General features: G+C 36.9%; 1 protein-coding gene and 1 pseudogene across 2 annotated transcripts; both read right to left on the bottom strand.

The window, feature by feature from the left end:
- Nucleotides 1–44092: 44092 nt before the first annotated feature.
- On the bottom strand, nucleotides 44093–44854 carry LOC145954802 (secreted RxLR effector protein 161-like). The gene has a single exon (XM_083069489.1). It carries the CDS (start codon nucleotides 44852–44854, stop codon nucleotides 44093–44095), a length of 762 nt encoding a protein of 253 aa, XP_082925615.1.
- A 6370-nt stretch (nucleotides 44855–51224) lies between these two features.
- Nucleotides 51225–67229, bottom strand: LOC109794935 (DEAD-box ATP-dependent RNA helicase 35-like; annotated as a pseudogene). Its single transcript, XR_014431361.1, has 5 exons — nucleotides 67086–67229; nucleotides 66657–66834; nucleotides 62330–62336; nucleotides 61061–61450; nucleotides 51225–52477 (listed from the first exon to the last, which is right to left on the bottom strand). The product of XR_014431361.1 is annotated as a DEAD-box ATP-dependent RNA helicase 35-like (transcript).
- Nucleotides 67230–72089: the final 4860 nt, after the last annotated feature.

The raw sequence follows: 72089 nt of genomic DNA, 5'->3' as shown, positions 1-72089 counted from the left end.
TACACAACAGCTTCCAGCAGCAATATATTCTGCTTCAGCAGTTGATAAAGCAACACTATTTTGCTTTTTACTATGCCATGATACTAAAGCAGATCCAATAAAGTGACATGTTCCACTAGTTCTCTTTCTGTCAGTTTTGCATTTGGCAAAATCAGAATCAGAGTAGCCTACTAGATTGAAAGGCATGTTTTTAAGATACCATAAACCTAGATTGATAGTGCCTAATAGATATCTCATTATTCTTTTCACAACACTCAAATGAGAATCTTTGGGATTAGATTGATATCTTGCACATAAAATACACGAAACATAATATCAGGTCTGTTGAGCTTAGGGGAGTCCGAACTTGATGAGATCAAGATTATCTCTAAAGCTTAAGAGAGTTTTGATGATCACAAAATGTGTGTCAAGGATAGCAACAAACAACAACAACTTAGAAGACAAAAACAAAGTCAAAGAAAGTGCTATGTAATAGGGATTAGTATGTACATTGTGTTGAATGAGTTTATTTGTTGTGTGTGCTGTGTGCATAAGCTAAATCTATATCTAAACTGATTAGAGAGTGTATGATGATGAGTTAAAGGGACTAAAAAGTTATTTTGAGACTTAAAACGAAGTTTTGAAAACTAACTCAAAATAATCGATTATCATTAAATATAATCGATTATTCCAGCAACGGGCAAAATGGGATGCCTTGCTGCAATAATCGATTATTTGCAAAATAATCGATTATCCTAGAAATAACTCTCTGGAATAATCAATTATCCATCAAAATAATCGATTATACTGTTCTTGGTTAGTTTCCAGAAAACCTGAAGAACAAAATAATCGATTATTCATTAAAATAATCAATTATCTGGGTCTGAGACTTTTATAAATAGTTTGAACTTTTTGAAACTTCAGACAAGAGTTAGAATTGAGAATCAAATTTAGAAAAGCGTTTTTGTGGAGTCTTTTTGACCATCTTAGAGAGTTTTCTTTGTGAATCCAAGAAGAAAAACGTTTGTGAAAAACTTTGAGAAAGGATCATCATCATCATCACATTCTTGAAAGGGGAAGATTAAGATTTGCTTCTGAATTCCAGGTGAATTCGTTCCTTAATTATTTGTGAATATTTGTAAAATCTTGAGAAGGGTTTCTCAAGTGGTAAGGATTCTTGTAGTGGGTTTCTACAAGGGGTGCTTTCTTGGGGTCAAGAAAGTGGTTATCTTGAGTTTTGAAGTATATGCATGTGTGGTATGCTTGTAAACCTTCTTCATTAAGATAGTGGAACAAATCTTGATCAGGTTCTGATTGAGGACTGGATGTAGGTCACATGTGGAGTGGCTGAACCAGGATAAAAGACTTGTGCAATCTTCTTCTACCTTTATCTTTTACTTTGAGTAATATCTTGATTGTACACTAAAGAAGATGATTCTTGATTAGCATGTGTGTGTGAATATTGGTGGTTTAAATTGAATTAAAGCATTACATTTGAACCTCATTATTTTTGTAATCAAGAAAGCATATAGAATTCATTCTTCTATAACAAGTCTTTAAAGAAGCTTCATTTGAAAATTCAGTCTTAGAAAAGTTTAAGTGAAATAAAGATCTTAAATACTCTGAAATTTTTAAAGGGTCATAGAACCCAATTCACCCCCCCTCTTGGATTGTTCCATTCTTTTCTAACAATTGGTATCTAGAGCAAGGTTCTTGAGAGTTATTCAAGATTTCAAAAATGGCCAATAACAACCTACCCTATGGTGAGGGTGTTTCTATTCATAGACCTCCTGTTTTCAATGGTGAAAACTATGTCTACTGGAAAATTAGGAAGAGAATTTTCACTAAAGCTATTGATATTGCTGTATGGGATGTAATAGAAAATGGACCCTATATCCCTATGAAAAAAGATGGTGATGAGATCAAAGAAAAACATTGGAGTGAGTGAAGTCATGAGGAAAAGAAAAGAGCCCAACATGACAAAAGAGCCAAAAACATCATTACATCTGCATTGTCTATTGATGAATTTTTTAGAATATCACAATGCATATCCACTAAAGAAATGTGGGATACTTTGCAAGTCACTCATGAAGGAACAAGTGATGTTAAGAGATCTAGAAAGCATACTCTCATAAGAGAATATGAGTTGTTTAGAATGCATAATGGTGAATCCATTTCTGATTTTCAAAAGAGATTTACACACTTGATAAATCACCTTGTTGACCTTGGCAGGAAATTTGAGAAAGAAGAGCTGAATTTGAAAGTGCTGAATGCTTGGACAGATCATGGCAAGCAAAGGTGACAGCCATAGAAGAATCAAAGGATTTGACCTCCTTGACACTTGCTACTCTCTTTGGGAAGCTAAGAGAGCATGAGCAAAAGCTGCACATATTTGAAGAAAATGAACAGCAGGACAAAAAAGGCAAAGGAGTGTCATTAAAAGCCTTGAAATCTGCCAAAGGAAAAGAGGTGTGTGAAGAATCAAGCTCTGATGATTCCGAAACTAAGAACTTCAATTTGCTGGTGAAGAAGTTCAGAAAATTCATAAGGAGAAAGAAAAATTCCCCCTACAAATTCAATAGAAAGACAAACAAGAAAGAGGAAGCAAGCACATCCTCCTTCAATTGCTTTGAATGTGGAAAACCGGGACACATGAAAGCTGAGTGTCCAAACCTCTTGAAGAAGTAACAAGAGGAGAAGAAAAGCAAGAGAAATGGAAAAGGGAAGAGAACCTACATTGCTTGGGAGGATAATGACTCAAGCACAACAAGTGATGAATCCGAATGTGAAGAGAACAATTTTTGTTTGATGGCTGGAACTGACCAAGACACAATTGTAAGTGACTCTGACCTTGAATCTAATCCGGATTATGACCAACTCCAAGAAGCTTTCATACAAATTCATAAAGAGGCTTTGAAATTAGATGCCTTAAATTCAAAGCTTAAAAACAAGTTGAAATGGTATGAAAATGCTTTAATTAAAGCTGAACAAGAGCTTGAGGATTTGAAACATGAGCATGAAAATTTTCAAACTATTTTCAACTTTAGTGAAGCTCATTGTGAAAACTCCACCTCCTCAAAAGATGTTTGTGAAAATTGCAAGACTTTTGAAAAATAAAATGCTGATTTAAAATCCACTCTTGCAAAGTTCACAAATGGAAATGCAAATTTAAACATTCTTTTGGGAAAACAAAGAAACACTTTTGATAGGAGTGGACTTGGTTTTAATCAAAGCATGAGTATGCCATTTAAGTCAAAGAAAGAAGCTTTCAAGAAAAACCAAAATTTTAGAAAATTTAAAAGCAATTTCTCTAGACAAACAACTTGTTTCTATTGTTGTAAAAGAGGTCACACAATAAGGAACTTCTACTCTAGGAAGTATGGAGTTCCAAATGGAGAAATGGTTTGGATTGAAAAAAGTCAAAGGCTGAGAACTAACCTACAAGGACCCTTCACATGGATACCTAAATTTTTTCTCTGAATCTTTGTTGTAGGAATGCTTGAGGGCCAAGAACTTACTATGGTATCTTGATAGTGGCTGCTCAAGGCATATGATTGGGGATCCTTCAAAATTCTCAAATCTGAAATTGAAGAATGAAGGGTGTGTTACCTATGGTGACAACAACAAAGGGAGAATACTTGGTCATGGCAATGTTGGTAATTCCTCCTCTCAAACATTGATTGAGAATGTATTGCTTGTTGATGGATTGAAACATAATTTGCTGAGTATAAGTCAACTAAGTGACAAAGGTTTTAAAATTGAATTTGATAATACATGTTGCTTGATATGTGATAAAAAGACTAAAGAAATCAGATTCATAGGAAAAAGAATTGATAACATATACATGCTTGACTTAGAACAATCAATAGCAATTTTAAACACTAAGTGTCTAATAACTCAAGAAGACAACATATGGCTTTGGCACAGGAGAGCTGCACATATACATATGGATCATTTGAATAAACTGAGTAGGAAGGAATTAGTGGTTGGTTTACCTAAACTCAAGTTTAGTAAGAACAAACTATGTGATGCTTGTCAAAAGGGCAAGCAAGTGAAGGCTAGCTTTAAAATAAAAAATCAGATTTCCACAACTAGACCTTTGCAATTATTCACATGGATTTGTTTGGTCCTTCAAGAACCATGAGCTTAGGTGGAAACTACTATGGTTTAGTGATTGTTGATGACTACTCAAGATACACATGGGTTATGTTTCTTGCAAATAAAAATGATGCTTTTAATGCCTTTAGAAAATTTGCCAAGCTTGTTCAAAATGAAAAGAGTTCAAACATAACCTCTATAAGAAGTGACAATGGAGGTGAATTTCAAAACATAATGTTTCAAAAATTCTGTGAGGAACATGGTATAAACCATAATTTCTCAGCACCTAGGACACCTCAACAAAATGGGGTTGTTGAGAGGAAAAATAGGTCCTTAGAAGAACTAGCTAGAACAATGTTGAATGAAACAAAATTGCCAAAATATTTTTGGGCTAATGTTATTAACACAGCATTTCATGTGTTAAACAAAGTTCTGATCCGGCCTATAATAAAGAAAACACCCTATGAAATTTACAATGGAAGGAAGCCTAACATTTCATATTTTAGAGTGTTTGGGTGTAAGTGCTTTGTGCTGAACAATGGGAAAAAGCAACTTAGAAAATTTGATGCAAAGGCTGATGAGGCAATCTTTCTAGGATACTCAACAAATAGCAAAGCTTATAGAATTTATAATAAGAGAACTCTAGTTGTTGAAGAATCTGTCCATGTGGTATTTGATGAGACCAATAAACAAGAGACAAGGCAAACTGAAATTGAAGACTTAACTAATTTGCTTGATCAACCTCGATTGGAGAGTGAAACTAATAATAAGCCTAAAGAGAGTGAATCACATGAAAACACAAAGGAAACAAGTGAACAATTGCCTAAGGAATGGAAAACTTCTAGGGACTTATCAATAGATAACATAATTGGAAATATTGGTAAGGGAGTCTCAACTAGGAGTGCCATCAAGAATATTTGTAATACTATGGCTTTTGTGTCACAAGTAGAACCTAAAAGTATTGATGAAGCACTAAAAGATGAACATTGGTTAATGGCCATGCAAGAGGAACTAAATCAGTTTGAAAGAAATGAAGTATGGGATTTAGTGCCATTACCAAAAGACTATCCAATTATAGGAACCAAGTGGGTTTTTAGAAATAAGCTTGATGAATCTGGAATAATTATAAGAAATAAGGCAAGACTAGTGGCTAAGGGGTATAATCAAGAAGAGGGAATTGACTATGATGAGACTTTTGCCCCTGTAGCAAGGATAGAGGACATTAGATTACTTCTTGCTTATTCCTCAATAATGAATTTCAAGCTTTATCAAATGGATGTGAAAAGTGTTTTTCTCAATTGGTTGATACAAGAGGAAGTGTATGTTGAACAACCACCAGGCTTTGTGGATTTTAAAAATCCTAATCATGTGTACAAGCTTAAAAAGGCACTTTATGGCTTGAAGCAAGCTCCAAGATCATGGTATGACAGATTGAGCAAATTTTTGATTGAAAATGACTATGTAAGAGGGAAGGTGGATAATACATTGTTTGTCAAGAAGTTTAAAAATGATACAATGTATGTACAAATCTATGTGGATGATATTGTATTTGGATCTACAAATACCTCTCTATGCAAAGAATTTGCTAAAACCATGCAAGGAGAATTTGAAATGTCAATGATGGGGGAGCTTACATTCTTTTTGGGGTTGCAAATCAAACAAATGAGTGATGGAATTTTCATAAGTCAAAGCAAGTATTGCAATGAAGTTCTGAAAAAGTTTGGTATGGAAGGGTGTAAGGAGGCTGCCACACCAATATCAAACAATTGCAATCTTGACTTAGATGAGAAAGGAATAGCTATTGATAGTTCAAAGTATAGAGGTATCATTGGATCACTCTTATATTTGACAGCTAGTAGGCCTGATATAATGTTTGCTGTATGCCTTTGTGCAAGGTTTCAGGCTAATCCAAAAGAATCTCACATGAAGAGTGTATTCAAGGAACAATTATACTTGGTGTAATTTGAAAGGTTAAATTTCTGAGAAGCAAAACTTCTCTAGAATAATTGATTATCATGGAATATAATCGATTATTCTAAGTAAACCCATAATAATAATCGATTGTTTGGGTAATAATCGATTATCTGGGAGATGAAGAATTCAAAGAGCCACTGGAATAATCGATTATTTGGGGGAATAATCGATTATTTGGGGAATAATCGATTATTTGGTAAAAAGAAACTAAAGAGTCATTGTTATAATCGATTATCTAGGGAAATAATCGATTATTTGGGAAGAAGAATCTGAAAGGCCACTGGAATAATCGATTATCTTGAAAATAATCAATTATCTGGGCAAAGTTAGGAAAGACATCCCTCTGGAATAATCAATTATTCCAAAAATAATTGATTATTCATATCAGATTATGTTTTCAAAAGGGATTTTACTGATGCAAATAATCAATTATTTGCATAAATAATCGATTATCTGGGCGACTTTTGATATTTCTGAAGTATTTGAACGATTATATACGCGCCAATCCCTTAAAACCTCCCATTACTCTTAAAACCTCTCCCACTCAAACGGTGCTAGGGCAAAACCTCTCAAAACCTTTCTTTCTCTCATTTTCTCACATTCTCTCAAACCCACAAACCCTAAACCTCCCAACTTTCTCATTCTCTTCTTCTTCATCAAGACCCACTCATGGCATCTTCATCAAAGAGACCTAAGAAGCTTGAAGTGAGGGGGAGCAAGCGCCCTCTACCCTCAGGGAAACTGATTTCAAAATGGTTCTCGGATGAGAAGACTCAAGAATATTATTTTGAATGGTATGCGGGGCGGAGAATCATTCCTCCTAAGACCCTCAAGCTAGAGTGGTTCAGGAATGAAAGCTTTAGTTTCCCAACCCTGCTAGAGCACCAAGAACTCGGGAAGTTTTTGGAAATGGAGGGACCATATTACCCTGAGTTGATCAGGTTATTCCTCTGCTTTGCTACAAGCAATGAGGGTATCATGCAATCAGTGGTGAAGGGGAAAATGATTAAGCTGTGTAGACACCCAATTTCGTCCGGGGGCATACAAATAAGGGAATGGACCTTTGTTACGAAGGGAAGGAGCTCCCGAAGCATGCAAACGACAAGATGGGACTTTAGAAGCCCCATTAAGCTAATTTTAAAAGACTGGAACGGGCTGTTCCAAAAATCGGAACGGGCCGTTCCCAATTTGGAACGGGCCGTTCCAAGTTTTTAAAAAAGCCATCAACCCTAATTTGGAACGGGCTGTTCCTAAATTGGAACGGGCCGTTCCAAGATTGGAACAGGTCATTCCAAACTCTTCAAAAGAGGGCTAAACCTATAACTGGAACGGGCCGTTCCTAAACTGGAACGGGTCGTTCCAAGTTATAAAACAAGCCTAAAGAACCTTGTCCGAAACGCCCATTCCAGCACAGCCAAGTATGTGTTAATTATGTCTCTGGAACGGGTCGTTCCAATTTCAGAACGGGCCGTTCCAGTTACAAATTTAACCCACAACGGCCATATCCGGAACGGGCCATTCCGATTTTAGAACGGGTCGTTCTTGACCCTTTCTGAAGTCTATAAATAAACAGTTGGGGCTCATTTCTCAGGACTCCAAAATTTCGTCCAGACTCCTTAAAGCACGAAATTTCTCTCTTTTTCTCTCTCTCCCTCTCTTTTGTATTTCTTGAGATTCTGTGAGGCATTGTAGTGTGAAAGGTTGCCAGAAAGCACCTAAAATCTTCCTGTTTTGAAGATTCAATAGAGCTCATTCAAGAGGTATTTCTGTTAATCTCTTTCTTCTTTTTTTCTTCTCTATAATAAATATTGTTACAATAAAAAATAATCATGTAGACTTTTTAGGATTAATTCTATAATTTAAATTTCAAGCATGTAAATAATTATTAATAAAGGGGATTAAATATTTTAATTATTAATTCTTATTACGTTATCTTCATCATAGGGTACCGATTTAGGGCGTTGTAGGGGTGCTTAATACCTTCCCTACACGTAACCGACCCCCGAACCCAATTCTGGTTATCAAGACCTTTATTGGACTTTTAAAAATCTTTTCTTTTTCCAATGTTTTGAGTAAAAAATTGGTGGCGACTCCATGAACTCATTTTTCAAAACCATTAATTAAGGATTAGTCTGGTGTCCGGGCATTCCTTAATTGATGAGACTTTTAAAAGGATGTCTAAACCATACGTCGCGAGATCAGAAATTTTTGGGTTGCGACAAGCTGGACGGGCCAACATTAAAGGCTGCTGCGGGGCTGAGTGGCACGGGACGTGAAAAACCCCAAGCCTTCAATTTTGGGGACTTTGAAAAACTGACGACCTTCCGGGACTGTCAGAGGAATTCGGTGAATACCAACTATGACAAATATCTGGCGGGAGGTATGAAAAAGAATTCTCGTTTAATCTCTTTTATCATTACTTGGATGTTGAAACCTCGTTTGTATAATCATGCTCAAATGTCAAGAGATGACATTTTACTTATGCATGTGATTAATAAGAAAATTAAGATTGATTGGGTATCAGTCGTTAATGATTGTATGCGGAAAGCAAGACGGAAGGAAGATGGACCGATTTCGTATGCTCTTTTATTGTCAAAAAAAATTTAGAATGCAGGTGTGGACTTGACAGGGGAAAGGAAAATAGTTCTCCATGCTTCGAACAAGATTGAAAAATCTTCCTTGCATCACTTAGGGATGCTTAAACAGGAAGATAAATGGGTGTTTAAAGGAGATGTACCCCCAACCCCAGAGTCGGCGACAGATGAAGACGGTGTTCCATCAGATGATGAGGATCAGCCACCACAGGTGGAAGCTAAACCTGGCAGGGAGCCAGAAGCGGAGCATAAGCCGTTCTCACCTTTTGAGCAAATCATGATAAATAAACTTGATGCGGTGATGGAAATGCCTCGAAGACATGAATCTTTATTTTCTGGTATTCTTGATAGGTTCGATGATCTTGATCATGAAGTGAAGCTGCTCAAGACTCACCTAGGCATACCTGAAGATGAAGAATGATTTCTGTTCTGTTTTGTTGATTAGTTTAATTAGGACTTTTAAATTCTGTTTTTGGATTTTAAGTTCAATTTGGTTGTAATATTCTTAATTCTGGAACAATTTACTTGCTTTAATCTAGTGAACAATTAAATTTCTGATGAAATTTGAGGTTTATTTTGCTGATATACTGATTTAAGTTGTGTACCAAATTCTGATTTGGTTAGCTGGTGCATTAATGCTCTAGTTTTGAGCATGTGTATTAATGCTCTGTTTTTAACAATTGATATTGTGATGTTTTTAGTGAACCAAGTCATGGTTCATTGCTGATTATAATGCTCTGTTTTGAGTATGGATGATTGCTGGAATACTGTCCTGTTTTTGTTGATGTTTTTGGGTTGTAAAATTCTGAATTATGGTTTGTAGCTTGTAATCAATTCGTGTTGCTGCAATATAGTTCTTGATGGAAATCTAATCCCCAAGGATCCCTTTGGAAGAGGTAAGACCAAGAAGGGTGAAGGGTGATCCAAGGATGCTCACACTTGAAGACCATTGGGCCTTTAACTAGGTCCATGGTTAGGAGGCTAGAGGAGGCTTCTAGAGAGGAGGTGCTTCTTAGACCTATGCTCAATATGAGTATTGAGTATGATTCCTCTTGTTAGTCTCATAGTCTCTATTGTAAATACATTGTATAGTTTGATTTCTTGTACCTTGTATATAGTAGATACTTGTATAGGTGTATTTTTGCCTTTGTATTTGTGAGGCACTTTATTTCCTTTTTAGTAGCTATTGTATATTGTTTCTAGGGTAGGTTACTTGGACACTTTGACTCCATTTAACCTAACCTAGAAATACATTCTTTTCTTAGTTTTTCTAGTAGGAGTGGCATTAGCAAAATAGAGAGTGTCCTTAGTAAGCTAGAGAGTGCTCCTAGAAATTTAGCCAAAGGTGGTCCTAGGCTAAAATTTACATATTGGACTCATTTTACTCCTAATTTTTCATAGATTTGATTTAGCTAGGTTCCATTCACATTGAATGAACCTAACTAAACCAAATTAACCATTTTCAAACGTGATTGGAGTAAAATAAGTCCAAAAGGCCGCCCACCTAGATGTGTTCACACTTGTGTTCACACTTGGCCAAATTGCTTGGTTCTTCTCAAGCTTGGAAGCTTGAAGCACAAGCTTCTCCTTAGCTTGCTTACCAAGAAAGCTAAGTGAGTAGCTTGCACTCCAAGCCTCTAGACCATGAGTGGTTAGCTAGACCTTACCATGGTTCCTAGTGAACCATGGTTAAGACTAGCTTACTCTCCAAGCCTCCTACTCCTATATTTTCGTTTTTCCTTCATTGTAAAACACTTTTGATGAATTAGAGATTGCATTTTCTGAGTTGAGTTCAGATTTCTCTCTTCCAAAAGTCCCTAAACCTCTTTGAGTGCATCCAATTCTCTTATCCCTTCCATAGAAGAGTGTGGTGAGAATTGAAGGGGCTTATCTCTTCTTCAAGGAGTGGCGCCTCTTGGGAGAGTTTCTCCACCAACCGTGGTGGCCTTAAGGCCTCCTCCTCCATAGGAGACCTTAACCAAGCATAGGAAGAATCAAGGAGCCAAAGATCTAGGGAGGAACTTGAAGAGGATTCACATCAATCCGGATTCTCCAACAAGTTTTCCATCATTTGGTATCAAGAGCTAGGTCTCCTTGGTAAATTCGTTCCTATGCTTTTTGTCTTGTGTTTGTTAGTCCAATATCATCCTAATATGTGTCTTTGCTGTTCCTCCATGTATTTCCTTTTTGAGTCTTGTGTTTGTGTGCCTTGAGTGGTTCTTGTGTCACATATATAAATCTATAGAACACACTCACCTTGTCTTGCTTTTCTTGATTCATTTTATAATTTCTTGTGAATCAATCCTTGTATGTGCCTTTAGGTATTCTTTGTATGTCTTTTTGTTAGTTTTAGGATTGTTTTTATCTCTCTTTGAACTCCTATAATTTTCGGACTTAAAAGAAACTCCAAAAAGAAACAAGAATACAAGCTTTTTACATTTCTTAATCTACTAGTTTTGTCTTAGAGTCATGTGTAGTTGTTTTCTTGTCATTAAATCCTTGTTGTGCCTTTTTCTTTTTGAATCTTAATGTGTTAACCTCTGTTCTTGAATTGTGTCATTGCTGGTTGAACATTAAATAAATCTTAGTGTGCTCATAAAAGATTCCAATGCATGTTATTAGACCTAACATGTTCTAGAGTCAATTTTTGTGAACTTCAATTGCTATTTGTTTCTTAGCAATTTGTGACCAGCAATTCCTTGTGTGTCTTGTGCTTGTTTTGACAAAAGAAAACAGAGGTAGAAGTGTATTGAAAACGAAAATTAAAGTGTACAAAAGAAGTTAACAAACTAGTACTAAAACTAGTAAGATTTTGTGTTGAAATTTTTTACTAGTACACTTACACTTCTACTCTTCTTGCTCTTCTTTTCTCCACCACTTGGAAACCTCTTATTAAATTGTTTGGCCTCTGTTTTAAGTGCTAATATTCTGTGTTTCAAAGAAAAGAAAAGAAAAAGAGACAAAATACAAGAAAAAGAAAAGAAAACAAAAGAGAAAAACCTAGAAAAATCAAAGTGAATCAAAACATCACTAGTAGCACTTGGCCTTGAATTTTTGTGTGAAATTTTCTTGAGGTTTGCTTGCTGTCCAGTGGCTGGAAAAAAGAATTTAAAACCATCAAAACATTGCACAAATTTTTTGTTTTAATTTTTGTAATCCATTCTAGTGCCATTCTTAGGTTTAATCTTTTGTGTGCTAACTTTTGAAATTTGCCTTTATTTGTTGCTGTAGACCCCTAAAATTGTCCGGGTCGGAAATAAAGCTTGAAGACCCTCGAAGACTGAAGGAAGATCATCCAGAAGGACTCCTAGAAGGCCCAAGGAGGGTTCTCTATAGGTCTAGAGGTCTTAGGATAGCCAAAAATAAGAAAAGTGGGAGGAATGAAGCCAATACGGCCTCTCAGGGGTTCACTACGGTCGTATTGAGTATTTTGAACTACAATACGGCCGCAGCGAACTCAATACGGCCGTATTGAAGTCTTGAAACTTCAATACGGCCGCAGCGAACTCAATACGGCCGTATTGAAGTTCAAAAAACTTCAATACGGGCCGTATTGAACTCAATACGGCCGTATTGAAGTTCAAAAACTTCAATACGGGCCGTATTGAACTCAATACGGCCGTATTGAAGTTCAAAAACTTCAATACGGGCCGTATTGAACTCAATACGGCCGTATTGAAGTTCAAAAATTTCAATACGGCCGTATTGGCTCCAGGGACCGTATTGCGCCTGTTCCCTATAAATATGACGTCAATTGGACGTCATTGGACACTTTCACAGAGAGTTTTAACCCTCTCCTTGAGTATTCTGGGGTTTTTTGAGCAGTGCTCTCCCTAGAAATCACTTGGAGAGTTGATCCGACGAAGTTCTTGAGCCCCGAGCCATTTTGCTTGAGGATCGAACCTAGTCGAAGGGAAATCCTCCGGATTTCCATGCTTAAAATTTTATAGGAGGGAGCGAGCGGGCTTGTAGAGCGAGGGAACGCCAAAAAGCTTCCCAGTTTTACTTTAATATATAAAAGCACGCTTCAAAGGTTTCTTCTTAAATCCTTCCTTTTACTGCTTTCTGTGTGCATATTTAACTGTCATCATGTAGATAGTTAATTTATAATCGCTTATAATAAATAGGGGTAATTTAGTAATTTTACGCTGTTATTTTATAAATAATCTGTCATAGGGAACCCGAAAGGGGCGCTGTGGGGTGCTAACACCTTCCCCACGCGTAACCGACTCCCTTACCCGACTCTGGTTGTAATGGCCGAAGTCGATTCTTGAATCGATTGCCTTATCCCTTTTTCCAATGTTTCGAGTAAAACATTGGTGGCGACTCCACGAACCCTCCTTTTACGAAAACCACTAATCCATGGAGGGTCCCGCTTGGGATTAGTATGGATTGGTGAGACTTTTAATAAATAAATTGGATAAGATCGACAAGGTCTCAGTTTGAGAATAAGTCGTTCTAATAATCCAATACATTTTCAAAACCAAAATAAAAAACGAGCTCGACCGTCTTCGCGACCGCCGAGGCCCGTTCGGGCCGGTGGCGACAGATGGCGACTCCGCTGGGGAAGCCTCGAGAGTCAGTCCCATTTAGTGACAGATTATTTTTAACAAATAATAGTTAAAATTACTTTATTACCCCTCACTTGTATGATAACATGTTTATCCATTTGGCTTTAATAACTGTTGTATGTTTAAATTTTTGCAATTGTTTGAAATAAAAAATGCACACAAACCTTTGCACACAACAGTTCCCTCTATACCCGGGGGCATGAGTGATTAACCATAGGGAGTGGATGTTAGTACGGCCGGTTGTCGAATGGGTCTATAGGTGCCCGTAGACCGTTGTCGGAAAACATCACTCAAGGTGATAACCATGAACTTGAGTCCGACGGTGCGTTGGAACTTTCCATCGACCTACGATGAGAGGAATTGGGTCCCTATAATGGGGGCACCTTGGGGGCCTTTGACCAAGTGAGAACAGTTAGAACCTCCTTGAATATGCACTTTTCTGCAGGAGACCCCTACCTCGTGATTCGCTCGTGACTGTTCGTGGATGAGTGAATTGTTTGTGCATTTTTATGTGACATTGTATGAGCATACATTGCACCTTTTAAACATACAACATTCTTTTAAATAAAAAGAATAAATAGAAATAAAGATCTTCTAGTACATGGTGTTAACATCTACCTTCATTGCATTCATATAGGTAGTTTCCCTTTTCACCCAAAAAAAATAATGATAATAATAAAAAATACCCAAAAGAGAAAAAAGGGTTATTTATCCAAACCAAGCAATATCATGCATCATTTTAGGGACATCCTAAAAACATGATAATGCTTAGTTGAATAAACACTATGCATGCATATTCATCTCCATCATCTCATATCATGCATATAGATCATGGAGGGATCTAGGAGTCATTCATTTCATACATCCCTCCTAGTAATTCATTAATAAATATTAATAAAAAGAAAGAAATAATCGATGCGTATGTTCAAAATGGATCGCACGCCATTTGTTATTAAGTGTAAGCCAACAACCGCGCCAAGCGAGCGCACGTCAACTCCGTTGTTGGTAATCAAGACGAACAAAGGGGAAGGTCCGACACCATTAAGGATCATCGCTCCAAGGCCTTTCCCCTACAAATCAAATAAGGCTGTGCCGTGGATATACGACATCCACTCTTCTGCCAACAGCGATATCTCCAACATCGCTGGACTTGGGGGCATGACTAGGAGTGGTAGGATCTACACTCCCGATGATCTTCATAACAAAGCCCCCAAGAATAAAGAAAAAGAAGAAAAGAAAACCGAGGAAAAAGAATCCGAGGAGGAGACTGACAAGCTGTTAAAATTTATCCGACAGAGCGAGTACTCCATCATGGATCAACTTCATAGGACGCCAGCAAAGATTACGCTGTTGTCGTTGATCCTATGCTCCGAACCGCATCGGCAAGCTCTGTTGAAAGTCTTGAACGAGGCATACGTGTCGCACACTATCTCCTAAGACGAGTTTGAGGGGATTGTTAGTCACATCAAGGCTAATGATCACCTCACCTTCATCGATGAAGAAATCCCCGCCGAGGGATCAAATCACAACAAGCCCTTGCACATCTCTGTAAAGTGCAAGGAGTATCACATCGCAAAAGTCTTGGTAGACAACGGATCTTCCTTGAATGTGATGCCAAAAAGAACGTTCGATCAAATGGCAATCAAGGGAGTCCAAATGCGCCCGAGCAACATGATCGTTCGAGCTTTCGACGGCTCTAAAAGAGAAGTGGTGGGAGAAGTCAATCTTCCAATCCAAATTGGGCCCACTATCTTTAATGTCGAATTCCAAGTAATGGATATTACTCCTGCATACAGCTGTCTCCTCGGCCGACCTTGGATTCATGATGCGAAAGCTGTACCCTCTACGCTCCACCAGAAAGTCAAGTTCATCGTGGGTGACAAACTGGTGACCGTACAAGCTGAAGATGACATACTCATCAGCAAGCCATCCACCATACCTTATGTGGATGCAACGGAGGAAGCTTTAGAAACCGCCTTCCAAGCATTGGAAATTGCCAATGTTGAGACGTTTCCCCAAGAAATGAAGAAGGTAGCCCATATGCTCACTAAGAATGGATACTTGCCAGGACAAGGATTAGGCAAGGACTCCCAAGGAATCCCGGAGCTACCCGTTATCAAAGATAATCCGGGGAAACAAGGGTTAGGATACAACCCTAACAAAGATCAAAGAACGAAGAAGAATCAAGATCCTTCTCGACGTTCTTTAAGCCAGATCTTTAGGAAGGCCGGTTCACAAGCGTCAAGGCCGGTCGTCGTCGTCAAAATGTTTTTCTCCTTCCGATAGGGATGTATAGACTCAGTGACTATTAGAGATCACTCCTCGGGGACAGCCCGACCCCCGAGCCTCGATAGGGCACATGTTTCCACTATGATTATAATAAAATCATTCTTCATTATTTCTTATTGCTTCTTTTCTTGCTTGCAATAAAATTCTAAACCACATTATTTAACCCTGTTTGAATGAACATAAGAGAGGTTAAAATCGTCTTAATAATCAATAAACCCACATCATTTTGCGTGGAAGTGTGCACGACAACTTGGAGCACCTTTTCTTGGCTTCAATAAGTGCCATCGTGGATAAAAAGAAATCCTAAAAATATAAAAGAAGCTCGGCAGGAAACCCAAAAAGAGGGCTGCGCAAAAATAAGAGCATAAGACCCGCTAGGAATCCCACAAAAGGGTGACCTAGGCAAAAATTAGGGTTACAAAATAATGAACAAAAACAAAAGCCCGCTAAGACACCACAAATGGGTGTTTTAGGCAAAAGTAAGGGCCATCAAAAAGAAAAAGAACAAAATAAATCCATGATGGTACCATCAATGGAATTCAACAAGGGGCTCAAGAAGAGCTATCCAAGTTGTCAAAACACAATCATTAATAACAAAGATGTGCTTAACCTCATAAGTGTTTAATTAAACTAACCTAAACACTTGAGCCTACCATGGCCAGCCATTCTTACAAAAAACATTTTTCAAAAATAAAATAATCCCCTCTAAAACACAAACTTTTGAAAATATATCCTTTCCTTCTTTTCTCTCTTGTCCCAACGATTTTTGAATAATCTAGTGGAAACATGGAGATATAGTGGTCAATAGGAGGGTTGACATATCTTTTAAAGGAAGGGAAGGATCATTTGGTTGATGACACCAAATCCCAATATAACACGCATCATTCCTCGGTTACAGAAATCGGCAGCGCACAGCCCGTCTGGAGGAATGGCAAAATCCAAAAACGCATCGGTTAATTCTTTTGAAAAATGAAATTAGGTGCATCATACTGCATACATGCATACAGATGATAGGTGTACTGGAAGATCACTTATTCTCTGTTTATTGGAAAAAACAAACAAAAAAACAAAAATATATAAACTTCAGAAAAAACAATGCGCCCGCACCATGTTCAGTACACCCGTACCAAAATGGGGGTTATGAACAAAATTTCAACTCAATACGGGCGTACTGAAATGGATACGGCCGTATTGGCTATAAAGAAACTTTCAAAGACCTCGTCATGAGGCAATCACATAAAATAGAAAAAATAGAAAATTGCTTGTGTATGACAGCAGAAAATTCGACAAAAAAGACAGAGATTCCGCATCATACAGAATAACTGAGCCTGGAGAGGCTTGCCGAAATAATACTCATACGAAATAACTGAGCCTAGAGAGGCTTGCCGAAATAATACTCCCCAAGAGACATCTCGGCTTGCACTCTTGGGCTGAACATAAACCATACAGAATAATTGAGCCTGGAGAGGCTTGCCGAAATAATACTCTCTCATCATAACAGAATAATTGAGCCTGGAGAGGCTTGCCGAAAGAATACTCTCACAAAATAACTGAGCCTGGAGAGGCTTGCTGAAATAATACTCTCACAAGAATAACTGAGCCTGGAGAGGCTCGCCGAAATAATACTCTCGCAGAATAATTGAGCCTGGAGAGGCTCGCCGAAATAATACTCTCGCAGAATAATTGAGCCTGGAGAGGCTCGCTGAAATAATACTCTTCTTCATCAAAGAATAATTGAGCCTGGAGAGGCTCGCTGAAATAATACTCTTCTTCATCAAAGAATAATTGAGCCTGGAGAGGCTCGCCAAAATAATACTCCTCAAAGACATTTCTGTACAGAAAAAGCCGAAACTAACAAAAAAGGCAAAAATACAGAAAAAGCCAAAATCAACAAAAAAGGCGAAATACAGAAAAAGCCGAAACTAACAAAAGAGGCAAAAATACAGAAAAAGCCAAAAAACGACAAAAAAGGCAAAAGATTTAGAAAATCAATCGCCTCATACAGAATAATTGAGCCTGGAGAGGCTTGCTAAAATAATACTCCCACAGAATAATTGAGCCTGGAGAGGCTTGCCGAAATAATACTCTCAGAATAACCGAGCCTGGAGAGGCTCGCCGAAACAATACTCTCTGACCATACAAAATAATTGAGCCTGGGGAGGCTTGCCAAAATAATACTCTCACAAAATAATTGAGCCTGGAGAGGCTTGCTAAAATAATACTCCCACAAGATAATTGAGCCTGGAGAGGCTTGCTAAAATAATACTCCCACAGAATAATTAAGCCTGGAGAGGCTTGCCGAAATAATACTCTCCAAAAGACGCCTCAGCTCGCATTCTCGGGCTGAACAAAAAACCAATTCATCGTACAGAATAATTGAGCCTGGAGAGGCTCGCCGAAATAATACTCTCCCAGAATAATTGAGCCTGGAGAGGCTCGCCGAAACAATACTCCCTCAGAATAATTGAGCCTGAAGAGGCTCGCCGAAACAATACTCCCCTAGAATAATTGAGCCTGGAGAGGCTCGCCGAAAGAATACTCTCCCAGAATAATTGAGCCTGGAGAGGCTCGCCGAAAGAATACTCTCCCAGAATAACTGAGCCTGGAGAGGCTTGTCGAAATAATACTCTTACAGAATAAATGAGCCTGGAGAGGCTCGCAGAAATAATACTCCCCAGAGGGAACCTCAACTCACGCTCTTGGACTCAAAATCCCCAGCAAGAGCTATCAAGCAAAATCGACAAAATTCCCAATGGAAGTACGATCTCCCGAGCAGAATATCCAAGTCAAAGGACTAAAACTTCCTCAGTGAAGATAGCTCTCCAACTCAAGTGTTGAGTGAGGCTAAGCCTGCAGAGGCTTCCTAAATAATACTCTGGGATACATAAGATCCCTCATTCCCCAATCGCCTACTCAGAGGCATCCTTGCAAAAAGAGAAAAAATCAAAAATATCAATAAGTATTCCCCAAGCGGAATCTGGCACTCAGCCAAACACTGAACTTCAAATCCCCAGTCGCCTACATAAGAGGCACTCCTTCAAAAGGAAAAAACATAAAAAGATCAATAATCATTCCCCAAGTGGAATCTGGCTCTCAGCCAATCATTGAACATCAAGGTGATATGCCTAACAGAAGAGGCTAATCAAAACCAATGACAAAATCCCCTGGCGGATAACAGCCTACACAGAGGCAACAAAATCCAAAAATTAAAAAGAGTTACCCGAATAAGGATAACCGGGATACTCCACCAACGTCCAAAGGACGTCAGCCAAACATAAGGCATTGCTCAACTCAAAGAGAGAGCATATGTGTCTACACCCCAAGGAGTTAGAAATTCCCCATGGGTACCAACTAAGCAATGCAAGTTGGGGCACAAAAACCTATGAATGACTGCACATCCCCTAGACGGATCCCTGCGTTATCCAGCCCTCAGCGGCACGAAATCAAAAACAATCGTCGAAGCAGCATCGTGGACTGTGGAGACAAAATCCAGAATCCCCAGTGGATGATCGCCTACTCAAGAGGCATCCCTACAAAAGGAGAAGAAAATCAAAAGATCAATAAACTATTCCCCAAGTGGAATTCGGCTATCAGCCAGACAATGAACATTGAGAAAATCCGCCTAACAGAAGAGGCCAATCAAAATCAATCCCCAGTGGACGATCGCCTACTCAAGAGGCATCCCTACAAAAGGAGAAGAAAATCAAAAAGATTAATAAAATTCCCCAAGCGGAATTTGGCGCCCAGCCAAACATCGAACATCAAGATTATCTGCCTAACAGAAGAGGCCAGTCAAGAAATGAATGACAGGATCCCCTAGTGGATAACAGCCTACACAGAGGCTACAAAGATCAGAAAATCAAAAGAGACACCCGAATAAGGACAACCGGGATACTCCACTTACGTCGAAAAGACGACAGCCAAGCATAAGGCATCGCTCAACTCAAAGAGAGAGCATCTGTGTCTACACCCCAAGGAGTCAGAAATACCCCATGGGAACCAACTAAGCAAAGCAAGTTGGGGCACAAGAACCTATGAATGACTGCACATCCCCTAGACGGATCCCTGCGTTATCCAGCCCTCAGTGGCACAAAATCAGAAAAGCAAACCGTCGAAGCAGCATCGTGGACTGTGGAGACAAACTCAATTCAACCGCTTCATGTTAAGAGACAGCCACATGATTGAGTGGCAAACCCTGGAGAGGGTAAACTCAACCGCTTCATGTTAAGAGGCAGCCACATGATTGAGTGGCAAACCCTGGAGAGGGTAAACTCAACCGCTTCATGTTAAGAGGCAGCCACATGATTGAGTGGCAAACCCTGGAGAGGGTAAACTCAACCGCCTCATGTTGAGAGGCAGCCACATGTTGAGTGGCAAAGTCTGGAGAGACGATACTTACCTGCCGCATGTTAAGTGGCAAAGTCTGGAGAGACGATACTCACCTGCCGCATGTTAAGTGGCAAAGTCTGGAGAGACGGTACTCATCAGCCACATGTTGAGTGGCAAAGTCTGGAGAGACGTTACTCATCTGCCGCATGTTAAGTGGCAAAGTCTGGAGAGACGATACTCACCTGCCGCATGTTAAGTGGCAAAGTCTGGAGAGACGATACTCACCTGCCGCATGTTAAGTGGCAAAGTCTGGAGAGACGGTACTCATCAGCCACATGTTGAGTGGCAAAGTCTGGAGAGACGTTACTCACCTGCCGCATGTTAAGTGGCAAAGTCTGGAGAGACGGTACTCAACCATCAGCGTCATCAGAGGTGCGTTGGTGTTCAACTTCCGGCTCGGGCGTCGAGTGAAGTTGACCCTGGAGAGGGTAAACTCAGCTACCGAGGATGTCAGAAGCGCCAAGGTATGCATCAACCTGGAGAGGCTACTCAACAATTTTCCACCGGAAGACATTACAAGTCAGAAGGTCGGCACATCACCCGGACAATTGGGTCAACTCCTTTACTTGTCAGCCGGTACACCAAAAGACCGTTTGACTAAGTAAAGGGGGGGCAGCTGTAGACCCCTAAAATTGTCCGGGTCGGAAATAAAGCTTGAAGACCCTCGAAGACTGAAGGAAGATCATCCAGAAGGACTCCTAGAAGGCCCAAGGAGGGTTCTCTATAGGTCTAGAGGTCTTAGGATAGCCAAAAATAAGAAAAGTGGGAGGAATGAAGCCAATACGGCCTCTCAGGGGTTCACTACGGTCGTATTGAGTATTTTGAACTACAATACGGCCGCAGCGAACTCAATACGGCCGTATTGAAGTCTTGAAACTTCAATACGGCCGCAGCGAACTCAATACGGCCGTATTGAAGTTCAAAAAACTTCAATACGGGCCGTATTGAACTCAATACGGCCGTATTGAAGTTCAAAAACTTCAATACGGGCCGTATTGAATACGGCCGTATTGGCTCCAGGGACCGTATTGCGCCTGTTCCCTATAAATATGACGTCAATTGGACGTCATTGGACACTTTCACAGAGAGTTTTAACCCTCTCCTTGAGTATTCTGGGGTTTTTTGAGCAGTGCTCTCCCTAGAAATCACTTGGAGAGTTGATCCGACGAAGTTCTTGAGCCCCGAGCCATTTTGCTTGAGGATCGAACCTAGTCGAAGGGAAATCCTCCGGATTTCCATACTTAAAATTTTATAGGAGGGAGCGAGCGGGCTTGTAGAGCGAGGGAACGCCAAAAAGCTTCCCAGTTTTACTTTAATATATAAAAGCACGCTTCAAAGGTTTCTTCTTAAATCCTTCCTTTTACTGCTTTCTGTGTGCATATTTAACTGTCATCATGTAGATAGTTAATTTATAATCGCTTATAATAAATAGGGGTAATTTAGTAATTTTACGCTGTTATTTTATAAATAATCTGTCATAGGGAACCCGAAAGGGGCGCTGTGGGGTGCTAACACCTTCCCCACGCGTAACCGACTCCCTTACCCGACTCTGGTTGTAATGGCCGAAGTCGATTCTTGAATCGATTGCCTTATCCCTTTTTCCAATGTTTCGAGTAAAACATTGGTGGCGACTCCACGAACCCTCCTTTTACGAAAACCACTAATCCATGGAGGGTCCCGCTTGGGATTAGTATGGATTGGTGAGACTTTTAATAAATAAATTGGATAAGATCGACAAGGTCTCAGTTTGAGAATAAGTCGTTCTAATAATCCAATACATTTTCAAAACCAAAATAAAAAACGAGCTCGACCGTCTTCGCGACCGCCGAGGCCCGTTCGGGCCGGTGGCGACAGTTGCTTTGTGTCTTCTTGGCCCTCTTTGTTTTGTCACACTAATTCCTATTAGAGTATAGCCTTTTCTAAATTGTGCTTTTCAGTTTTCATTCATTGGCCTCTATTCTCTCTTGTTTGGTTGCTATTCCTTGTGAGACATAATTTTTCTTCAAGCCATCACACTTGGAAGGAAGGCTTAATTGAGACATATTGGATCATCTCAAAGGAGTTTATACTTGAAGGAGATTGAGGTACACCCAACCTGAGTGAAACACCTTTGGATAGGCTAATTTGTTTGTTGTTTTGCAGCCAAGACTTGTTTGCATTTTAGGTTACAAATTAGAGACGAATTTGGAAACAAAACTAGTGACGGATTTGAAGCCATTAGTGACGGATTTGGCTAACTTGGTGAAGGCTTGGTGGAGACCAATTTGGGAAGCTTCCCCTTGACTTCAAGGCTGTTCCAAACCTGTCCTAGCTGCCCTTGGTGGAAAATTCTTCAAGAAGATTTTAATTTGGTTTAGTTTCCTTGTCTTGTAACTCCTAAACCCTACCTTGGGTTAGTTTTGTGTAATTTTGCTATTGTATACAAACCTACATTTAGGAGTGGTTGTTTGGGACATTGTTTAAGTTCCACCACTTCCTAAATAGTTCTAAATAAAGACTCATAGCTTCATTTAGTACTTGTGGAAGGGTCCCCAAAGGCTTTAAGTGCCATTTGGGCTTCCATTAGGACACGCCTAGCTTTATTGCTTTCATAATTCGTTTAGACTTGTGGGAGTGTCCCAAAAAGCTTCAAGTGCCACTTGGACTTCCACATTAGGACCCTACGTCTAGTATATGCTTTACTTGCTTTCATTTTTACTTGTTTAGCTCCTAAGTTCGTTTTAGAAGGCTTCCTTGCCTACTAGGGGTTTCGTGCACACACACACAACTACTTTGCTTGTTTGTGTGAAAACTTTGTTTTGTAAGAAAAGTATAAGGGGGTTTGGTAATTTCCACTTGAAAAGGCTTGGTTATTAAGTGGCTCCTTGTAGCTCACCTCCCTTGATAGTGCAACTTGTATACTTAGACCTCCAAGTACTTAGTATTACACCAAAAAGAAAAACTCTTTGTGAAAATCTTTATCACTCACTTTGCAAAATTCTTTAAAGATTTGTGAAAACCTTTTATCTTGCAAAAATGAGTGATCATTCCCATGAGAGTAGTGTGCATGGTCATCATTCTCCTAAGAGTCATAAGAGCACTAAAGATGAGCTTAGAAAACTTAGGGAATATATTAGGAAAAAGGACTTAGAAAATGAAAAAATTAATGAAACCATTAGAGAGTTGTTAAGTAAGCTTGTGGTGGGGGGTGAGACTAGCAAACCCCATGCCAATGAGAGACATGGGCATTCTAGGCCCAAAAGACATGATGGTGAAGGGCCTTCTAGGTCCCATAGACATATGTAGACCCCTAAAATTGTCCGGGTCGGAAATAAAACTCGAAGACTCTCGAAGATCAAAGGAAAGTCAGCCGGAAGGACTCCTGGAAGACCCTGGAAGACCCTAGGATGACAATCTGTAGGTTTAGAGGTCTTAGAGTAGCAAAAAATAAGAAAGTGGAGGGAATGAAGCCCAATACGGCCTCCCAAGGGTTCAGCACGGCCGTATTGAAGTTTCTGAACTTCAATACGGCTGCACTGAACTCAATACGGCTGCACTGAACTTCAATACGGCCGTATTGAGGTTTTTGAACTCAATACGGCTGCACTGAACTTCAATACGGCCGTATTGAGGTTTTTGAACTTCAATACGGCCGTATTAAATTCAATACGGCCGTATTGTAGTTCAAAACTTCAATACGGACCGTATTGACCCCCAGAGACCGTATTGAGCCTCATCCCTATAAATATGATGTCAATAGGACGTCATTATACACTTTGACACTGAGTTTTAACCCTCTTCTTGAGTATTCTGGGTTTTTTTGAGCAGTGCTCTGCCTAGAAATCACTCGGAGAGTTGATCCGACGAAGTTCTTGAGTCACGAGCCATTTGCTTGAGTCTCGAACCTAGTCGAAGGGAAATCCTCCGGATTTCCATAGTTAAAATTTTATAGGAGGGAGCGAGCGGTCTTGTAGAGGGAGGGAACGCCAAAACGCTTCCCAATTTCTGTCAAGATATATAAGAAAGCACGCTTCAAAGGTTTATCTCTTTAAAGTCCCTTCTTTTACCGCTTTCTGTGTGTACATATTTAAACTGTCATCATGTAGATAGTTAATTTATAATTGCTTAGAATAAATAGGGGTAATTTAGTAATTTCGCACTATTATTTTTAAATAATCTGTCATAGGGAACCCGAAAGGGGCGCTGTGGGGTGCTAACACCTTCCCCACGCGTAACCGACTCCCTTACCCGACTCTGGTTGTAATGGCCGAAGTCGATTTTTGAATCGATTGCCTTAAACTTCTTTTTCCAATGTTTTGAGTAAAACATTGGTGGCGACTCCATGAACCCTTCCTTTTTATGAAAACCACTAATCCATGGAGGGTCCCGTTTGGGATTAACATGGATTGGTGAGCCTTTTAATAAAATTGCTCGTTTGACGAGGTCTCAGTTTGAGAATAAGTCATTCTAGCAATCCATATTTTTAAACAAATAAAAGAGTCCAACCATCCTTCGCGAATGCCGAAAGCCCGTTTCGGGCCGGTGGCGACAGATGGCGACTCCGCTGGGGAAGCCTCGAGAGTCAGTCCCATTTAGTGACAGATTATTTTTAACAAATAATAGTTAAAAATTACTTCATTACCCCTTACTTGTATGATAACATGATTTATTTTTGTGGCTTTAAATAACTGTTGTATGTTTAATTTCCGCAATTGTTTGAAATATAAATTGCACACAAACCTTTGCACACAACAGTTCCCTCTATACCCGGGGGCATGAGTGGTAAGCCATAGGGAGTGGATGTTAGTACGGCCGGTTGTCGAATGGGTCTATAGGTGCCCGCAGACCGTTGTCGGAAAACATCACTCAAGGTGATAACCATGAACTCGAGTCCGACAGTGCGTTGGAACTTTCCATCGACTTACGACGAGAGGAATTGGGTCCCTATAATGGGGGCACCTTGGGGGCCTCAGACCGGTGAGAACAGTTAGAACCACCTTGAATATGCACTTTTCTGCAGGATACCCCTACCTCGTGATTCGCTCGTGACTGTTCGTGGATGAGTGAATTGTTTGTGCATTGATTATGTGAAATTGTTTGAGCATACATTGCATTTCTTTAAACATACAACATTCCTTTTTAAAATAAAAATAAATGGGAATAAGAATCTTCCATTACATGGTGTTAACATCTACCATCATCACATTCATGTAGGTAGTTTCCCTTTTCACCCAAAAAAATAAAAAATAAAAATATATACAAAACAAAATACCCAAAAAAAAAAAAGAAAAAAGGGTTATTTATCCAAACCAAGCAATATCATGCATCATCTTAGGGACATCCGAAAACATGATAATGCTTAGTTGAATAAACACAATGCATGCATATTCATCGCCATCATCTCATATCATGCATTCTTATCAAAGATCATGGAGGGATCTAGGTTTTCATTTCATACATCCCTCCTAATAAATCATTAATAAACATTAATAAAAAGAAAGAATTAAATCGATGCGTATGTTCAAAGAATGGATCGCACGCCGTTCGTTATTAAATGCAAGCCAACAACCGCATCAAGCGAACACACGTCAACTCCGTTGTTGGTAATCAAGACAAACAAAGGGGAAGGTCCAACACCATTAAGGATCATTGCTCCAAGGCCTTTCCTTTACGAATCAAATAAGGCTGTGCCATGGATATACGACATCCATTCTTCTGCCGACAGCGATATCTCCAACATCGCTGGACTTGGGGGCATGACTAGGAGTGGCAGGATCTACACTCCCGAAGATCTCCACGACAAAGCTCCCAAGAATAAAGGAAAAGAAAAAGAAGAAGAAAACCGAGGAAAAAGAATCCGAGGAGGAGACAGACGAGCTGTTAAAGTTTATCCGACAGAGCGAGTACTCCATCGTGGATCAACTTCATAGGACGCCAGCAAAGATTACGCTGTTGTCGTTGATCCTATGCTCCGAACGGCATCGGCAAGCTCTGTTGAAAGTCTTGAACGAGGCATACGTGTCGCACACTATCTCCCAAGACAAGTTTGAGGGGATTTTTAGTCACATCACGGCTAATGATCACCTCACTTTCACCGATGAAGAGATCCCCGCCGAGGGACCAAATCACAACAAGCCCTTGCACATCTCTGTAAAGTGCAAGGAGTATCACATCGCAAAAGTCTTGGTAGACAACGGATCTTCCTTGAATGTGATGCCCAAAAGAACGCTTGATCAAGTGGCAATCAAGGGAGTCCAAATGCGCCCGAGCAACATGATCGTTCGAGCCTTCGATGGTTCTAAAAGAGAAGTGGTGGGAGAGATCAATCTTCCAATCCAAATTGGACCCACTATCTTTAATGTCGAATTCCAAGTGATGGACATTACTCCCGCATACAGCTGTCTCCTCGGCCGACCTTGGATTCATGATGCGAAAGCTGTTCCTTCTACGCTCCACCAGAAAGTCAAATTCACAGTGGGTGACAAGCTGGTGACTGTACAAGCTGAAGATGACATACTCATCAGTAAGCCATCCACCATACCTTACGTGGATGCAGCGGAGGAAGCTCTAGAAACCGCCTTCCAAGCATTGGAAATTGCCAATGTTGAAACGTTTCCCCGAGAAATGAAGAAGGTAGCCTCCATGCTCACCTAGAACGGATACTTGCCAGGACAAGGACTTGGCAAGGATTCCCAAGGAATTCCCGAGCTACCCATTATCAAGGATAATCCGGGGAAACAAGGGTTAGGATACAACCCTAATAAAGATCAAAGGACGAAGAGGAATCAAGATCCTTCTCGACGTTCTTTAAGCCAGATCTTTAGGAAGGCCGGTTCACAAACGTCAAGGCCGGTTGTTGTCATCAAGTGTTCTTCTAATAGGGATGTTTAGACCTGATGACTATTAGAGATCACTCCTCGGGGACAGCCCGACCCCCGAGCCTCGATAGGGCACATGTTTCCATTATGATTATAATAAAATCTTTCTTTATTCTTTCTTATTGCTTCTTTTCTTGCTTGCAATAAATCTCTAGACCACATTATTTTAACCCTGTTTGAATAAGCATGAATGAGGTTAAAATTGTCTTAATAATAATAATCCCGCATCATTTTTATGTGGAAGTGTGTATGACAACTTGGAGCACCTTTCCTTGGCCTCAACAAGTGCCATCATGGATAAAAAATAAAAAAAAAAAGAAATCCTAAAAACAAAAAGCTCGGCAGGAAACCCAAAAAGGGGGCTGCGCAAAAATAAGAGCAAAGAACCCGCTAGGAATCCCACAAAAGGGTGACCTAGGCAAAAGTTAGGGTTACAAAAATAAACAAAAACAAAGGTCCGCTAAGACGCCACAAAAGGGTGTTTTAGGCAAAAAATAAGGACAATCAAAAAAGCAAAATAAATCCATGATGGTACCACCAACTGAATTCAACAAAGGGGCTCAAGAAAAGCTATCCAAGTTGTCAAATCACAAACGTTAATAACCAAGACGTGCTTAACTTCATAAGTGTTTAATCAAACAAGCCTAAACACTTAAGCCTACCATTGGCCAGCCATTCTTACAAAAACCGCTTTCAAAACAAATAAAAATCCCCTCTAAAACACAAACTTTCGAACAAAAAATATCTTTCCTTTCTTTTCTCTCTTGTCCCAAACGATTTTAGAATAATCTAGTGGAAACATGGAGATATAGTGGTCAATAGGAGGGTTGACACGTCTTCTAAAGGAAGGGGAGGATCACTGGGTTGATGACGCCCATCTCAATATAACATGCATCGTTCCTCGGTTATAGAAGTCGGCAGCGCACAGTCCGTCTGGAGGAATGGCAAAATTCAAACATAGAAACGCATCGGTTAATTCTTTTGAAAAAAAAAATAAATCAAATAGAATTAGGTGCATCATACCACATACATGCATACAGATGATAGGTGTACTGGAAGATCACTTATTCTCTGTTTATTGAAAAAACAAACAAAAAAACAAAAAACAAAAAAACAAAAAAACAAAAAATAAACTTCAGAAAAAACAATGCGCCCGTACCATGTTCAGTACACCCGCACTGAAATTAGGGTTACGAACAAATTTTCAACTCAATACGGGCGTACTGAAATGGATACGGCTGTATTGGCCATAAAGAAATTTTCAAAGACCTCATCATGAGGCAATTGCATAAAATAGAAAAAAAAAGGAAAAATTGCTTGTGTATGACAGCAGAAAAATCGACGAAAAGGCAATCTGTACAGAAAAAGCCAAAAAACGACAAAAAAGGCAAAAATACAGAAAAAGTCAAAATTCGACAAAAAAGGCAAAGATTCCGCATCATACAGAATAATTGAGCCTGGAGAGGCTTGCCGAAATAATACTCGTACAGAATAACTGAGCCTGGAGAGGCTTGCCGAAATAATACTCCCACAGAATAATTGAGCCTGGAGAGGCTTGCTGAAATAATACTCTCTCAGAATAACTGAGCCTGGAGAGGCTTGTCGAAATAATACTCCCACAGAATAACAGAGCCTGGAGAGGCTTGCTGAAATAATACTCTCTCAAAATAATTGAGCCTGGAGAGGCTTGCCGAAACAATACTCCCTCTTAGAATAATTGAGCCTGGAGAGGCTCGCCGAAATAATACTCTCTTAGAATAATTGAGCCTGGAGAGGCTCGCAGAAATAATACTCCCCAGAGAAACCTCAGGTCGCGCTCAGAACAAATCCCCAGCGAGAACTATCAAAGCAAGATCGTCAAAATCCCCAATGGAAGTACGATCTCCCAAGCAGAATATCCAAGTCAAAGGACTTAAACTTCTCCAGTGAAGATAGCTCTCCAGCTCAAGCGTTGAGTGAGGCTAAGCCTGCAGAGGCTTCCTAAATAATACTCTGGGATACATAAGATCCCCATTCCCCAGTCGCCTACTCAGAGGCATCCCTTTAAAAAAAAAAAAAAAAAAAAAAAAAAAAAAAAAAATCAAAATCAAAAATCCAAAAGATCAATAATCATTCCCTAAGTGGAATCCGGCTCTCAGCCAATCATTGAACGTCAAGCTGATACGCCTAACAGAAGAGGCCAATCACAACCAATGACAAAATCCCCTAGCGGATAACAGCCTACACAGAGGCAACAAAATCCAAAAATCAAAAAGAGCCACCCGAATAAGGATAACCGGGATACTCCACCAATGTCAAAGGACGTCAGCCAAACATAAGGCATCGCTCAATTCAAGAAGAGCATCTGTGTCTACACCCCAAGGAAACAGAAATTCCCCATGGGTACCAACAATGCAATGCAAGTTGGGGCACAGGAACCTATGAATGACTGCACATCCCCTAGACGGATCCCTGCGTTATCCAGCCCTCAGCGGCACAAAATCAGAAAAACCGTCGAAGCAGCATCGTGGACTGTGAAGACAAAATCATCTCAAAGCCTAAGAGGCAATACTTAGCTACCCAGTTGTCGAGAGCACCGAGGTATGCACAAGCCTGGAGAGGCAATACTTAGCTACCCAGTTGTCGAGAGCACCGAGGTATGCACAAGCCTGGAGAGGCAATACTCAGCTACCCAGTTGTCGAGAGCACCGAGGTATGCACAAGCCTGGAGAGGCAATACTCAGCTACCCAGTTGTCGAGAGCACCGAGGTATGCACAAGCCTGGAGAGGCAATACTCAGCTACCCAGTTGTCGAGAGCACCGAGGTATGCACAAAGCCTAAGAGGCAATACTCAGCTACCCAGTTGTCGAGAGCACCGAGGTATGCACAAGCCTGGAGAGGCAATACTCAGCTACCCAGTTGTCGAGAGCACCGAGGTATGCACAAGCCTGGAGAGGCAATACTCAGCTACCCAGTTGTCGAGAGCACCGAGGTATGCACAAAGCCTAAGAGGCAATACTCAGCTACCCAGTTGTCGAGAGCACCGAGGTATGCACAAGCCTGGAGAGGCAATACTCAGCTACCCAGTTGTCGAGAGCACCGAGGTATGCACAAGCCTGGAGAGGCAATACTCAGCTACCCAGTTGTCGAGAGCACTGAGGTATGCACAAACCTGGAGAGGCTACTCAACAATTTTCCCACCTGAAGACATTACAAGTCGGAAGGATGGCTTATTCCCCGGACAATTGGGTCAACTCCTTTACTTATCAAACGGTACACCAAAAGGCCGTTTGACTAAGTAAAGGGGGGGCAGCTGTAGACCCCTAAAATTGTCCGGGTCGGAAATAAAACTCGAAGACTCTCGAAGATCAAAGGAAAGTCAGCCAGAAGGACTCCTGGAAGACCCTGGAAGACCCTAGGATGACAATCTGTAGGTTTAGAGGTCTTAGAGTAGCAAAAAATAAGAAAGTGGAGGGAATGAAGCCCAATACGGCCTCCCAAGGGTTCAGTACGGCCGTATTGAAGTTTCTGAACTTCAATACGGCTGCACTGAACTCAATACGGCTGCACTGAACTTCAATACGGCCGTATTGAGGTTTTTGAACTCAATACGGCTGCACTGAACTTCAATACGGCCGTATTGAGGTTTTTGAACTTCAATACGGCCGTATTAAATTCAATACGGCCGTATTGTAGTTCAAAACTTCAATACGGACCGTATTGACCCCCAGAGACCGTATTGAGCCTCATCCCTATAAATATGATGTCAATAGGACGTCATTATACACTTTGACACTGAGTTTTAACCCTCTTCTTGAGTATTCTGGGTTTTTTTGAGCAGTGCTCTGCCTAGAAATCACTCGGAGAGTTGATCCGACGAAGTTCTTGAGTCACGAGCCATTTGCTTGAGTCTCGAACCTAGTCGAAGGGAAATCCTCCGGATTTCCATAGTTAAAATTTTATAGGAGGGAGCGAGCGGTCTTGTAGAGGGAGGGAACGCCAAAACGCTTCCCAATTTCTGTCAAGATATATAAGAAAGCACGCTTCAAAGGTTTATCTCTTTAAAGTCCCTTCTTTTACCGCTTTCTGTGTGTACATATTTAAACTGTCATCATGTAGATAGTTAATTTATAATTGCTTAGAATAAATAGGGGTAATTTAGTAATTTCGCACTATTATTTTTAAATAATCTGTCATAGGGAACCCGAAAGGGGCGCTGTGGGGTGCTAACACCTTCCCCACGCGTAACCGACTCCCTTACCCGACTCTGGTTGTAATGGCCGAAGTCGATTTTTGAATCGATTGCCTTAAACTTCTTTTTCCAATGTTTTGAGTAAAACATTGGTGGCGACTCCACGAACCCTTCCTTTTTATGAAAACCACTAATCCATGGAGGGTCCCGTTTGGGATTAACATGGATTGGTGAGCCTTTTAATAAAATTGCTCGTTTGACGAGGTCTCAGTTTGAGAATAAGTCATTCTAGCAATCCATATTTTTAAACAAATAAAAGAGTCCAACCATCCTTCGCGAACGCCGAAAGCCCGTTTCGGGCCGGTGGCGACAACATACACATGATGATGGGTCATCTCGGCCCAAAAGCCATCAAACACACACTCACTCATCTACAAGTGAAGGGTTTCATAGTAGTCACCATGATGATGGCTACTATCAAAGACCCCCTAGGCAACATAGGCCTAGGCATGAAACAACCTCTTCTAGAGAATCTAGGTTTGACCTTCCTCCCTTTCATGGAAAAGACAATGTTGATGATTACTTGGATTGGGAGATGAAGGTTGAACAATTCTTCACTTGCCACAATGTGAGTGAAGAGAAAAGAGTTCCTATGGCCACCCTTAGTTTTCAAGGGAGTGCCATGCATTGGTGGACTTCCCTAATGAGAGAAAAACAAATTATGAGAGAGCCCTCCATTAAATATTGGAATGAACTTAGGAGTGCCTTAAGGAGAAGGCACATTCCTCCTTATTTTGAGAGGGAGTTAATGGACAAGCTCCAAAGACTCCAACAAAGGAACCTTAGTGTGGAGGAATATAGGCAACAAATGGAGTTGCTTATGCTAAGGGCTGGAATTAGGGAAGAAGAGAGAACCACCATTGCTAGGTTCCAAAGTGGTCTAAACCTAGAGATTAGGGACAAGGTTGAGCTACTACCCTGTAAAGACCTTAATGAATTAGTTCAACTTTGTGTGAGGGTAGAACAACAACTTAGGAGAAATCCTAGCCTTAGGAAGGAATCTACCTCATACCCTAGAAAGGACTTCAAGAAGGAGGGTCAATCCTCCTATTCAAAGGATAGACCACTAGAAAAAGAAAAACAAAAAGAAAAACCTTCCGATGAGCCTAGAACTAGTTCTATTAAGTGCTTTAAGTGCTTAGGGAGGGGACACATAGCTTCCCAATGCCCCACAAAAAAGACCATGATCATTAGGGGCCATGAGATCCTAAGTGAAGAAAGCACTTCATCTTCTTCATCATCCTCAAGTGAAGAAGATGCTAGTCTTAGTTCTAGTGAGGAAGCACCATGTGAAGGTGACCTATTCATTGCTCAAAGGTTACTTACCAACCAACCCAATGATCAATCACAAAGAGAGAACCTTTTCCATTCTAGATGCAAAATTTTTAAGAAAACTTGTTCTCTCATTGTTGATAGTGGATCTTGTAATAACTTTGTAAGCCAAAGGCTGGTTGATAAGCTTAACCTAACTACTATAGCCCATCCTAAATCTTATAAACTTCAATGGCTTAATGAGGATGGACCTATAGAAGTTAAGGATCAAGTAAATGTTCCTTTCTCCATTGGAAAATATAAAGATGAAATTTTATGTGATATAATTCCAATGGATGCAAGCCACATTTTACTTGGAAGGCCTTGGCAACATGATAGGAAGGCCATTCATGATGGTGTTACAAACAAAATTCGCCTAGTCCACCTAGGCAAGAAACATACCTTGACTCCTCTTTCACCTTCACAAGTGTTGGAGGATCAAGTATTTATGAAATCAAAAAAAAGAAAAGAGGAGAAAAAGAAGGTTCTAGAGTTGGAGGGTAGTGTCTCCTCCAAGGAAGTTGTTCCTAGAAGTCAATTTTTAATAGAACATTCTATTAAAATATGTCTTCTAGTTGAACAACCTCTTTACCTTCTCAACACAAAAAAGACACTACTCTTGGAAAAGAGTAAGGAGGATAGTGTCTCCTACAAAAATCTTGTGATAAAGGAAAGTCACTTTTCTATTAAAAATGATTGCGAAAAGACTTTTCTTCTTCACAAAGATTTTAGCTCTTTTTCTATTGCTACCACGGACTTAGAGCTTAAGATCCACATCCTAAATAATTTTGAAAATAAAGGATCTCAAGTTCTTAGTCTTGTGAAGAAGAAGTGGACTTCACCTAGTTCTACTTCTTATGCTACTACTTTGGTGGTGCCCAAAGTAGACAGCCATTGTCTATTTAGGACTTCTCTTTCTTTAGTTGTTCTAATAAAGCACCCAACCTTTGATTTATATTGTTTATTAGATACATCTCATGGTGTTTTATTTTCTATTTTTGATCTTAAGGGTAGTTCAAACTTCTTTGAACTTAACTTGACTACCTCCCTTCAAGACCAAAATAGAATCTATGACTATTTTAAACTCTTTACACCCTCATCCATGATGTATCTAACATATAATATGATCAAGGGTTGTCTAGGTAGTTTCCTTATTATATTCACTTTGTTTTCTTGTAGAAGCCTAGGTTACTACATAGGGTACCTTAGGCAAGATATCTTAGTATATAGGACTACTTCACTAATTTGTTATAGTTTTAACACTTTCACATTTTTAGGATTTAGTTTTACACTTAGAATACACTATAGTGAGGATCCTATTCTTATGCTTAGAGAACCCATCCTTCCTAGTCTAAGGACCCTTGCTAGGATTATAGAAGGAATTCCTCATAGGGTGCACTTTCCACATATGTTATATGAATATGTCATCCCTAATACTTTGTTTCTTATTTTCATTGTAGGTGATGCTATCTTTGTGGAAGGACCCCTGGATTTGAGGACAAATCCTTTCGAAGGGGGAGGGTATGATGGAAATCTAATCCCCAAGGATCCCTTTGGAAGAGGTAAGACCAAGAAGGGTGAAGGGTGATCCAAGGATGCTCACACTTGAAGACCATTGGGCCTTTAACTAGGTCCATGGTTAGGAGGCTAGAGGAGGCTTCTAGAGAGGAGGTGCTTCTTAGACCTATGCTCAATATGAGTATTGAGTATGATTCCTCTTGTTAGTCTCATAGTCTTTATTGTAAATACATTGTATAGTTTGATTTCTTGTACCTTGTATATAGTAGATACTTGTATAGGTGTATTTTTGCCTTTGTATTTGTGAGGCACTTTATTTCCTTTTTAGTAGCTATTGTATATTGTTTCTAGGGTAGGTTACTTGGACACTTTGACTCCATTTAACCTAACCTAGAAATACATTTTTTTCTTAGTTTTTCTAGTAGGAGTGGCATTAGCAAAATAGAGAGTGTCCTTAGTAAGCTAGAGAGTGCTCCTAGAAATTTAGCCAAAGGTGGTCCTAGGCTAAAATTTACATATTGGACTCATTTTACTCCTAATTTTTCATAGATTTGATTTAGCTAGGTTCCATTCACATTGAATGAACCTAACTAAACCAAATTAACCATTTTCAAACGTGATTGGAGTAAAATAAGTCCAAAAGGCCGCCCACCTAGATGTGTTCACACTTGTGTTCACACTTGGCCAAATTGCTTGGTTCTTCTCAAGCTTGGAAGCTTGAAGCACAAGCTTCTCCTTAGCTTGCTTACCAAGCAAGCTAAGTGAGTAGCTTGCACTCCAAGCCTCTAGACCATGAGTGGTTAGCTAGACCTTACCATGGTTCCTAGTGAACCATGGTTAAGACTAGCTTACTCTCCAAGCCTCCTACTTCTATATTTTCGTTTTTCCTTCATTGTAAAACACTTTTGATGAATTAGAGATTGCATTTTCTGAGTTGAGTTCAGATTTCTCTCTTCCAAAAGTCCCTAAACCTCTTTGAGTGCATCCAATTCTCTTATCCCTTCCATAGAAGAGTATGGTGAGAATTGAAGGGGCTTATCTCTTCTTCAAGGAGTGGCGCCTCTTGGGAGAGTTTCTCCACCAACCGTGGTGGTCTTAAGGCCTCCTCCTCCATAGGAGACCTTAACCAAGCATAGGAAGAATCAAGGAGCCAAAGATCTAGGGAGGAACTTGAAGAGGATTCACATCAATCCGGATTCTCCAACAAGTTTTCCATCAGTTCTGGTCTTGTGCAATTTTTAAAGGCTCATAATTCTGAATTGGATATTAAAGTTCACAAAGTTTGAATCCAATACCTATGATGTGTTATACTTGTTTTGGTATGATTCTAAGCATTTAAGGAATGTGCATGTGGCTTGTATTGTGTGAGACATAGCTTGGTTTGTTTTTGATAATGCCAAAGGGGGAGAAAGGTTGTTGTGTGTATATGGTTGTTGTTTTGCAGGTATTGTGCTTGTGTGTGTATGATTTTGCAGGTTTCGTATGTTGAAAGTGAAAGCACAATGGTTGAAGCCTAGCTTGGTTTGTCATGTTTTGAGTCATGGTTTGTCATCATCAAAAAGGGGGAGATTGTTGAGCTTAGGGGAGCCTGAACTTGATGAGATCAAGATTATCTCTGAAGATTAAGAGAGTTTTGATGATCACAAAATGTTTTTCAAGGACAACAACAAACAACAACAACTTAGAAGACAAAAACAAAGTCAAAGAAAGTGCTATGTAATAGGGATTAATATGTACATTGTGTTGAATGAGTTTATTTGTTGTGTGTGTTGTGTTCATAAGCTAAATCTATATCTAAACTGATTAGAGAGTGTATGATGATGAGTTAAAGGGACTAAAAAGTTATTTTGAGACTTAAAACGAAGTTTTGAAAACTAACTCAAAATAATCGATTATCATTAAATATAATCGATTATTCCAGCAACGGGCAAAATGGGATGCCTTGCTGCAATAATCGATTATTTGCAAAATAATCGATTATCCTAGAAATAACTCTCTGGAATAATCGATTATCCAGCAGAATAATCGATTATATTGTTCTTGGTTAGTTTCCAGAAAACCTGAAGAACAAAATAATCGATTATTCTTTAAAATAATCGATTATCTGGGTCTAAGACTTTTATAAATAGTTTGAACTTTTTGAAACTTCAGATAAGAGTTAGAATTGAGAATCAAATTTAGAAAAGCGTTTTTGTGGAGTCTTTGTGACCATCTTGGAGATTTTTCTTTGTGAATCCAAGAAGAAAAACGTTTGTGAAAAACTTTGAGAAAGGATCATCATCACATTCTTGAAAGGGGAAGATTAATATTTTCTTCTGAATTCCAGGTGAATTCGTTCCTTAATTCTTTGTGAATATTTGTAAAATCTTGAGAAGGGTTTCTCTAGTGGTAAGGATTCTTGTAGTGGGTTTCTACAAGGGGTGCTTTCTTGGGGTCAAGAAAGTGGTTATCTTGAGTGTTGAAGTATATGCATGTGTGGTATGCTTGTAAACCTTCTTCATTAAGATAGTGGAACAAATCTTGATCAGGTTCTGATTGAGGACTAGATGTAGGTCACATGTGGAGTGGCTGACCCAGGATAAAAGACTTGTGCAATCATCTTCTACCTTTATCTTTTACTTTGAGTAATATCTTCATTGTACATTAAAGAAGATGATTCTAGATTAGCATGTGTGTGTGAATATTTGTGGTTTAAACTGAATTAAAGCATTACATTTGAACCTCATTATTTTTGTAATCAAGAAAGCATATAAAATTCATTCTTCTATAACAAGTCTTTAAAGAAGCTTTATTTGAAAATTCAGTCTTAGAAAAGTTTAAGTGAAATAAAGATCCTAAATACTCTGAAATTTTTAAAGGGTCATAGAATCCAATTCACCCCCCCTCTTGGATTGTGCCATTTTTTTCTAACAAGGTCTACTTGCAGATAAATAGAGAAGCGATCCAATCATACCTCTATATTTATTCATGTCTATGGATTTTCCATCTTCATCTTTGTCTAGGTAGAAAGCAGTGCTCATTGGTGTTGCCATTGGTTTGGAATTCTCCATTCCAAATCTTTTGAGCAAATTCTTACAGTATTTGTTTTGATTTATAAAAATTCCATTTTTAATTTGCCTTATTTGTAGTCCAAGGAAAAAATTTAATTCTCCCATCATGGACATTTCAAATTTACTTTGCATATCATTTGAAAATTCTTTGCACAAGTAGTCATTAGTAGCTCCAAAAATAATATCATCAACATAGATTTGTACTAAAAGGATGTCATTCATTTTTCTTTTGATAAAAAGTGTAGTATCAACTTTTCCCCTTGTAATATCTTTTTCCAGAAGAAATTTACTTAGTCTTTCATACCATACCCTAGGAGTTTGTTTTAATCCATATAAAGCCTTTTTCAACTTTAAAACAAGGTTTGAAAATTCTGAGTTTTCAAAACCGGGGGTTGTTCTACATAAACTTCTTCTTGAATATAACCATTTTAAAAAGCACTTTTAACATCCATTTGGTATAGTTTGAAGTCCATTATTGATGCATAGGCAAGTAACATTCTAATGGCTTCTAGTCTTGCTACAAGTGCATATGTTTCTTCATAATCTATACCTTCTTCTTGATTATATCCTTTAACAACTAATCTAGCTTTGTTTCTTATGACTATACCATGTTCACCAAGTTTGTCTCTAAAAATCCATTTTGTTCCTATACTTTGATGATTAATAGGTCTATTAACCAATTTCCATACTTGATTTCTCTCAAATTGATTTAATTCTTCTTGCATAGCATTAATCCAATGTTCATCATTTAAAGCTTCATCAATATTTTTAACTTCAATCTCAAAAACAAAAGACATATTATTGCATGCTTCTTTTAGAGAGTTTCTAGTAGTTACCCATTTTGTTATATCTCCAATGATATTTTGATATTCTCCACTCTCTTTGAGGATTCATGTTGGGTTGATCTTCTCGTATTATCGAATCCTCAGTTTCTTCATCTTTCTTTTCCTTTTGAATTTTCTCATTAATATGAGTATCTTCAAACCTTTCTACAATTTCATCAATAATATCCTTTCTTAATTGGACAAATAAGGTTAATTTCATAAAATACAACATGTATTGATTCCTCAATAGTCATGGTTCTTTTATTGTTTATTCTATATGATTTGCTATTTAGAGAGTATCTAAGAAATATCCCCTCATCTGATTTAGCATCAAATTTTCCTAAGTTATCTTTTCCATTATTAAGTACAAAACATTTGCATCCAAAAATATGAAAATGTGATATATTAGGTTTTCTTTCATTGAATAACTCATAAGGAGTTTTCTTTAGAATATGTCTAATTAAGGCTCTATTCATAGTATAACATGTAGTGTTAACAGCTTCTGCCCAAAAATATTTAGGAAATTTTGAATCATTTAGCATTGTTCTTGCTAATTCTTCTAAAGATCTATTCTTCCTTTCTACTACTCCGTTTTGTTGAGGAGTTGTTAGACCAGAAAAGTTATGTTCAATTCCATTTTCTTCACAAAATAAATCAAAATCTTTATTTTCAAACTCTTTTCCATGATCACTTCTTATGGAGACAATTTTAAGGTTTTTCTTGTTTTGAATTAGTTTAGCAAATTTTCTAAACACACAAAAAGTATCACTTTTATGAGCAAGAAATAAGATCCAAGTATATCTAGAGAAATCATCCACTAATACAAGACCATAGTAACTTCCACCAAAGCTCATAGTTCTAGATGGTCCAAACAAGTCCATATGTAAAAGTTCTAAGGGTCTAGAGGGTGTGACTATGTTCTTTGGTTTAAAAGATACTTTAACTTGTTTTCCCTTTTGACATGCATTACATAGTTTATTTTTCTCAAATTTAATCTTTGGTAATCCTATTACAAAATCTTTTGAGATTAATTTATTTAAGTGTTCCATGTTTATGTGAGCTATTCTTTTATGCCATAGCCATGATTCATCTTTTTAACTCATGAGGCATTGAGAATTATTAGAATTATTTTCTAATTTTATTTTATATACATTGTTAACTATAAATCCTATTATCTTAACATTTTTATCATTCTTGTGTTTAATTATACATTTTTGTGAGTCAAAGGACACTGAAAAACCTTTATCACAAAGTTGGCTAACACTTAATAAACTATGTTTAAGTCCATCCACAAGTAAGACATTTTCTATGGAGGTTGAGAAATTTGTTCCAATTTTCCGATGCCAAGTATTTTTCATTTGTTGTTATCTCCATAGGTTACATGTCCACTTCTCTTAGGAGTAAGGTCAATGAATTTTGAAGCATCTCCTGTCATGTGCTTGGAACATCTACTATCAATGTACCAAGTTTGATTTTTGGAATCCTTCAAGACAAAGAAAGGATTGATTTAGATACCCAAGTTTTCTTTGGGTCCTTATTGTTAGTATTAACAGAAGAACCTTTTGGAATCCAAACTAAATTCTTGAGATTGTTAAAATTCTTTCTAATATAGCATATTGATGAATTATGACCTTTCTTACCACAGTAAAAATAAGTTGTGAATGGAAAACTAGTGACTTGTGAGGATATGAAGAAATTTTTGTATTTCTTTTTGTAGTTTTTGAGGATTATATCCTAATCTTGCCTTATCGAATACACATCTTTGTTTTCCTAATATTATGTCTAAGTTATTTCTTCCACCTGTAAATTGTGCAAGAATGTTTCTTAGATTACTAATTTCTTCTTTAAATTTATTGCAAGTTGAACATGAATGATTTGTTTTATTAGTTTCTAACTTAGTTTTGATCTCTTGTTTTTCATTTTTAGAATTAATTATCTTAATTTCAGTTTTGAGATTATCTAATTCATTATTTAATTTTGAAATCTCGTTTTCTAAATTTGAAATTGTTTTCTTATATGATGACACTAATTTTGCAAGTTTAAATGATTCTTTATTTAAATCATTGAATGCATCTTGAAGTTCATCAAATGAGATTGAGATATCATTGTTAGAAGATGTTACCTCTTCTTCGCTTTCGTTGTCTTTGGCCATAAGTCCCAAATTTACAACTTCATTTTCAGAGTCACTTGTAGAATCCATGTCATTTTCTTCCCAAGTGATATAGGCTTTCTTCCCTTTCTTTTCTTTGAAATTTTTCTTGTTAGATTTTTCCATCTTTCTTTTATAGATTGGACATTCTAATCTCAAATGTCCTGGTTGATTACATTCATAGCATTTTGGAGTTGAAGAAGAGTCTTCTCCTTTTCTCTTATTGTTGAAGTTGGATCTTTTTCGGTTTCCTTTGTTTCTGAGGAATTTGTTGAATCTCTTTATAAAGAGGTTGAAATCCTCATCATCCTCTAAATCATCTTCCTCAATATTGTCTTCTTTCTCATCTTCTTCTTGAATAAATGATGATGTTTTGAGTGTTATCCCTTTCTTTCTTTTATCACTTTCCTCATATTGATTTAGTCTCATTAGTTCCATTTCATGTTCTTGCAGTTTTCCGAATAGTGAATACTTTCATTTTGATTCATTCTAAATAATTCATATTCATGGATGAGAGGGTTTCTCCTAGATCTTTTAACATCATTTGTGCCTTCATGTGTTATTTCTAATATGTCCCACATTTCTTTTTCATTTTTACAATTTGAAATTCTAAAGTATTCATCTATTCCTAATGCAGAAGTAATTATATTTTTAGCTTTCAAATTACATTGAACTTTTCTTCTATCATCATCACTCCATTAATCTTTGGGTAAATCTTTTATTTCATGACCTACTACAATAGTGGGAATGAAATGACCATTTTCAATAGCATCCCATATGTTTAAATCTATGGCTTCTATAAAAATTTACATCATAGATTTCCAATAATGATACCCTTCACCATTGAATATAGGAGGTCTATTAATAGAGTTTCCTTCGGGAAATAAAAAATTCGATGAGGCCATTTCAATTCTTGAGGCTTTTAAGCCTTATACAAGAAACCTGCTCTTGATACCACTTGTTAGTTAAGTAGCCTCGTATAACTTAAGAGGGGGGTGAATTAAGTTATCTAATTTTTCTTCCTTTATGAGTTTTTTAGAAATTCTTTCTTATTAATTCAATATCATAAACAAATTGTATGTAATGATGCAAAAACTTCACAATCACAATTAAAAGTATAGGGAAAGAGAATTGCAAACTTGATTTTATATTGGTTCGGTCAACTTTGCCTACATCCAGTCCTCAAGTCTCCCACTTGAGATTTCCACTATTCTTGTAACTCTTACAAGACTTAAATTCTCCAACACCTTGGAATTCTCTTTCCTTGTGTTGAGAATCACAAACCAACAAGGAGAACAACACTTTCTCCTTTACAGATCAATAGATGAAGTGAATAAAGTAGAGCAACTCTCTTTTGAAGAGTGGATTTTACACTTTGTTGATCTAGTAGAACTCTTTAGATAATTTTGCAAATGACTTTGGCCAATTGATTTTTAAAGAGAATTTTCACAATTGAGTTCGTAACCTTCCTCTGAAAAATTATAGGTATTTATAGACAATTGTTTCTTAGGTTATGTCTTTTCATGAAGAGTTGTAACTTTCTATAATTTTTCAGAAAATAGGCTATGGTAATCGATTAAAAGACTTGGTAATCGATTACAATGGTTTAAGTTTAAAATGTTTGAAACGTTGTATAATTTAAATTCAAATTTTGAAGTTTCATCTTCTGGTAATCAATTACAAGAACCGGTAATCGATTACCAGAGCACGTTTAACATTTCAATTTTGAACAGAGAAGTTTTCATCCTCTGGTAATCGATTACATGTCTGGGTAATCGATTACCAGACTGATAATACCAAAATTAGCTTTTTGAAAACTTAAGATATAGAAAGCTTCTATTGTCCAGTTAAAAATATTTTTGTTTAATCTTTTGAATACTCTTTTGCTTTCTTTTCAAACAACTTATTTTTATATTCAAAAAGATTAAGTTTAGGTTTTCTTGAAATCCTTATTTTAATGGCCAAGTAATCTTATGCAATATTTCTAAAGATTTCTTTTTACATATATAACTAGGTTGACAAGACTTATCTAGTTAATACTTTGATATTTTGTTTCTTGATCAACTTGCTTTAACTTGACCTCTTATCTTCTACAATGCTTTGGCATCATCAAAACGTTATGCAGATGTTCTTCCACATTTTCCCCCTTTTTGATGATGACAATTAACTGTGAAGGGAAAGAAAATAAAATAATACATTTCGATCACTCCCCCTTTGTCTCCCCCTTAGTAAAGCATTTTTTGTATTTAAATAGAAATTTGTAGTGATCAAGTTATATTGTTCTAACCATAAAAGCTAATTTTTTTTATCATAGAAACCAAGAGAAAAAAATGGTTGTTTCTTTTCCCTTGTTATTTTCTTCTTTTCCCTTCCTCTCCCCCTTTGGCAACATCAAAAGGAATGAGACAACAAATATATAGAATGAGATAACAAACACCATTCAGAACAGAAGTGAAAAACAAATATGTCCCAATAGCAAAGTAGTTAGAGTCAAACGTGCAGAAAATCCTAGAACACACTTAAAACCAAGAGTTCAGAAATTGATTAAGAGTAACCCAAAACATAAGGTAAACTAAAAGAAAACTATCAGAACCATATTCAACTAGCTACTCGGAAGGTCGGCGAAGAGATTTTACTTCATCCTCAAGACGAGTCATGTGAGTGTCAAGGGAATCAAACCGTTCACCAACATAGAAACGAAGATTTCTAATTTCATTGAGAACATCTAAGAGACGTGTTGATGAAGAATCCTGAGGAGGTGGTGAGGGAGTTCTATCATCAGGATCAACTGCTTCAAAATCCCGCTTCCTGACCCAGGTGTTTTCCAGTGTCTTCTTGTATCCAAAATAAGCAATCGCAGTGGCCCCAATCTCAAAGAACCTCTTAATTGGAACCCATGTTTCATCATCCAGAGGAACATTAAAATGTTCCAAAATAGTAGTGATAAAGAGTGGATAAGGAAGAGAAACATTAACCCGCAAAGCCTTATTCATACGAATCCTAATCAGATGAGCCCAGCTAAACTCCCGGCCAGTTATTAGAGCCCATATCAAGATTAAGTCTTCCTCAGTTGCCTGTGCAAGGTTAGTGGTACGGGGAAGCAATACCCGAACAATTATATAGTGCATGATGCGATAATCAAATTTTATGGATCCAGCCAATAAACGTCCAGACATGTCAGCATCATCCACACAAATCATACTATGGGCATTGGGATGGGAATATTCTGGTTTCCATGTATCAGGAATTGTTCCCTCAAACAGTGTACCCTGATCACTTAATTTTGATAGATTACATAACAAAGACTGATCTATTACTATTGGAATTTTCTTAACCTCATTGTGAATAACCCCATTCCTGATTTCCAAATTACTGTAAAAGACCCCGACTAATTCTGGATAAACAGGGTTCTTCAGAGACATAAAATTCAGCAAACTAGAATTTTTAAAAATTGTATAACACTCAAATGAATCATCCTCAAAAAAATCTATACTTATATACTTGGGATCAACAATATTGTGCTCTGAAAATAACTGGAAGTACCTATCTCGTTGTTCATCCATGGAGAACAGAGAGAGAGCGCGTCCAGAGTACGGAATTGGATTCGTAGGAGCAGGGGAGTCTTCAGAGGGATTCCGTCGTTGGCGTCTGGCGGTGGTTGAACGGGATGACGAACCCTTATGGAATTTTAATGATTCCGCCATTGAATGAATGTTTTGAAAAATAGAATCGGTAGAAGTGAAGAGAATTGAGAATGATGAAGAACGCAAGAAACGAGACTTGATTCTGATAAAAGAAGAGAAAGATATGATGATTTGAAGTTTGTTGGGGTTTTGACAGAAGAGAGAAAAGGTGAGACCTTTGAGCTGCGCGGAGTGAGAGAGAGAGAAAGGGTTTTGAATTTTAAGTGCAGACGTCGTGTAATTGATTACATATATATGGTAATCGATTACACGTTTTCTAGATTCGTGCATTTTGTTTCTGGTAATCGATTACATTTCATGGTAATTGATTACTCTTTTTCCCATATAAGTGCAAACACATTCTGGTAATCGATTACATTGTATTGTAATCGATTACAAGTTTTTAAAGAACGAGCAAATAGCCTCTAGTAATCAATTACGTAATCCTGTAATTGATTACAATAGCTCAAAATTTTGAAATTTTTTTTTAAAAAAAAATTCATTCCCTTGGTAATCGATTACTATCTCTGGTAATCGATTACTAACCGTAAAATTGTGTCCTTTTAATATAGTTTCAAAAGTTAATGTGAGAGGAGTATAGAATCCCCAATTCTTGTCTAATTGAAAAGAAGTTTTCTTTTGGTAAGGGCTTTGTGAATATATCAGCTAATTGATTATTTGTTTCAACAAATTCTAGAACACAATCTCCTTTTTGAACATGATCCCTAAGAAAATGATGTCTTATCTCAATGTGTTTGGTTCTAGAATGAAGAACTAGATTCTTAGATATATTGATAGCACTAGTATTATCACACTTAATTGGAATATGATCTATAGATAAACCAAAATCAAATAGTTGTTGTTTCATCCATAGAATTTGTACACAACAGCTTCCAGTATCAATATATTCTGCTTCAGTAGTTGATAAAGCAACATTATTTTGCTTTTTACTATGCCATGATACTAAAGCAGATCCAATAAAGTGACATGTTCCACTAGTGCTCTTTCTGTCAGTTTTGCATCCGGCAAAATCAGAATCAGAGTAGCCTACTATATTGAAAGGCATGTTTTTAAGATACCATAAACCTAGATTGATAGTGCCTAATAGATATCTCATTATTATTTTCACAGCACTCAAATGAGAATCTTTAGGATTAGATTGATATCTTGCACATAAACATACACTAAACATAATATCAAGTCTACTTGCAGATAAATAGAGAAGGGATCCAATCATACCTCTATATTTCTTTATGTCTATGGATTTTCCATCTTCATCTTTGTCTAGGTAGAAAGCAATGCTCATTGGTGTTGCCATTGGTTTGGCATTCTCCATTCCAAATCTTTTGAGCAAATCCTTACAGTATTTGTTTTGATTTATAAAAATTCCATTTTTAGTTTGCCTTATTTGTAGTCCAAGGAAAAAATTTAATTCTCCCATCATGGACATTTCAAATTTACTTTGCATATCATTTGAAAATTCTTTGCACAAGTAGTCATTAGTAGCTCCAAAAATAATATCATCAACATAGATTTATACTAAAAGGATGTCATTCATTTTTCTTTTCATAAAAAGTGTAGTATCAACTTTTCCCCTTATAAATTCTTTTTCCAGAAGAAATTTACTTAGTCTTTCATACCATGCCCTAGGAGTTTGTTTTAATCCATATAAAGCCTTTTTCAACTTAAAGACATGGTTTGAAAATTTCGAGTTTTCAAAACCGGGGGTTGTTCTACATAAACTTCTTCTTGAATATAACCATTTTAAAAAGCACTTTTAACATCCATTTGGTATAGTTTGAAGTCCATTATTGATGCATAGGCAAGTAACATTCTAATGGCTTATAGTCTTGCTACAGGTGCATATGTTTCTTCATAATCTATACCTTCTTCTTGATTATATCCTTTAGCTACTAATCTAGCTTTGTTTCTTATGACTATACCATGTTCATCAAGTTTGTCTCTAAAAATCCATTTTGTTCCTATAATTTGATGATTAATAGGTCTATTAACCAGTTTCCATACTTGATTTCTCTCAAATTGATTTAATTCTTCTTGCATAGCATTAATCCAATGTTCATCATTTAAAACTTCATCAATATTTTTAACTTCTATCTCAAAAACAAAAGACATATTATTGCATGCTTATTTTAGAGAGTTTCTAGTAGTTACCCATTTTGTTATATCTCCAATGATATTTTGATATTCTCCACTCTCTTTGAGGATTCATGTTGGGTTGATCTTCTCGTATTATCAAATCCTCAGTTTCTTCATCTTTCTTTTCCTTTTGAATTTGCTCATTAATGTGAGTATCTTCAAACCTTTCTACAATTTCATCAATAATATCCTTTCTTGGACAAATAAGGTTAATTTCATCAAATACAACATGTATTGATTCCTCAATAGTCATGGTTCTTTTGTTGTATATTCTATATGATTTGCTATTTAGAGAGTATCTAAGAAATATCCACTCATCTGATTTAGTATCAAATTTTCCTAAGTTATCTTTTCCATTATTAAGTACAAAACATTTGCATCCAAAAATATGAAAATGTGATATATTAGGTTTTCTTTCATTGAATAACTCATAAGGAGTTTTCTTTAGAATATGTCTAATTAAGGCTCTATTCATAGTATAGCATGTAGTGTTAACAGCTTCTGCCCAAAAATATTTAGGAAATTTTGAATCATTTAGCATTGTTCTTTTTAATTCTTCTAAAGATATATTCTTCCTTTCTACTACTCTGTTTTGTTGAGAAGTTCTAGGAGCAAAAAAGTTATGTTCAATTCCATTTTCTTCACAAAATAAATCAAAATCTTTATTTTCAAACTCTTTTCCATGATCACTTCTTATGGAGACAATTTTAAGGTTTTTCTTGTTTTGAATTAGTTTAGCAAATTTTCTAAACACACAAAAATTATCACTTTTATGAGCAAGAAATAAGATCCAAGTATATCTAGAGAAATCATCCACTAATACAAGACCATAGTAACTTCCACCAAAGCTCATAGTTCTAGATGGTCCAAACAAGTCCATATGTAAAAGTTCTAAGGGTCTAGAGGGTGTGACTATGTTCTTTGGTTTAAAAGATACTTTAACTTGTTTTCCCTTTTGACATGCATTACATAGTTTATTTTTCTCAAATTTAATCTTTGGTAATCCTATTACTAAATCTTTTGAGATTAATTTATTTAAGTGTTCCATGTTTATGTGAGCTATTCTTTTATGCCATAGCCATGATTCATCTTTTTAACTCATGAGGCATTGAGAATTATTAGAATTATTTTTTAATTTTATTTTATATACATTGTTAACTCTAAATCGTATTATCTTAACATTTTTATCATTCTTGTGTTTAATTAGACATTTTTGTGAGTCAAAGGACACTGAAAAACCTTTATCACAAAGTTGGCTAACACTTAATAAACTATGTTTAAGTACATCCACAAGTAAGACATTTTCTATGGAGGTTGAGAAATTTGTACCAATTTTTCCGATGCCAAGTATTTTTAATTTGTTGTTATCTCCATAGGTTACATGTCCACTTCTCTTAGGAGTAAGGTCAATGAATTTTGAAGCATCTCCTGTCATGTGCTTGGAACATCCACTATCAATGTACCAAGTTTGATTTTTGGAATCCTTCAAGACAAAGAAAGGATTGATTTAGATACCCAAGTTTTCTTTGGGTCCTTATTGTTAGTATTAACAGAAGAACCTTTTGGAATCCAAACTAAATTCTTGAGATTGTTAAAATTATTTCTAATATAGCATATTGATGAATTATGACCTTTCTTACCATAGTAAAAACAAGTTGTGAATGGAAAACTAGTGACTTGTGAGGATATGAAGAAATTTTTGTATTTCTTTTTGTAGTTTTTGAGGATTATATCATAATCCTGCCTTATCGAATACACATCTTTGTTTTCCTAATATTATGTCTAAGTTATTTCTTCCCCCTGTAAATTGTGCAAGAATGTTTCTTAGATTACTAATTTCTTCTTTAAATTTGTTGCAAGTTGAACATGAATGATTTGTTTTATTAGTTTCTAACTTAGTTTTGATCTCTTGTTTTTCATTTTTAGAATTAATTATCTTAATTTCAGTTTTGAGATTATCTAATTCATTATTTAATTTTGAAATCTCGTTTTCTAAATTTGAAATTGTTTTCTTATATGATGACACTAATTTTGCAAGTTTAAATGATTCTTTATGTAAATCATTGAATGCATCTTGAAGTTCATCAAATGAGATTGAAATATCATTGTTAGAAGATGTTACCTCTTCTTCGCTTTCGTAGTCTTTGGCCATAAGTCCCAAATTTACAACTTCATTTTCAGAGTCACTTGTAGAATCCATGTCATTTTCTTCCCAAGTGATATAGGCTTTCTTCCCTTTCTTTTCTTTGAAATTTTTCTTGTTAGATTTTTCCATCTTTCTTTTATAGATTGGACATTCTAATCTCAAATGTCCTGGTTGATTACATTCATAGCATTTTGGAGTTGAAGAAGAGTCTTCTCCTTTTCTCTTATTGTTGAAGTTGGATCTTTTTCAGTTTCCTTTGTTTCTGAGGAATTTGTTGAATCTCTTTATAAAGAGGTTGAAATCCTCATCATCCTCTAAATCATCTTCCTCAATATTGTCTTCTTTCTCATCTTCTTCTTGAATAAATGATGATGTTTTGAGTGTTATCCCTTTCTTTCTTTTATCACTTTCCTCATATTGATTTAGTCTCATTAGTTCCATTTCATGTTCTTGAAGTTTTTCGAATAGTGAGGCAAGAGACATGGTTGTCAGATCTTTTGATGTGCAGTCACTTTCGGTTGCCATTCCCTACTCAAACATCTCAAAACTTTGTTAATAAGATCTTCATTAGGAAACACTTTTCCTAGAGAAGCAAGATGATTGATTATGTGTAAATCTCTTTTGCATGTCTTGAATACTTTCATTTTGATTCATTCTAAATAATTCATATTCATGGATGAGAGGGTTTCTCCTAGATCTCTTAACATCATTTGTGCCTTCATGTGTTATTTCTAATATGTCCCACATTTCTTTTGCATTTTTACAATTTGAAATTCTAAAGTATTCATCTATTCCTAATGCAGAAGTAATTATATTTTTAGCTTTCAAATTATATTGAACTTTTCTTCTATCATCATCACTCCATTAATCTTTGGGTAAATCTTTTATTTCATGACCTACTACAATAGTGGGAATGAAATGACCATTTTCAATAACATCCCATATGTTTAAATCTATGGCTTCTATAAAAGTTTACATCTTAGATTTCCAATAATGATACCCTTCACCATTGAATATAGGAGGTCTATTAATACAGTTTCCTTCAGGAAATAAAAAATTCGATGAGGCCATTTCAATTCTTGAGGCTTTTAAGCCTTATACAAGAAACCTGCTCTTGATACCACTTATTAGTCAAGTAACCTCGTATAACTTAAGAGGTGGGTGAATTAAGTTATCTAATTTTTCTTCCTTTATGAGTTTTTTTAGAAATTCTTTCTTATTAATTCAATATCATAAACAAATTGTATGTAATGATGCAAAAACTTCACAATCACAATTAAAAGTATAGGGAAAGAGAATTGCAAACTTGATTTTATATTGGTTCGGTCAACTTTGCCTACATCCAGTCCTCAAGTCTCCCACTTGAGATTTCCACTATTCTTGTAACTCTTACAAGACTTAAATTCTCCAACACCTTGGAATTCTTTTTCCTTGTGTTGAGAATCACAAACCAACAAGGAGAACAACACTTTCTCCTTTACAGATCAATAGATGAAGTGAATAAAGTAGAACAACTCTCTTTTGAAGAGTGGATTTTACACTTTGTTTATCTAGTAGAACTCTTTAGATAATTTTGCAAATGACTTTGGCCAATTGATTTTTAAAGAGAATTTTCACAATTGAGTTCGTAACCTTCCTCTGAAAAATTATAGGTATTTATAGACAATTGTTTCTTAGGTTATGTCTTTTCATGAAGAGTTGTAACTTTCTATAATTTTTCAGAAAATAGGCTATGGTAATCGATTACAAGACTTGGTAATCGATTACAATGGTTTAAGTTCAAAATGTTTGAAACGTTGTATAATTTAAATTCAAATTTTGAAGTTTCATCTTCTGGTAATCAATTACAAGAACCGGTAATCGATTACCAGAGCACGTTTAACATTTCAATTTTGAACAGAGAAGTTTTCATCCTCTGGTAATCGATTACATGTCCGGGTAATCGATTACTAGACTGATAATACCAAAATTAGCTTTTTGAAAACTTAAGATATAGAAAGTTTCTATTTTTCAGTTAAAAATATTTTTGTTTAATCTTTTGAATACTCTTTTACTTTCTTTTCAAACAACTTATTTTTATATTCAAAAAGATTAAGTTTAGGTTTTCTTGAAATCCTTATTTTAATGGCCAAGTAATCTTATGCAATATTTCTAAAGATTTCTTTTTACATATATAACTAGGTTGACAAGACTTATCTAGTTAATACTTTGAGATTTTGTTTCTTGATCAACTTGCTTTAACTTGACCTCTTATCTTCTACAATACTTTGGCATCATCAAAACGTTATGCAGATGTTCTTCCACAAAAGAGATGAATACATTTTAAACTGCTGATCAAGAATCACAGATATTTTCATAATAAGGAAACAACTGTAGCAAAAGACAACACTACATATTTAAGTATATGTGTTCATGCACATGTGTTTGAATTGGTATGGCTATGAAACCAGACAAACCATCTACAGAAGTATCTCCTTCAAGCTCACAGGTGCTTTGGCATTTAGGACAGTGAGCCTCGTCATTTGACAAGGCACTGGATTTGTTTGGGAGAGACCACATCCACTCAGATGGGACCATGAAAGACATCCAGAATCTTGACTCCGAACATGCATGACCATCTGAATCTGCCTAATCAAAAGATTATGATATCAAATATAAACAAGAGGCATATATCTTCTAAACAGATAAAAGTTTGGTAATCAAACAAGGAAAATAGGGGAACTTTGAAAGCTAAAAACATTAACACACCTTTCTATGCTGCTGCTGGCTATTAATATTAAATTTCACACAAGTGTCAGGTATAGGGTGGCGGAACTTCATCTTTGATAGGTGCAAATGACCCATGCCATACAAGTTATAATCAACCTAATACAACAAAACAAAGCTTATAAATCTACAAACATAAGACAAAACTAGGCAAAAATGAGCTAGACAATTTTGCATTTAGGTTATAAGGCTGTAAAGTAAGAGAACATTGATGAACAAACACATTTAACAGATCAGTTCACATAAGAAGCCATAGTAAATGGAAATAAACCAATTGAACAATGGCAGAAAAAATGACATACAATAATACATATGAAAGTACATACCCAGAAAACATTCGCTACGTTCTGAATCATTCTTCTTTTGTCAGAACCGGAGTTATTACAGTAACTAGCCCTTAATAATCTACCGGAAGTAACAATAAAGAAATGCTAATCAAATTCTTGCTACGTGAACATATATTATTAAAATAGTTGTGAATCAAATTCTTGCTACGTGAACATATATTATTAAAATAGTTGTCTTCAAAGAAAATTGGTACACAGGAGTAATGAAAGTCATCAGAATTCATGGTACAAAATTTAAAAGTTACAGATATAAAACATAACCTAATAGTGTTCAAAGAAATTTGGTACACAAAAGATGTCATTCAAATTTCCCCTCTGTAACCTCCAGACCCAAAATAATCTTTTCTATTATTTGCAATTGCCATGCTCTTCTGATGTTCTAATTTGGGACAATCACGGATTCGATGACCAAGCCCACCACAATATGCACATCCCTTGACCCCACTTATGTCCGTGATTTCTTCATTATCTTCCATTGGATCATTCAACTCAGCCAAAACTGGGGGAATCCTTTGTTTTGCTTCTTGCAAGAGATGTTTCAAATCAAGTAATGTTGTCTCACTTTGATTCTTGTTTATAAATGTTGTTGCTATACCAGTCTTGCCACATCTTCCAGTTCGTCCAATCCTATGGACATAATTTTCAATTTCAGCAGGCATGTCATAATTAATGACATGCTGAATATCAGGAAAATCCAAACCTTTGGATGCAACATCAGTTGCTACCAACACATCTTTCTTTCCGGCCTTAAAGGCTGCAATGACATACTCTCTCTCTTCCTGATCCTTGCCTCCATGAATGGCCACTGCTTCCACTCCTTTCAACAGAAGGTATTCATGGATATCATCCACGTCAGCCTTGTTCTCACAGAATATCAGAACAGGGGGTGGGGTTTTCTGAAGGCACTCAAGGAGGTAAACTATCTTTGCCTCTTGCTTAACATACTCTACCTCCTGAATTACATCAAGATTTGCTGCCCCTGCACGTCCTACATTGACAATAATAGGTTTCACCAAAGCACTTCTGGCAAAGTTCTGAATTTTGGTTGGCATAGTGGCAGAAAATAGAAGAGTCTGCCTTTGAGCTTTGAAATGATCAAAAACTTCCCTTATGTCATCTTCAAATCCCAAATCTACCAATCGATCAGCCTCATCAAGTGTTAAATACCTGCAATTATCAAGATTCATTTTCTTCTTGGCCAACATATCCTTCAACCTTCCAGGAGTGGCAATAACAATATGAACACCCCTCTTCACAATCTCGAGCTGTGATCTCATATCCACTCCACCAATGCAAAGCAAAGGCCTGAGCTCTGGATATCCAGCTTCCTTTAAAGGTATCAAGAATTGTTCAACCACTTCATAAGTCTGCCTAGCCAGTTCCCTCGACAGAAAAATAATCAAACCAAATGGACCTTCTCCAGGAACAATAGGCATCATAATCTCCTCTTGCATTGCCACCATGATCATAGGAAGCACAAATACCAGAGTTTTTCCGGAGCTCGTGAAAGCAATCCTAATCATATCCCTCCCAGATAAGATAATGATGGAAGAGCATGGGCTAAAGGCCCAACTACTAGAGCTATGGCCAGGAGATTACTTGAAGACTTGTCTGCTTCAGAGCTTAGTGGGCTCATTGGGCTTGGTGGGCCTAGGGTGTTTCTCACTTGGACTTTAATTGATTGAACACCATGTTTCATTACATTTTCTTAGCATAGGAAGTTACTTTGATTTTGGTCTTGTATTTTGACCATAGACTAGGGTTTTTACTTTTGGGCTTATATTTGGGCTTCATGGGCTTTGGGCTTTTGATACCCAATATTAGGCTCATTCTTCTTCTTGTAATTTTTCCTATTCATTGTATTTCTTTGACCAATGTATTTCAGTCATTGGATTAGGTTTATTTGAAGTACACATTAATAGGTGCATTAGGATTCATTCTTATGTCATTTAAAAGTAATTTGATTTGAATTTGAGTCACATGGATTGCATGGTAAGGATCCGTCCATGTGAGCTCTAAATTCACATCAAATAACTTCCAAATTACATTAGGATGAAGGTACCATCCGGATTAGTCATTTGGCTAGCCAAAGTTTGAATTTCAAATTCAAATTTGAAATTCAAACTTGGCGCCAACTAGCTTACACGGATTGGCGCCACTTAACCTAATTTTTCCCACCTATAAATGTGTAACTCTTACCTTGTATTTGCACTTTTGAATATATTGAATTTCTGATTGCATTTTTAGCAATTCTTCAAGAGTCACCGAGTTTAGAGAGAGAGCAAGAGAGTGCCTTCAAACACCATAGGAGTTCCTTAATTCCTTCTCTTTGAAGTGAGCAATCCTTTTCTCTTTAAGCTTGGATGCTTCCATCCAAGGCTTTGCCTCAATCCATCCGTGCATCTTCATCCTCCTTTGGTTCATCATTTCGGTTTCAATTTCCTTGAAGGAGATCCGAGCTTAAGGAGATGCTAAGGAGAGGTTCTATCATCACTTCTCCCACCTTCTCCATCAATTTTGGTATCAAGAGCAAGGTCTTCAAGGAGATAAGTTGCTTCAACTTTTGTGTCCGTGTCTTGTGTTGTTTGTGTACTCTTGTTTGTCTTCTTGAGTTTTCATTTCGGATCTATTTGTTTTGAAGAAAATTTGTTCCATAGATCCATTGTTTGATTGTTCTTGATTTCTTTCACAATCAACATGTTTAGGACCTATTAGCTTGTGCTTATTTTTTGTTTTTCTTTGAGTCTCTCCATTCTTGTATGTGTCCGTGATTGGACTTCATGCATTGCATTAGATTTTGGTTTTGAATCTATGTTTTGTCTTAGAGTTTGTTTTTAGTCCTTATATGTTTAAGAATTCCTTGAATAGCATGTTGACCTAATTTATCTTTGAGTGCATTGTTCATCTTTTTGCTCTCGGTTTGCTTTCTTTTGTGCCTACCTATATGTGATTTTTCTTTTGCCTTCTTGAGTTCATAATTTGCTATTAGTTCTAGCAAATTTCTTTAGAGTTAGGTTTCCTTTGTGTACTTAAGTTTTCAAATCACTTTCCATTGAAAATTCTTAAGAAAATTTGTGTTACTTAAAATCTCAAGTGTTCAATCCTACTTCTAGTGCACTAATTCTTGTGGATTCCAATTTAAAAAAAAAAAAGGAGTAAAGAGGCTGAAAACAGAGAAAAATACAGAGCCTATTGTTCAAAAGTTCAAAAGAAAAGAGTACAAAAAGAATCCAAAACAAAACCTAAAAACTAGTGCACTAGTTTCATCATTTTTCACTTGATTTTTGACTAACTTGTAGTCTCGGTTTCTATAGCTTGGAATCTTGAAAAATTTGAAAACAAAAGGCAAATACCTTCTCTGGAATCTTAACTTTAATTTGGAAAAAGAAAGAATAAAAAAAAATATAGATAAAGCAATTTAAAGAGAAAAAGCCGAGAGGTGTTCAATTACAAAAATCTACTTGATTCCTTAGCTTGTTTTGACTACTATTTGGTTTATACTTATCCAATTGCTTTCAAATTTTTTATGTGTTGTTAATCTACTCTAGTACCTATCTAGGAACCTTCCTAATTGAGTGCTAGCCTTCTTTGGAGTCTTAATTTTCAATTTTACTTGTTGAACATCTTTGAGTCTTGTCATATACACATATTACTCTTTACTTTTGGTATAAGCTTTTCAAATTGTGCTTTTATTGCTTGTCTTGTTTTCTTTCCTTAAAATTCCTATGCTGGAAGTGGCCTCAAATCCTTGCTTAAGGATCAAGAATTGACTCAACAAAGAGTAGGAAAAGTGTTGGACACTTAGACTACAAATTTGACCTAATTTAGTGACCTAACTTTTCCTAAACTTCCTTCACTTGAATAACCATTCCTTTCACCTTGTGAGCAGCCTCCATTAACCACTTTTGTTGTGTTCATTGTGCAGGTCCAGGAGCATCTTATTTCAAGGGTTAGTGGCGGATTAAAACACTTGAACAAGTGTTAGAAAAGTTGAACAACAAATCCGTCACTAATTGGGTCACAAAAGCCGCCATTATTTGCTTTCTAGTTTAGTTTAATTTTTTGTCAATTCTCTTGTATTTTTAAACCAATTTGTAAAGCTTGGAGGGAGTATTAAGAAGCTGGTCAGGTATATCTAACTCCTTGGTAGCCTACTCACGTGTAGTACTAGTGGAAGTGGCTTGGAAATTTCATATGTTTCAAGCTTCCACTTAGGGTTATCCGACTAGTTGCTTACCTTGCTTCTTTTAAGTTTCTTATCTCTATTTGTGTTTACTTTGCTGCCCTAATTCTTCTAGAATTGTGTAGTTTAATTGCTCACGCTTAGTTTAGTTTCAAAAACAAACAAATTTGTGAAAAAAAAGCATACAAAATTTTTGTGAAAAGTTTTGGGGAATCAAAGATACCACAAAGGAGTTTAGTGATTTCCACTTGAAAAGGCTTGGTTATTAAGTGGCTCTTAGTAGCTCACCTTCCTTGATAGTGCAACTTGTACACTTAGACTTCCAAGTGCTATTTTTGTTCCTAGAAAATTACAAAAACATTTTATATCTTTTGCATAGCATATTAAATTCTTATTGCTTAATCATGAGTCATATTTCTCAAAGTAGTAGTGACTTTAAAACTCCTAAAAGTTTTAGAAGAATTGTCAAGGAGGTTGAAGCACTAAAACTTTGGAAGCAAGAAGAGGTACTTCAAAAAGAAAAAGAAAAGATTAAAAGAGAAGTACAACTTATTGCTTTAGAGGAAGAGATACAAAAGATTAAGCAACAAGAAGAAAAACTTTTGAAAAAAATCAATAAAAATAAAAGTCAAAAAAGTTCTTCAAGGAGCTCAACCAAGAGTTCCAATGACTCTCAAAGCCAAGAGAATGATGGTAGTTTGAATATGGATGCATACTACCAACCTAAACCTAGGAGAGTCATGAAAGAACCCAAAGTGAGGGAATCAAGGGTTGATCTCCCTTACTTTCATGGAAAAGAAAATGTGGATGCCTTCTTAGATTGGAAGATGAAAGTGGAGCAAATCTTCACTTGTCATCAAGTAGGTGAGGAAAGAAAGGTTCCCTTGGCCACCCTAGCTTTCCAAGGACAAGCTATGTATTGGTGGACATCCTTGGAGAGAGAGAGAAGACTTCACAATGACCCTCCAATCACTTATTGGAATGAGTTGAGGAGTGCTATGAGAAGAAGGCACATACCTTCTTATTATAGTAGGGAGCTTATGGATAAGCTCCAAAGACTCCAACAAAAGAACATGAGTGTGGAGGAGTATAGACAAAAAATGGAGTTGTATCTCATGAGGGATGGGATTAGGGAAGAAGAAAGATTGACCATTGCTAGATTTTTGAGTGGTCTAAATTTTGATATTAGAGATAGAGTTGAGTTACTCCCTTATAGGGACCTTGATGATTTGGTCCAACTTTGTATAAGGGTGGAACAACAAAATTTAAGAAAAAGTTCTTTCAAAGGAAAAACTCAATCTAGCTCTTATATTAAGAAAGACTACAAGAGGGAGGGTCAATATGATTCCTCTAAAAAATTTAGCAAGGGTCTAGAAAAAGAAAAAGAAAATGAAAAAGAGAAAAATAAAAATGTTGTCACTTCTAGTAGTAAGACTAGTGACATTAAATGCTTTAAATGTCTTGGGAGAGGCCATATAGCTTCTCAATGCCCCACTAAAAAGATAATGATTTTGAAAGGGCAAGACATTTATAGTAGTGTTGATGAATCTAGTTCTACCACTTCAAGTGATAGTGAAACTAGTGAGGAAGACCATCAAATTGAAAGTGCATATCCTTATGATGGTCAACTTCTTATGATTAGAAGGCTTCTAGGAAGCCAACCTCATGAGTCTCACCTTTCACAAAGAGAGAATATTTTTCATACAAGGTGTAAAATTTTTGATAATGCTTGTTCTCTGATTGTGGATAGTGGGTCTTGTTGCAATTGTTGTAGTACAAGGTTGGTTGAGAAGCTTGGTCTTACTACTATTCCCCATCCGAAACCATATCAACTTCATTGGATTAATGAAGATGGGGATATCAATGTAAATAAACAAGTGAAAGTCAAGTTTTCTATTGGTAACTATGAAGATCAAGTGGTTTGTGACATAGTTCCAATGGAAGCTTGCCATATTTTGTTGGGAAGGCCATGGCAATTTGACAAGAAAACCATGCATAATGGCCTTACCAATGAAATTACTTTCACCCATAAAGAAAAGAAATTTGTACTTCATCCTTTGTCTCCTTCACAAGTGATAAAGGATCAAGTACAAATGAAAATGAAAAGAGAAGAAGAAAAAAAAACTTGATTAAAAAAAAAGAAGAAGCATAAAGCTTCAAAGGAGAAGAAGGAAGAGAAACCTCTTCCAATAGAAGGAATTCAACAAGAAACTTTACAACAAACCCTAATTGTTGAAAAGCCTTTTTATCTTCTTCTTTGTAGAGGTATGCTTAAGTGTCATAATTTAAGTCTTGAGCCTAGTTCTTTACCTCTTGAAGTTTCTCAATTATTAAAAGAATTTGATGATATATTCCCTAGTGAAGGTCCAAAGGGCCTTCCTCCTTTTAGGCGTATAGAACATCAAATTGATTTTGTGTCTGGGGCTAGTCTACCCAATAGACCAGCCTATAGGACGAATCCTCAAGAAACTAAGGAGATAGAGAACCAAGTCCAAGAGTTATTGGATAAGGGGTGGGTGCAAAAGAGTTTGAGTCCCTGTGATGTGCTTGTATTGTTAGTTCCCAAGAAAGATGGAAAATGGAGAATGTGTTGTGATTGTAGGGCCATTAACAATATCACAATCAAGTATAGGCACCCAATCCCTAGACTTGATGATATGCTTGATGAATTACATGGTGCTACCATATTTTCTAAAATTGATCTTAAGAGTGGTTATCACCAAATAAGACTCAAAGAGGGTGATGAGTGGAAAACTGCTTTTAAAACCAAATTTGGATTATATGAGTGGCTAGTTATGCCTTTTGGTTTAACTAATGCACCAAGTACATTCATGAGGCTTATGAATCATGTCTTGAGAGAGTGTATAGGTAAATTTGTTGTTGTTTATTTTGATGATATCTTAATCTATAGTAGGTCTCAAGATGATCACTTAGGACATCTTAGAGAAGTTTTGATGATCCATAGGAAAAACCACTTATTTGCAAATCTTGAAAAATGTACTTTTTGTATGGATCATGTGGTTTTTCTAGGGTTCATTGTAAGCAAAGATGGGGTTCGTGTGGACCCCGAGAAAATCAAAGCCATTCAAGAGTGGCCCAAGCCTAAAAATGTTAGTGAAGTTAGGAGTTTTCATGGACTAGCAAGTTTTTATAGAAGATTTGTGCCTAACTTCTCTAACATTGCTTCACCCTTGAATGAGCTTGTTAAAAAAGATATTTTATTTGAATGGACTTCAAAGCATGACCAAGCATTTCAACTTCTTAAGGATCAACTTACTAATGCACCCATACTAGCTCTACCAAATTTTGAAAAGACTTTTGAGCTAGAATGTGATGCATCAGGAGTTGACATAGGGGCTGTGTTATTGCAAGGAGGACACCCCATTGCATATTTTAGTGAAAAACTAAAAGGTGCCTCCCTCAATTACCCCACCTATGACAAGGAGTTATATGCCTTGGTTAGGGCTTTACAAACTTGGGAACACTATCTAGTGTCCAAAGAGTTTGTCATCCATAGTGACCATGAGTCACTTAAATATTTAAGAGGTCAAGGTAAGTTAAATAAGAGGCATGCCAAATGGTTAGAATTCCTTGAACAATTTCCATATATTATTAAATTCAAGAAAGGAAAATCAAATATTGTAGCTGATGCTTTATCTAGAAGGCATACTTTGCTTGTGTCTCTAGGTACACAAATTCTTGGATTTGATAATATTAGGGAGTTGTATGAGGGAGATCTTGAGTTTGGTGATAATTATGAAAAATTCCAACAAAAAGCTTTTGATGGTTTCTATATGGCTGAGGGGTATTTGACAAAGAAGGAAGGTTATGTATACCCCAAGGATCCATTAGGAAACTATTAATTAAAGAGAGTCATGAAGGTGGGCTTATGGGGCACTTTGGTGTTGATAAAACCCTTAGTTTGCTAAAAGAAAAATTTTATTAGCCCCATATGCGAAAGGATGTCCAAAAGCATTGTTTTAGATGTTTGGCTTGTTTACAAGCCAAGTCTAAAGTGATGCCTCATGGTACATACACACCTTTACCTGTTGCTTCTTCCCCTTGGGTAGATATTAGCATGGATTTTGTGCTAGGTTTACCTAGAACCCAAAGGGGAATGGATTCTATCTTTGTGGTTGTGGACCGTTTCAGTAAAATGGCTCATTTTATTCCATGCCACAAAGTAGATGATGCAAGCAACATTGCAAAACTCTTCTTTAGAGATGTGGTTAAACTCCATGGACTTCCTAGGACAATAGTTTCAGATAGAGATACTAAGTTCCTAAGCCACTTTTGGCGAGTCTTATGGTCAAGGCTAGGAACCAAACTCCTTTTTTCAACTACTTGTCATCCTCAAACAGATGGCCAAACTGAGGTAGTGAATAGATCTCTGTCTACTATGCTTAGGGCAGTCCTAAAGGGCAATCACAAATCTTGGGATGAGTATTTGCCTCACATTGAATTTTCCTACAATAGGGTAGTTCACAAAACTACCAATATTTCTCCTTTTGAAGCTGTGTATGGGTTTAATCCTTTGACTCCTTTAGACTTGATACCTCTTCCTAATGTTAAACATTTCATTCATAAGGAAGGGGCTTCAAGAGCTGAGTTTGTTAAAAAAATTCATGAAAGGATTAAAACTCATATCCAACTTCAAAATGAGAAGTATGCTCAACAAGGAAGTAAAGGCAAGAAACCTATGATCTTCGAGGAAGGTGATTGGGTTTGACTTCATTTAAGAAAAGAACGTTTTCCAAAAAAGAGGAAGTCCAAACTCAGTCCTAGAGGAGATGGTCCCTTTCAGGTCTTACAGCGTATCAATGATAATGCTTATAGACTTGATTTACCCTCTGATTATGAAGTAAGCCCTACTTTTAATGTTAGTGATCTCAAACCTTTTATAGGTGCTAGTGATGATGAGGAAGAGTCTTCAGATTCGAGGATGAATCCTTCTCAAGAGGGAGGGAATGATCGAAGAGCATGGGCTAAAGGCCCAACCACTAGAGCTATGGCCAGGAGATTACTTGAAGACTTGTCTGCTTCAGAGCTTAGTGGGCCTATTGGGCTTGGTGGGCCTAGGGTGCTTCTCACTTGGACTTTAATTTATTGAACACCATGTTTCATTACATTTTCTTAGCATAGGAAGTTACTTTGATTTTGGTCTTGTATTTTGACCATAGACTAGGGTTTTTACTTTTGGGCTTATATTTGGGCTTCATGGGCTTTGGGCTTTTGATACCCAATATTAGGCTCATTCTTCTTCTTGTAATTTTTCCTATTCATTGTATTTCTTTGACCAATGTATTTCGGTCATTAGATGAGGTTTATTTGAAGTATACATTAATAGGTGCATTAGGATTCATTCTTATGTCATTTAGAAGTAATTTGATTTGAATTTGAGTCACATAATTGCATGGTAAGGATCCGGCCATGTGAGCTCTAAATTCACATCAAATAACTTCCAAATTACATTAGGATGAAGGTACCATCCGGATTAGTCATTTGACTTGCCAAAGTTTGAATTTCAAATTCAAATTTGAAATTCAAACTTGGCGCCAACTAGCTTACACGGATTGGCGCCACTTAACCTAATTTTTCCCACCTATAAATGTGTAACTCTTACCTTGTATTTGCACTTTTGAATATATTGAATTTCTGATTGCATTTTCAGCAATTCTTCAAGAGTCACCGAGTTTAGAAAGAGAGCAAGAGAGTGCCTTCAAACACCATAGGAGTTCCTTAATTCCTTCTCTTTGAAGTGAGCAATCCTTTGCTCTTTAAGCTTGGATGCTTCCATCCAAGGCTTTGCCTCAATCCATCCATGCATCTTTATCCTCCTTTGGTTCATCATTTCGGTTTCAATTTCCTTGAAGGAGATCCGAGCTTAAGGAGAAGCTAAGGAGAGGTTCTATCATCACTTCTCCCACCTTCTCCATCAGATAACAGGAAGGCCCTGCACCTGAATGGGCGTTGGTTGTACAATCCCCTTAGCTTTCAACTTCTTCAAAACTGGCTGTGGAAACCTCATATCCTTAAAATTCTTAATCGGGGGCGGGATATCCACACCATCAACTATTATATGCCACTATTTGCGGATCAAATCACATTCCTTCTTAGATATCCTTCTCACATGCAAAGGCGGCTTCCACCCTGTAAGCAAAGGATTTGTATAAGTGATCCCCTTGGCCAATTCGCGGACAGACATGAGCGTTTTTCTATCTGACAAGTTTTCAATCATCTCTTTCTCCTGTTGAACAATCTGCTCCGTGACACTGATCTCAGGCTGTTCCCGTTTCAACTACGACGCTTTAACCAGAAGACTGGGTTTAGTTTCTGTAAGGATTGATGGCCCAATCCTTCTTACTGATACCAAAAGGGCTGAAGATGTGGTTACTCTGCAAGGCCCAACTGATACCACATCAATGCAAGAGGGAAGGCCAGCTAGGAATATTCGCCTACCACAGCACCTAGCAGATTTTGTTGTGACACGTCCCACTGCACGTGAGAAGGGGAAAACCGTTAAGGGGAAATGATTGGCAGCAAGGGAATCTTTATTGTTATTTTCCTTTTGTCTTTTTCCTTGTGTAAGGCCGTTGGGCCAATGGAATGCATGATATATAGCATTATTGTTAATGAAAAGGGGACAATTGCCAAGTATTATTCACTTTTCTCTCTGATATTCTGTACCTTTCTTTCTGTGCATCTTTTTCTATTAATTCTCTCTGCCAGTACCTTTCAATTGGTGCTTTCCATTGTTCTTACTCCCTCCATGGCAGCTTCTTCTCAAACTGACGAATTTTCCAAGCTCAGTAGACAGCTTGAACAAATTTTTTTAGCCCAAGCCAATTTTGCAAATACCCTCCATGATATTTCAGAACCCACTTCTTACCTTGAATCAAAAACCTCCATCTCACCTCCTCCACCTTCTTCCCCACGACCCATTAAATTTGACCTACCCACATTTGATGGATCTGATGCCTTAGGATGGATCTTCAAGGTGACTCAGTTTTTTGAGTACCACCAAACACCTGCTGAGCAACGTATTCAGATCTCTTCCTTTTATCTTGCTGGCCTTGCCTTAGCATGGTTCCAATGGATGTTTAACAATGGCCTTCTCACCTCTTGGGAAGCCTTCCTTAGAGCTTTGGAGCTGCGTTTTGCACCTTCTAAATTTGAAGATCCCATAGCTTCTCTCTGCAAGCTTACACAGACCCACAACCTCCATGATTACCTCTCTGAATTTGAAGCACTTGCAAACCGCATCTCTGATCTTCCTCCTAGCTTCTACCTCAGTTGCTTCATTTCTGGCCTTAAACCACATTTGCGCCAAGAGGTGATGGCTCTCCAACCTTCCAACTTACCTCAAGCCATAGCTCTCGCCAAATTACAGGACGACAAAACCAGCTCCTCCTTCACCTCCACAAATCGCTTCATACGCCCACCACCGCCACCAACGTCACCACAACCTTCCTCACCCAAACCTCTTCCACCCCTCTTACCCACACCACCCACCAAACCCCCAATCAAACGTCTTACCGAGGCCGAGATGCAGGCTCGAAGGGACAAGAATTTGTGCTTCAACTGTGACGAGAGGTACTCCCGAGGTCACCGTTGCAAACCTCAATTTTTGCTCCTTACCACCTTCGATACTGATGACCCAATTTCAGAACCTCCACTGTTTTCTGATGATTCGGTAGAACCCTCGGAACCCGAGGCTGGCCTCATTAGTCTCCACGCTTTTTCGGGTCAGTGGACACCTCGCACCTTCCGGATTACAGGGGCAATTAAGGGGTATAAGGTTCAGATCTTGGTGGATAGTGGAGCAACCCACAACTTTATCCAGACTAGAGTGGCTCATTTTCTTCAACTGGCAATGGAACCGACTGCAAGCCCACTTAAGGTCATGGTTGGCAATGGTGATTTTTTACCATGCTCCACTTTTTGTCCTCAGGTATCTCTTTCCTTGGCCCAGCATCAATTCCCTGTTGATTTATATCCATTGCAATTATCTGGTACTGATGTGGTTTTGGGAGTTCATTGGTTATCTATGGTGAGCCCATTTGTAATGGACTATAATGGTCCTTTCATGAGGTTTATGTGGGAAAATTCCTTAGTTGAATTGCAGGGAGACCAAGGCCCGGTTCCATCTCCTATTTCGACCCAACAACTCCAGAAACTTCAAGATACACATAGGTTAGAGGCTTTATTCCAATTAACCCTCGAGCCTTCCCTTTCCCACACACCTACTACTGATCCTAACCATACTACTACTATCCCTTCTTCCACTGAGCAATCCCTACAAAACTTAATCTCTAAGTTTTCTTCCCTTTTTTCCACTCCTACCGCTCTTCCCCCTTCCAGACCCACAGATCATGCTATCAAACTCCACCCAAATTCTACCCCTGTCTCCATCAGACCATACTGATACCCCCACTATCAAAAACAAGAGATCGAGCTTCAAGTTCAAAAAATGCTTGAATCTGGATTCATTACCCCTAGCCAGAGCCCTTTTTCCTCCCTTGTTCTTCTCGTTAAAAAGAAAGATGGAACCTGGCGTTTCTGTGTTGACTATAGGGCTCTCAACTCCATTACCATCAAGGATAAGTTTCCTATCCCTACAGTTGATGAACTCCTTGATGAACTTGGTACTGCTACTTGGTTTTCCAAATTGGACCTTCTTTCAGGTTTTCATCAAATTTTGATGCTCCCTGCTGACTCTCACAAGACCGCGTTTCGCACACACAATGGTCATTTTGAATTCCATGTAATGCCCTTTGGACTGTGCAACGCACCCTCCACATTTCAGGCAACGATGAATGAATTGTTCCGCCCATTCTTACGTAAATTCATCATCGTCTTCTTTGATGATATATTGGTGTACAACCCCACATTGGATTCACATATCACGCACCTCACTACTGCGTTTGACTTACTGCTCTCAAACCATTTTAAATTGAAGGGCAGCAAGTGTCTCATTGGCAAGAACTTTATACAATACTTGGGCCATATTGTTTCCTATCAGAAAGTGCAACCTGACCTTGAGAAATTAGATGTTGTTCGTCATTGGCCAGTTCCAAACTCTGTTAAATCTCTTCGTGGTTTTCTCAGACTCACCGGGTTTTATAGAAAGTTCATAAAGGGGTACTCTTCTATTGCAGCACCACTTACAGACCTTCTTAAGAAGGATGTCTTCTGTTGGAATGCGAAAGCTCAGCTAGCTTACCAAAATCTCAAAGATGTTTTGCTGCAAGGCCCTGTCCTGGCCATTCCACAATTTAATTGCACTTTTGTTGTCCAAACTGATGCATCCGGTGCAGGAATGGGTGCTGTCTTGTCTCAGAATGGCCACCCCATTGCTTACTTTAGCAAGCAATTCTGCCCCAAATTGCGTAATTCCTCCACTTACATTCGTGAGCTTTGTGCCATCACCTCCGCCATTCAAAAGTGGCGCCAATATTTGCTGGGCCATCACTTCATTATTCAGACGGATCAGCAATCAATCAAGGAACTCATGCATCAAACAGTGTTAACCCCTGAACAGCAAAAATACCTTTTCAAGTTGCTTGGATATGATTTTGAAATTCAGTATAAGCCGGGGAAATCGAACACAGCTGCTGATTCTCTCTCCCGCATGGCCACAGATGAGTGCTCATTCCTTGTTCTTTCCATTCCTCATTTGGATTTTATGGACGCTCTTAAACTGTCCCTTGCTTCTAATGAGGAATACCAGGATCTGAGGACACAGATAACTGCTTCCCCATCTGATTACCCAGATTACTCGATTCATTCAGATTTTATCATCTTTAAGGAACGGCTTTGGCTACCATCTTCATGCCCCTTTATTCCTTTATTACTCCATGAATTTCACTCATCTCCAATTGCGGGTCATACAGGTGTCGCACGCACCCTTGGCCGGCTTCAAGCCAGTTTCTTTTGGAAGACAATACGCAAGGATGTCCAGAATTATGTAGCATGCTGCTCTATTTTCCAACAGACTAAAATTCCTACCCAACGCACTCCGGGACTACTACATCCAATTCCACCTCCTTCTCGTTGTTGGGAGGACCTTTCACTTGATTTTATTGTGGGACTTCCCCCTTACAAGGGGTTTACCACCATCCTTGTTGTGGTGGATCGTTTTTCAAAAGGTGCGCATTTTGGCATGCTTCCCCGCTCATTTACTGCAGTGAGTGTTGCTGAACTCTTTGTTAACTTGGTGTGTAAACATCATGGTCTGCCCAAGAGCCTCATTTCTGACAGAGACCCGATCTTTCTCAGTAACTTTTGGAGAGAATTATTCAGATTGAGTGGTACTAAGCTCCGCATGTCAACGGCGTACCATCCTCAAACGGACGGCCAAACCGAAGTCGCAAACAAGGTTCTTCAGCAGTACTTGCGATGTTTCGTCCACCACAAACCATCCCAATGGGGTAAGTTCTTGCCATGGGTTGAGTGGAGCTTCAACACCTCCCTCAACTCTTCCACTGGTTTTACTCCCTTCCAAATCATGTATGGTTTCCCTCCTCCTAGCATTCCAAGTTTCCTCACTGAGAACACCAGCAATGCTGCTGTCCAATACGAGCTCTCTTCTCGTGAAAAGATATTAAGGAAACTGCATTCCAATCTTTCCAAAGCACAGGCAGCCATGAAGCTTTGGGCAGATAATTCACGCCGTGACCTCCACTTTGACATTGGGGACTGGGTTTACGTGCGTCTCAGACCACGACGCCAAGTTTCGGTTACTGGTTCGACATCTGGTAAACTCCAAAAACGATTTTTTGGACCCTTCAAAGTCTCTAGCAGGGTTGGTGATGTCGCTTATGAACTGGAATTACCAGCAACAGCCAAAATTCACAACGTGTTCCACGTGAGTTTGCTCCGTCCTCACAAGGGACCTCTTCCTTCCTCTCCTCTACCCCTTCCACCTGATATTTTTGATCATGAACCAGTTTTGGAACCAGCTGCAATTATTGATTGGAAATGGGACTCTTCTGATGATTCCCGTATTCTGGTTCTGGTCCAGTGGCAAGGCATCCCCCTTGAGCAAGCTACATGGGAACCTTGGTCAAGTCTCAAAGCCCAATTTCACCTTGAGGACAAGGTGCTGCTTGAACCGGGAGGAGATGTAAGGATTGATGGCCCAATCCTTCTTACTGATACCAAAAGGGCTGAAGATGTGGTTACTCTGCAAGGCCCAACTGATACCACATCAATGCAAGAGGGAAGGCCAGCTAGGAATATTCGCCTACCACAGCACCTAGCAGATTTTGTTGTGACACGTCCCACTGCACGTGAGAAGGGGAAAACCGTTAAGGGGAAATGATTGGCAGCAAGGGAATCTTTATTGTTATTTTCCTTTTGTCTTTTTCCTTGTGTAAGGCCGTTGGGCCAATGGAATGCATGATATATAGCATTCTTGTTAATGAAAAGGGGACAATTGCCAAGTATTATTCACTTTTCTCTCTGATATTCTGTACATTTTTTTCTGTGCATCTTTTTCTATTCATTCTCTCTGCCAGTACCTTTCAGTTTCTGCCACTCTGAGTTTCTCCAAATCATCATCAGCGGCAGTAGAGGCCTTCCCTTTGCGTTGGAGAATCTTCTGAGCTTCCATAGCCCGACGCTTGGCCACAGGCACATACTCCTCATAATCATCTTTTTCTTCCATTTTGCTGCCAATTCGACCTCAAAATAACAGTACTTCACTACTTCTGGTCCTAATTTCAGTTCAAATAAAAACAAAAACCGAATATAAGCAACGAAATTAGACAACAAATTGATTCGAAAGCATAGCCGCTAAACCTAATATAGCTGCATCAAAGTAAACAACTAAATCTCACGTAAGTAACGAAAATTAATAGGCACTCCTACAATAACTTGACACAGCAAATAAAAAAGAAGAGAGATGCATCTTCAGAGTTTATAAACACCGAGATATGAAAGTAAAGAAAATGCCAAGAGTAGATACCTGCAAGGTGTTGAGCTTCTACGCGCCGCGCCGATCAGAAAAGAAATCGAAAAGAACTGCGAAACTCAAGCTTACTATGGTTCGTTTCGGTTTCGCCGACTCTACTTGCTTCCGCTGTCGCTTTCTTATAAAACTTCCATCATTTTAAATTTATGTTGGTATTATAGTATATATAATTATTGGTTAAATTATGTTTTAGTTTTTTATTTATTTTTAAAATTTAATTTAATTTCACTATTTTTAAAAGATTTAATTTATTTTTTAATATTTAAAATATGTTTAATATTATCATTTTTATCTAAATTGACACTAATTACAGTAATAATATTTATATAAAAAAATGATATTAAACACTTTTTAAAAATTAGAACATTTAAATTTAATATTTTAAAATTAGTAAAGATCAAATTAAATAACAATTTATTTAATATTTTTTTCAAAATAAGTTTAGATTTTCTTTTACTTACCTTAACAAGATCAATGACAACAAATTAAATAGGTAGAATTAAAAAATGATCACAAAATGATTGAATTAACTAATAAAATAAATAATTAAATAGATAAAAGAAAATTTAAATCTATCTAAAATAAATATTAGATAAATTTTTGTTCAATTTAGTCCTTTTACTTATGAAATGTTCAATATGATCTTATTATTTTTAAATGATTTAATTTGATTCTCTAATTTTCAAGTGATATTCAATATTATTTTTTTATCTGATTTCATTAAGATTATTGGTGTCAATTTAAACAAAAGAATAACATTGAATATTTTTTTAAAATTAGAAGATTAAATTAAATAATTTAAAAATTGTAGGTCAGGAGTTTGTATATTTTCATAGTCAATAAACCTAACTGAGAGACTATTTCTCTTATTTGTCATTATGGTTGTTTGTGGCGTTGTTATGGTTGTTCTAGAAGAACCAAAATTGAGATGTGTTTTCCATTCAGTACCTTGGTTTCTTCTAAACTCAAATATTTGAGGTGGAAGGAAAGGATTTGTATTGATCATATATCTAGGTAATATCTGATCATTTATTCTTCCTATAAAGGTGATGTCTAAATGGAGGTTGTTTCCATCGAAGTTTTCTCCGACACCCCTTGTTTGTATTTCTAAATTTATATTTTGTATGAAATCAAAAAGATTCATTGTAAAGTTTGGGACAATGTATATATGAGACACAGGTTGATTCAAGTCAACTTCTATTATCTCTATTGTTGCTTGAGAATTATTATCTTTGAACCTTTAGTCAAATAAGACAAGGAAAGCTTTTGCTCCAACAAAATATCTTGTTAGAGTTCTAATACCTATAGTGATTAGTCATGAGAGACATAACTTGATCTCTAGCCTTTGTCTTAATATTTTTTTACACATACAAAAGATATTTATTAATAACCATAGATATATATTTTTGTAGTAACAACTATATTGGTATGAAGCATATAGTGTTGAAAACAATGATTAATCTTCATTGACAATCGTGATTGTATATAAAATAAGATATTCTCCTTCCAACATAGTTATTTTATATCTTAAGTCAAAATTAAAATCTTGAACCACTTGATAAAGGAACACAAGTTATTAACACTTGTGCCAACTAATCTTAATACTATAAATATATGTTGACATCAAAAGTTCATAAAAAAATAAAAAATAAATATAAATATAAATTGAATCTTAAAATTCCTCTAAAAAAATTGAATCTTAAAATTAAATAGAGAACTTCAAAATATAATTTAACAATAATTCTATATATATATATATATATATATATATATGTTAACTAAATGTAAATATTCACATTGATTTTTTTTATGATTTTATTGTATTTAAATAAATTTTTATTTTAAAATTAAGTTAATATATTTTATTTCTTAATAAATATTATATATAAATAAAATAAAAATCATTTTTAATTATTAAACAAGTTGACCAATCTACCAACTCACTAATAAATGTGATATCTTATAATTTCTAACCTATATTTTTATGTTGGATGAATTGGTTTATTTCGTTACCCTTACTTAAAAACAATATTATATAAGATAGTTATTATAATTCATATATGACGAAATATTTTAACTTCTCAAATTTTAAATTTATATAAAGTTAGTTATCTATAATGTAGTGACCAATAAAATATTGTCAAGTTAGTGTGATATTTATATGAACTATATGATACTGATGTGGAAAAAAAAAATATAAAAGTGGACTTATCTCAAATTATTTTATCTTATTTTTTAAAATATATAGGTAGAAAATATTTTTTTTCCTATATTTGTTATAAAATTAAAAAATTTATTCGTAGACATAGAAGTTTCTCAAGAAAACTTTCATACTCTTGTACTTGTATTTTTAAAAAAAAATGTGAATAAGTTAATTCCATTATGTGATAATTAATTTTTTATTTTTATCTTTCTAATTTGCTTAAAACCCTATTCTCATAAATACTCATGAATGTAATTTTGCTCATTGTATTACTACAAATATTATTCCCAATATATAATAAAAGTTGATAACTTTAAATAAATAAAAAATATATATCAAAGATTTAGAAGATGATACAAATAGCCTTTCAATATAACTAGATCAAACATGATGTTCACCATCAAATTGGATAATTAAATTACTAAATCGTTTACATTATGTAACACCTTATTTTTTAGAAAATAATATTATTTATAAAGTTATATTTTTATTATATTTTTGGGATATAGATATATAATTATTATTATTATTATTGAAGAGAAATATATTTGATATTATTATTAATATTTATTTAATAATTGTTTTCGAAAGGAAGGAAAAACGGGTCGGAATTGAGTTGAGTTGGATTGACCTGACCCGAGAGAATGAAAAGGAAGGGTTAGCATACTAACCTCATCAGTTCTCATTTTTGGATATTATGAAGGAGTAAGAGGATAAGAGATGATATATAGAAGTTTTGAGGAGGAAAACTCGAATAGCCTTGGATTTCACCAAGACTATCAGATTCACATCATCAGGTACGAGGGATAATGGGAGATTTATGTGTAGAGTCACATGGGGGAATGGGTGGAGAAGAGTTCCTGTGGAGTTTTTAATAATTTTATAATTGTTTCTGTTTGGAGAATTGTTGGTATTATGAGATTCTGTATGTGTTTATGATTATGAATATGTGAAGAATTGTTAAAATTGATGTTCTAAGAGAGAGCTTGAGTTGTTTGAAATGTGCTTGTGAGTTAAGGTTCATGAGAGATTGGGATTTTGATAATTGGTAGGTTGTTTTGAGAAATTGATGATTCAATCGAGTTTTATATTGATTTATAAATTTGGTTGTGATATTATTTGGTAAAATTGATGATTTAGTGGATGATTAGATTTATTGGAATGTGCTTTGTAAGTTAAGGTTCTTGTATATTGATGAACACTCTTAATTATATCAATTGATGAGTAATTAGGAGATTTTACTTGTGGACGTACCTTAGTATTTTTGTAATATCTTTTAGTGTGATTAACCAAATCAATTTTCGTTTGTTAGGTTAGAAAGTAGACACTTGGGGCTATAATTTAGACATGGAATCTTGTAAAAATGTTAAGATTTGATTGAGTTATGCGAGCTATAAGTTCAATCTCCATTATAGTGTGCAAAAGATTAAGTTTTGTGTTGTCAACCATGCGAGGTGACCTTAACAACAATTTTAGGCTCCGTATTCTTCACAAAAATTGTATCTTTGGGTGTTATATTTCTAACGACTTTAGAATCACTCAAAAAGGATGTCTAGAACTCTAGTTATGGTTGTTTTAGTGAATAGGGGTCAAGTTATCAGCATTGATTATATCTGTTGCAATTTTTGACATTTTTAGCTATGTATATGATTTTTTTTTATAGAATTTTATGTCTGCATAAGAGTTGTATATTATCCTCTTATGTTTCTTTTGAGATAGGTTTGAGCTTTATTGGATGAGTATAACTCTATGTGTGTTGTTTTTTTTGACAATTGTCAAAGGGAGATGTATGCTATTTTTATGTTCTAAGGTGTTATAGTTTTAAATGATGATTTAATTATGATGCTAATATGTTGATATGAATTGAATGTTATGTGATTGTGAATATCCTCACACTTATGTGGCGTGGCACGACCCTGGGCATGAGAAACTACACGGGTAGCATGAGCATGACATAGTGTGGGATGCGTGAGGCAATTAACACGTATGTCGGCGTGGCATGACCTTGGGTAAGAAATGCTAAAGGGGTGAGCATGAAATAATGTTAATTACAAGATTTGTGTGTGGAAATTAGTACTTATGTTAGTGTGGCACGACCTTGGGCACGAGATGCTACAGGGGTGATATGAGCTTAACATAGTTTAAATTATATGATGTGATGGATTGGTGTGATTGAGAATTGTGATGTAAAGATGATGCATATTGATAGAATTATGATATGTAGAAATGGTTGTAAATATTTCATTATATAATGAGTTATGATAAGATTACATTGTGATGTGTTTGTTTGTGCTTTACATATAGATGTTTTCATTTCTCACCGTACAATTTGTGGATGTTTTAGGTGAGGAAGATCTGGTTATGAGTAGTATCCAGAATGTCAATAGTTGAATTGTGGGTGTGCTATGATATTGTGACATCGATGTAGAGGATTTTTAGGCATGGATTCTTTTATATGTATTTGGAGTTATACTTATTTTTTTGAAAAAAATTCGTAAACTCTTATATTTTATTTTCCAAGTTTTATTTTCAATTATTTTGGACATTGAAGAACATTTATGAAGGTTTTTATGTGGATCCTTTTACCAATGTTAAAAATTTTATTTCTTTAGTTTATTTGCATTATTACAATATATGTGTTGGGGGTAGTAAGAGTGTCACACCTTCTTTTTTAATGTTAAATTTTATTTTAAATTTAGTATATTATAAATTTATATAATAGGATTAAAGGTAATAAATTATATAATATAATTTACAATAAATATTAAATATTTTTGTCTTTTTATTTTTCATAA

This window comes from Cajanus cajan, chromosome 2 (genome assembly GCF_000230855.2).
Source record: "Cajanus cajan strain Asha chromosome 2, NIPB_CcT2T_4, whole genome shotgun sequence".
Classification (NCBI taxonomy): Eukaryota; Viridiplantae; Streptophyta; class Magnoliopsida; order Fabales; family Fabaceae; genus Cajanus; species Cajanus cajan.
The sequence above is the reverse complement of the archived record's forward strand: the minus strand, read 5'-3'. Positions and strand labels throughout refer to the sequence as shown.

Excerpts from the sequence above, each read along its gene's own strand:
- LOC145954802 (XM_083069489.1), bottom strand. The coding sequence starts at position 44,854 with ATGGAGAATGCCAAACCAATGGCAACACCAATGAGCATTGCTTTCTAC.